The sequence below is a fragment of the Marmota marmota genome, unplaced genomic scaffold (genome assembly GCF_001458135.2).
Source record: "Marmota marmota marmota unplaced genomic scaffold, marMar, whole genome shotgun sequence".
NCBI lineage: Eukaryota > Metazoa > Chordata > Mammalia > Rodentia > Sciuridae > Marmota > Marmota marmota.
The window spans coordinates 41,942,727-42,004,969 of NW_025999977.1; the positions used below are offsets into that span (position 1 = coordinate 41,942,727).

General features: G+C 41.1%; 1 protein-coding gene across 2 annotated transcripts; it reads left to right on the forward strand.

Annotated features, from left to right (window-relative positions):
* The first annotated feature begins 4,680 nt into the window (after positions 1-4,680).
* Dnajc27 (DnaJ heat shock protein family (Hsp40) member C27) lies at positions 4,681-41,371 on the forward strand. Of its 2 annotated transcripts, XM_048804722.1 has the most exons (8): positions 4,681-4,960; positions 5,260-5,415; positions 15,765-15,847; positions 21,012-21,081; positions 27,284-27,448; positions 28,183-28,305; positions 34,111-34,271; positions 37,679-41,371. In XM_048804722.1, exons 2-8 carry the CDS (start codon positions 5,404-5,406, stop codon positions 37,809-37,811), a joined length of 747 nt encoding a protein of 248 aa, XP_048660679.1. In that variant the 5' UTR covers positions 4,681-4,960; positions 5,260-5,403; the 3' UTR covers positions 37,812-41,371. The 2 variants fall into 2 exon arrangements, with proteins under 2 accessions (XP_048660679.1, XP_015335401.1); XM_015479915.2 differs by lacking the exon at positions 5,260-5,415.
* Positions 41,372-62,243: the final 20,872 nt, after the last annotated feature.

Consider the following 62,243-nt stretch of genomic DNA (forward strand, 5'->3'; position numbering starts at 1 on the left):
GTTCAATGATGAAAGAATAGTTATGAAATTTTGAATCATCTCATTACAAGTTACTTATTACACAGGGAAAAAGTCACTTTACTGTGGATTAACCTCATGAACACCACCTTAACCTACTAATTAAAGTTAACATCATTAATAAATGGGACAAATGGCATTACAACTTTCTGATAATCTGCCTCAAAAAGGACATAACAGCCAGGTGCAGTGACTCATGCCTATAATCCCAGTAGCGCAGGAGGTTGAGACAAGAGGATCATGAGTTCAAAGCCAACCTCAGCAAAAGCGAGGCATTAAGAAACTTGGTGAGACCCTGTCTCTAAATAAAATACAAAATAGGGCTGGGGATGTGGCTTGGTGGTCTAGTGCCCCTGAATTCAATCCCCACTACCCTCCAGCCCCAAAAAAAGACATAACAGGTTTCAGCCAAATATAACTGAATCTAAGTACAGGAACATACCACATAAACACAAATTGTGGGATGTTCTAAAAATAAATGTGATTTTGAAAGACAAATAAAAGTTGCGGAATCACTCCAGATTAAAGAAACTAAAAGTATAAGACAACAAAATGATCATAGGTTAGGGAACAAAACATAGCTATAAAAAGTATTTTGGGGACAACTGATGAAATTTGTAATAAACTATGGATTAGTTCAAAGTTTATCAATTTTCTTTGTTCATTATGACTTTAATAACTCAGTAATTTTTGTTTCACGTTGCCCATTGCTCAAATCACATACCTAGGTCCAAACAACTTATTAGGTAATTATAACATAAGAATCTAGTAGCCATTATGAAAACATGTAAATTGAAAAAAAAAATTTATTTCATTTTAAATTAGTAATTAGTGTGTGTGAAATGCACACACACATGGGTGGGTCACTGTACTTCTCAGATTGGACAAGACCATCCTCATTTCTGGTTCTGCATTGATTTTACACCATACTTGTTTGTTTGTGATGCTGGGGGTTACTATATCTTTTTTTTTTTTCAGTTGTAGTTAGACACAATACCTTTATTTCATTTATTTATTTTTAGGTGGTGCTGAGAATGGAATCCAGAGCCTTGCACTTGCTAGGCGAGCACTCTACTGCTGAGCTACAACCCCAGACCACTATACCTGTTTTTTAATCACAATAGAGGAAATACAGTTTAACCAAGATAAGACATATACAAGGAATATGGCGCCATCTATTGTTGTTATTATAAACGACGTCAAGCTAGTAGTTTTGCTGTCTTGTTTCATTCTGTTTGTCTTGAAAAGTTAGATATCCCCTTGTGAATTCACTGTGGGGCTGTGAGACAGCTCAGTGCAATTTGAAAAATCACAAGATTATATAATAGTGCTTTATAAATGTTGCATTTCCTGATTTTGATAAACTTTTCTTATGTAGGACAAAGTCCTTGTTCTTAGACAAGACATATTGAAATATATATGGATAAAGAAACATGTCTGCAAATTAATCTCAAATAATTCAAAGAAAATATGTATATATGTACATTCAGAAAGCTAGTGGGCACAATTGATATGATAAATGGAACAAAATGTTAATAATTGATGGGTCTGGAAAGGTAGACAAATATTTTTGTACTGTTCTTGAAATTTTTTGTGAAATTATTCCAAAATAAAGACCTTTTTAAAGATGAAATGCAATACTACATTTTTTTAAAAAAATATTTTTTTAGTTGTCAATGAACTTTTATTTATTTATATGTGGTGCTGAATGCTTCACACAATGCAAGGCAAGCACTCTACCATTGAGCTACAACCCCAGCCCAGTAATACTACATTTTAAGGTACATAAAAATGTAGTACAACAACTTTAAATGCCTGGTGATGGAAAGCACTAATTTATATGGCTGTGACCTTTTGTAGAGAGGGAGGAGAGGGATGTCTTGGGGAAAGGTACACACAGCCTTGGTGATGTTTTCTTTCTTAAGCCAGGTGGCAGATATATAAGTATTCATTATAGTTTTATATATACATTTAAGTATGTCCAAAATATTTCATAATTTACTTTATTTATAATACTTTCCCAAAGAGACTTTCTTAATATCTTTATTTGTTTATTTTTATGTGGTGCTCCGAATCGAACCCAGTGCCTAATACATGCTAGGCAAGTGCTCTACCACTGAGCCACAAACCCAGCCCTCCATAATTTACTTTTTAAAGTATATATTTTGAATATATAAAATCTTTCCTGATACATTAAAAAATGGGAAAATGAGTAAACAAAAGCATATACTTACTGTTTATTGGATGATTACCTCCATACATCCATAGAATCAACCAATCATGGATCAAAATTATTCAGAAAAAAAGGTTTGTTTTTGTATTAAACATGTACAGATATTTTTCTTGTTATTATCACTATTCCCTAAACAATATATCGTAACAACTATTTACACAGCATTTGCTGTTAATACTAGTTATTATTTATTTATTAACTTAATTATTTATTATTAACTTATTTTATTAAGTTATCAAGAGATGATTTAAAATCTATGGAAGGATATACATAGTTATATGCAAATACCACATACATCATTTGAATATCTGAAGGGGTTCCTGGAATCAATCCCTTGAGGGCTGACTGTACTTCACATGAATTATCTCCTACAATGCTTACCACCACCACATGCCTCTGTCATCCCAACATATGGGGTAACAGAACTCACGCTCATACTGTACCTTCCTGGTCCATAATATACATAAATAATCCCTGATACTCTTTCTTCTTTTTATATTAACGACTGTAAAAGAAAGCTAACTTTCTTGCTTTTTCAATTTCCAACCAACTGAATGCATGCAGAACATGTGGCCATACACATTAAAGCTTCAATATGAAATCACATCAATATGAATGATCTTCAATATGTTTTACTGCTCTTATTATCAAAGGTATCATAACTAAGGCAATCTTTGACAGCTGAATATTTGAAATTTTGCAATTATTCTTCCACAACATCAGTTCTATTACAGGGTCAAAAGCTAACCATCACAGAAATTAAACGTTTAGTGATTTTTTAAGTAATGATAGATCACCATCTTGGATTTATGAAGAACCATTCTTTTAAGCTTTAAATTATCAAAATTCAAACCAGGACTTATATTACATACGTGTAAAGAGTTCTAGATGTTTCATTGAACAAAGTTGATTTGATTATGCAAACAATCCATAAAAAGCTTTTCATAGGAAAAGCATTTAATGTTTAAAATTGAAATATTTGAAAATCTGATTTAAAAGTAAATAGTATGATATTCTGAGCCTTTATTCACTGTCTTTCCACAAATATATTTAAGATGTTGAAGGCTATGTTAGAACAAGAGCAATGCCACCTTTGCCTTGGTAATTTGCTGGAATATTGACAACCATTCTTATCCAGGGCACTAAATAATCATATGTCAAGTTCTATTTATCTTTTGTAACTGAAGCTACTGACTCATTTTATTTTTTTTATTTTTATTTTTTTGCTATTCCTTGTCAGACTGGCTTTTTTCCAAATAGTTGCTTTTCTTATCCCAAGAACTGAGAAAAGTGGTTATCTAAGAATTCATTTTTCTTCTACCTTGACTCTTCAGCTAAGGGAAAGGTAAGAAAGGAATTCGAGGCTGTTTGGATGTGAGTGCAGGCAGAGGGGAACATGAAGGAGTTTATAGCCACAACTGCACACCTTGCTGAGTTAGACAAGAACAGAAGAAACATCTAGTCTGAGCTTTCCTCTTGCAGAGTCGACTAATCAGGTTGCAGAGCTATGTAACACAGGAGCAAAGAATAAACAAAAACCTTCGCCTTGACTCCAAATGGGCAACTCCATTTTTAAAAAATTCAGATTCAGAGTTCTGTCTTGCCTAGTTCTTCTTCCAGAACCAGAGCTCTGACTTCCCCAGCTGCCCAACTCCTGACCTCTGCCTCTCAGGATGTTGGAGCAGGGAAAATAACACAGTGGGCCCTGTGTATCTGCAGTTTCTGTGTCTGCGGATTCAACCAATAGTTCAAAAACTTTAAGGGGGGTGGGAAGCAAAACGTTTTGCTGAACATGTACAGAAATAGAAATTTTCTTATTCCTATTCCCTAAACAATACAGTATGACAACTATTTATTTTGCATTTACCTTGTATATGATATTATAGGTAATCTAGAGACATTTTAAAGTATACATGAAGCTGTGCGCAGGTTATGTGCAAATACTATGCCGATTACATAAGGGACAGGAGCATCCCTGGTAGGGGATGCTCCAAGGGGGGTCTTGGAATCAATCCCCAGCAGATACCGAGGAACAACTAACTGTATTGGAGGAGGAAAGGTAATAGCAGAGGGACTCAGGTAGAGAAGAACCCTGGAAGGAACAACTCCCCCGAGGAAAAAAAAAAAGAAGAAGAAGCCGAGGTCTGCTTGGAATTTATGGCGTGGCTGGGCCTTGAACTGACACTGAGCATCTCCCCTAACCATCCAAGATCTCTACCGCGAGGTGCGAAAGCAACCAATGCCTCCTGTCCTGGCGCCCTGAAAACAAGGCCGCGCTCTCCCGCAGTGTAAACCCAGACGCCCCACGACGCCACCCTCCCGTCAAGGGAGCCGGCTTGGCACGGTCGCCGGAGCCAGAAACCGGGTGACAGGAGCCGCGTCTCCGGGGCCCGGCGATGACGTCAGCCGCCGCGCTCCAGCATCGCGAGACTCCCCTCTCCCTCCCCCGGCTCCCTGCCTCCCAACCGCCCGCGCCTGCTGCCAGGCAGCGGCGGAGATGGCGAGCCGTGGAGCCCGGCCGGTGACGAGAGCAGCGGCTCCGCCATTGGGCGACGAGGCCTGAAGGACGGGCCAGCTTGGCGCACGAGGAGAGACTCAGGCGGCCCCGAGAGAGCCTGGGCAATGGAGGCCAACATGCCGAAGCGGAAGGAGCCTGGCAAGTCCCTCCGCATCAAAGTCATCTCCATGGGCAACGCCGAAGTGGGGAAAGTGAGTACTGGGCGCCGGGAGGGGCGGGACCGCGGCGAGCGGGGCGACGTCTCATTGGCTGGGAGGGCGGCCACTCAACAGCCTGGGGCCCATCCTCTTCCCCGCCCCCGAGCAGGCCCAGCGCTCTCGAGAAGCGCCGGCCCCGCGAGGAAAACTATCGTGACCTTTTTGACCTTTAGATCGTCCCCTCCTTCACCGACGTCACTCTCCCTAAAGGTGTCTGGGGTGGCCTCTAACCCTTCAGTGTACGCCAAAGAGCGTCAGGAGGCCTGGGTGTTAATGTCGGCTGGTCTGCTCAGGTTCCAGACCAGCGTTCTGGGTGACCGGTCCAGTACCTGGAGGTGGAGAATAAAAGTTCTTGGGAGCCGATGGAACTTAGTGGGGTGCACCCGGAATCTACCTTCCCATCATAAACGAGCATAATCGAACCCAGATTTTCACAGATGCACTGGGTGGTAAGGATCCCGACTTGTTTTTAATTTCCGGTCATCACGTCTATTCTCCCAAAGATGCCTCAGTTCCACCGCCTTTCTCTCTGCTGTCTGCTGAGTGTTAGACTTAAACTCGCCATTGTATGGGAGAGGGAGAACAGTGGTGATCACACGCCTTTCCCTAAATGAATTCTGTCCCTCTTCTCCCAAATTGTCTCTCCTGGTTAAGTGGAAGCTGTTGGTTAAGAACCACCCAAGGGGCTGGGGATGTGGCTCAAGCGGTAGCGCGCTCGCTTGGCATGCGTGCGGCCCGGGTTCGATCCTCAGCACCTCATAACAACAAAGATGTTGTGTCTGCCGAAAACTAATAAATAAATATTAAAAAAAAAAAAAAAAAAAAAAGAACCACCCAAGGTCATCAAATCAGTGGCATGGGATTGGAACCCGAGTGACATTTTCCCACTGCGGTGCTCTTTCCATCACTGAATGTTGTCAAAGTCAACTGGAGAACTAGGTTCTAAATGCAGAAGTTACTAAGGAGTGTAATTTGCAGGAGATGCTCAGGGAATGTTTATTAGTTTTGTTTTTTTCTATTTAGCATGATCCTGTACTACTTATGTGTCTCTGTGTACATAAGTATTAACAGCACTTACTGAGAGTCAACATTTGTTGAATGTTAACTATGTGCCAGGTGTTAAAAAGAAGAGAAAAACCTCTAGGGTATGTACTAAACTGCCTAAGTGAGCATATGTCACTTTGGTAATTTTACTATGCCTAATGGTGCAATATTAGAAGCATCCCCAAATGCCCAGTGTAACAACATTTATTTAACATTTTCCTAGATTTCTTATCCAATGCAACTAGACAAGAGAAAGAAATATGTATTTGCAATAACAACTGAAATAAAATGCCTAGGTCTAAACTTAAGAATAGGTAGGACCTACATGAAAGAATTATCCAAACTCTACAAAGGGACATAAAATTACTTTTGCAAATGGAAAGATACACTTTTCCCTTAGATAGGCTACTCAATATATAGTGTATTGTTATTTAAAATAATCTACAAAAGTTGCTCAATTACAGTTAAATCATCAGTGAAGTTTCAGAACATCATAAAAAGTTACCAAAGCTTGGGTTGGCTCCTTGGTAGAGTGCTTGCCTTGCATGCGTGAGACCCTGGGTTCCATCCCCAGCACCACATAAAAATAAAACAAATAAAAATAAAGATATTGTGTCCCTCTACAACTAAAAAAAAATAATTTTAAAAAGTCACTAAAGCTCTTATGAAAAATTAAACATGAGAATAACCAAGAAAATTATGAAAATAGATATGAGAGAATAACTCTACTAGATATTTTTAAACATATTAAAGTTACCAGACTTTTCCTGTTGGAACCAGAAAGGAAATATTGATACATAAGTGGAACAGAATAGAGTTCAGAAATACACTCAAACACAAAAGGAAATTCAGTTTATGTTTACTACATTGTACGATCATGAAAAAGTAGAGTCCATTTAATAAGTACTATTGGAACAACTGGCTATTATTTGGGGTGGGGTGGATTCCTACTGCATTTCTTTCTCAAAATAAATTTTAAATGGATTAAAAATTTAAGTATAACTTTTTAAAAATTTATTATTTTGTCTTAGTTATAAAAGTAGTACATACCTGCTTTTAAGAATTTGGAAAATAGAGAAATATAAACAGGTAAATAATTTTAAAGATAAAAATCAAGGGCTGGGGCTGTAGCTCAGGAGAGTGCTTGCCTCACATATGTGAGGCACTAGGTTTGATCCTCAGCACCACATAAAAATAAATGAATAAATAAAGATATTATGTCCATCTACAACTAAATTTTTTTTTGAAAAATCAAGATATACCCTATAAACAATCCTTCAATCAGAAAGCAAATCAAAACAAAAGAAAAAGTAACTGAAAAGCAATGAAAAAGAGAGACTCCAAGTCAAAACCTTAAGGATAAGACTAAAGCAATAGTAAAAGCACTACAATGTCTTACTCATTTCTAAGGAAGAGAAAAACTGAAGGAACTTAGGGTTTCACAACTTTGTGAGTATACTAAAAACCACCAAACTGTATACATTAAAAAATGCAAATTTGGGGGCTGAGGTTGTGGCTCAGTGATAGAGCACTTGCCTAGCACAGGTGAGGAACTGGGTTCGATCCTTAGTACCACATACAAATAAGTAAATAAAAATAAAGGTTAAATTCTTTAAAAAAATGTGAATTTTATAGTTTGTGAATTAATGCTCAATTAAAACTAGAGAAACTTAATACTTAAGACATCAGGAGAAAAAACACAAAATTAACTGAAAGAATTATTTAGAAAGACTAATGAAAATGAAAAATGTCTTAAAATCTTCTTAAGAAAAATAGAGAAAGCAAAAAAATATTGCAAAATTTATACTGGAAGAGACTAAAAGAATGATCAGAGAATACTATGTACAATTCTATGTGATTACATTTGAAAATGGAAGATTTCCTGGCAAAGTACAAATTTCAAAAATTACAAAGTAGAAAATCCAATCTCTTTTCAGAAGAAATTTAAAAGTTAAAGATTTACCATCCAAAAAGAGGTATCAGATGGTTTCACAGATGAGCTTTATTTAAGCTTTAAAAAACATATAATTTTAATTATTTAAGTAATTCCACAGCAAAAAAAATAATTAGCACCCAATTTATTATATGAAGTTATAGTAATTTTAGCAAAACTTGATATTGTATCACATGCACATAAAAATACAATATTTCTAAGTATCAACAAATAGAATTCAACAATATATCAAAAACCATTCATATTGACAAGGTTTATCCCAAGACTGCAAACATGGTTCAATATCAAGAACTTAAGGGGGTGGGTTTGTGGCTCAGTAGTAGAGTGCTTGCCTAGCATGTGTGAGGCACTGGGTTCAATCCTCAGCACCACATAAAAATAAATTACTAAAGGTACTGTGTCCATCTACAACTAAAAAATTATTTAAAAGAAAAAGAAAAATATAATTTGCTTCATCAACAAATCAGTAGAGGAAAGCTGTTATGATACTTTCAGTAGGGTAGAAATATTTTATATAACCAGTAGTTGGTTCTGATAAATAATCCTTAAAATCAGAATAAAATGAAACCTTTTAAAATATGATAAAGAATATTTGTTATTAACCACCAACAAACATCATGTCAATTGGTAAAATACTAAGGCAATTTCCATTAAAAAGATACAAAAGAGAATACTTGCAGTTATCCTTATTATTGAACACCATTTTAGAGTTTCTAGAGATATAATGAGAAAATGAAATAGGCAGTATAAATAATCAAAGAGAGGGCTGGGGTATAGCTCAGTAGTAGAGCATTCGCCTAGCATGCACAAGGTCCTGGGGCTCAATCCTCAGTACTGGGGGGGAAATAGAGAGATATAAGTAAATAATCTTTTTGCTGATTATATTTTATATCTAGACTATCCAATTAAGCCTTTAACCTGATTTAGTTAATTAGAGAGTGTGGTAAGGTGACTAGATATAAAAAAATACATAAAAATAAGTTATCTATATTAGCAATTAAATCTAAAAGTAGAAAAAGATATTCTGTTTACAATAATAAAACCTAAAACATCAGTAACAACATATGTAACAAGAAATATATAGTACTTACAGGAAAAAATTAACATCTGAACCATGGGAAACCATGTTCTTTTTTGGGAAGACCATATTATACTACCAGTTCTTCTAAATTTAGTACGTAAATTTAATGCAGTTCCAATTAAAATATTAGCAAGTTATTGGGCCTTTTTAAAAATTATTTTTTAAGTTTTATTTTTTTTAGATATTTTTAGTTGTAGTTGTTGATGGACTTTTATTTTATTTATTTATTTTTATGTGGTGCTAAGCATTGAACCCAGTGCCTCATACATGCAAACATGTAGCTCCACCACTGAGCTACATCCCCAGCCCCTGGGCCTTTTTTTAAAAAGGGGATTATTTTTTAGGAGAATTATCCTAAAATTCATAAGAAAAAAACTAATCAAAATATGAGAAAGAAAAAAATGGGGCTGGACAGTAGAAAGAGGGGAGTTTTCTTAGACAGTTGATATAGTCTAAAGCTAATGAAGAAAGCATGTATTAGCATAATCAAGACAAACCAGATAAGTGGAACAGAACAGAAAGTTCAGAAATAGATAGAAAATGTTAAAAGTGTTATCTTCACTAAATACAAAAGTAAACTACAATGAACTTATGGTTTAAATATTTCAAAACAATAAAATTTTCAGAAGAAAATGTGAGAATACGTACAACCTCAGGGAAATCTTTACAGCCAAGAAAATAAACTCAGAAACCATTAAAAAAAAAAAAAATTGAAAGAGCGGATACCATGGTGTACAACTGTAAAACCAGTGGACTTGGGAGACTGAGGCAGGAAGATTGCAAGTTCAAGGCCAGCCTTAGCAATTTAGTGAGACCCTAAACAACTTAGTGAGACCCTGTCTCCAAATTAAAAACAAAAAGGGCTGGGAATGTGGCTCAGCGGTAAAGTACCTCTGGGTTCAACCCCCACTACCAAAGGAAAGAGAGCGAGAGAGATTAAAAGAATGATTAGAAAATACTACATAAATTTAATATAATTTTTTGTATTTAGTACTGTAAATATGAATAATAATATAGTATTACATATAAATAATAAAAGCAAAATAATAATACCTATTAAAAAGTTAAAAGACAACATCCTAGGGCATATATTTGTAACTCATATGTCACACAAAAAGCTAATTATATATAATGTCCCAAACCAGAAAAATCGATAAGGAAAAAATGCATAACCCCATAGAAACATGGAAAGGGACTATGAACTGGACAATACACAGAAGAGGAAATCCAAACATTCAATAAGTACATGAAAGATACACAGCTTCATTTTTAGTAAGCAAAATGCACATTAAAGTAACAATGACATTACTTGTCACTAACCAGTTTGGCAGTCGTTAATGGATGATAGCATCTAAACTGGCAGGAGAAGAGGGTACCTGCATACTACTTTTAGAAATAAACCTTTTGGGGCTGGGGCTATAGCTCAGTGGTAGAGAGTTTGCCTAGCACATTTGAGGCACTGGGTTTGATTCTCAGCACCACATAAAAATAAATAAATAAAGATATTGTGTCCATCTACAACTAAAAATATTTAAAAGAAAGAAAGAAACCTTTTGAAGAGCAATTGGCAGTAGCTACTAAAATAAAAGAAGCGTTCTTCAACCCAGCAGTTCTACTTCTGCAAATCTATTCCACAGAAATTAAAGTGCCCCTTTTAAAGCACATGTATACACAAAGCATTTTTTGTAATATTATAGCAGAGAAAAAGACTGAAAGCAGTGAATTTTTTATTAAATACTTGTATATCATGGATTATTATGCAATCATGAAAAAAGTGAGTTGGAACTATGTCATTTAACGTGGAGAGATTACCATAGTTTATTCTTCTTAAGACAGAAAAACAAACTGCAGAATATATGCAGTACTGTATAATGTGGGTATTTTTTTACTGCAAGTAAGAGGAACCCAAGGCAAATATTTACTTACCATAATTGGAAATCTAGAAATAGGGCAAGCTTCAGAGTGAGTTGATACACAGACTCAGTACCATTAGGGGCCCAGGCCACTCTCATCCTTGTGCCAACAGCATTGCTGGCTTTATCTTAATGCTGATTCCCCGAAGTCAAAAGGTGACCTCCCACAGCAACTGGGGTATCTTACTATTTTTTTCATATTCTATGTGGATAACAGTGACTTTTCTTTCCAGAAGTCCTGAGCCAACCAAGGTTTTAAGACCAAGGAGAAAGATTTGAAAGTTTGTTATCTTGGGAAGTGGAATAGAGAATTTGAGAAGAAATAAACAAAAGACTGAAGGGAGTGGGGGTGTCCATGAAATAGTTTATATGATATGTTCCCATCCATGAAAATAAAATATATACCTGCAATAGGTCGAATCTTATGAAGTTGCAGACATTTGAATTTTTTAAAAAATGGCAATTTAGGGCTGGGCTTGTGGCTCAGTGATAGAGTACTTGCCTCACATGGGTGAGTCACTGGGTTCGATTCTCAGCACTGCATATAAGTAAATGAATAAAATAAAGGTCCATCAACAATTTAAAAAATATATATATATTTTTTTTTTTTTTAAAAAATGGCAGTTTAATATGGTTTAAGCTAGCACATAAAGTGTTTGAGCCACGTGTGTGGCACACACCCAGCTACTTAGGAAGCTAAGGCAGGAGGATCACTTGAGCCCAGGAGTTCAGGGTCAGCCTGGGCTACAGAGAAAGACCCCATCTCAAAAACAAAAAGAAATGTTGGAAAAGGTAGTTACCAACATGTTTTTGATCATTATCTCAGAGTAGTGGGTTTTGAGAGCTTTTTTTAATATTTGTTTTTTAATTGCAGTTGGATACAATACCTTTATTTTATTTTATTTTTGTTTATGTGATGCTGAGGATCCAACCCAGGTCCTCGAATGTGCTAGGCAAGATGTCTACTGCTGAGCCACAATCCCAGTCCCTTAAGAGGTTTTTTTTTTTTTTTTTTTTGATAGAATATCTTTAATTAATTTATTTATTTTTATGTGGTGTTGAGGATTGAACCCAGGGCCTCACCCATGCTAGGCAAGCACTCTACCACTGAGCCACAACCCCAGCCCCCAATCTTCCTTAAACATTTCTATACTATTTGGATTTTTTTATAATAAGCATATATGCCCTCTGAGCCTGTTTTTGTGGATCATGACTAGCTGTGTTTCTGCTGAAGTCTCATTAGATCTTGAACACAGTTGTGAGAGAGAAATAGAAAATGTATACATTTCATATCAAGTGTTCTGCCCCACTGGGAATGTCATCTCCAGCCTTAGAGATTTATCTCAAAAACTTTAGATAGAGCATTTGTGGGGTTAAAACTCAAACTTCTGCCCTAAATTTTGGTTTTCTATTCAGGTAAAACTTGGGCAGTTTTGCAAAACATGCTTAATAGGTTGAATCAGGCTGTAACCATGTCAGATTATTATTATTTCTTAATATATTACCTCAGAATTAACATAGTATGAGAAAAGAGATGAGGTCACAGATGTTAGCATGTTAGGAAACAAGATCCTAAAAAACACTGAGAAGTGGCCTGTGGTTTGGGAGTAGTTGCCTACCAATGTAGGAAGTTGAATTGGATATAAACAAAGATCACAGAGAAATCTCAAGTTTCCCTCAGAGAGGATTAGGCCCTTAGGAATCCTTCTTTTCTTCCCAAAAGATTAAACAATTAAGAAAAATGTAAAGCTTTATTATATCACTGAGCTACAATTAATGTACAATTCACTTATTTAAAGTGTACAGTGGGGGCTGGGGATGTGGCTCAAGCGGTAGCGCGCTCGCCTGGCATCCGTGCGGCCCAGGTTCGATCCTCAGCACCACATACAAACAAAGATGTTGTGTCTGCCGATAACCAAAAAATAAATATTAAAAAAAATAAAAAAATAAAGTGTACAGTGGGCTGGGCGTGGTGGCACAAGTTTATAATCCCAGCTACTACCAAGGCTGAAGCAGGAAGATCAAAAGTTCAAGGCCAGCCTGAGCAACTTAGTGAGACCCTATCTCAAAATAAAAAAATTAAAAGATCGGGATGCAGTATAGTGGTAGGGCACTCCTGGGTTCAATTCCCAGTATCATTAAAGAATTTTTTAAAAAATTAATTAGAAAACAAAGTGTATATTCACAAAGTTATGCAGCTGTTATTACAATCAATTGTAAACATTTTCATCATTCCCTATAAAAACCACATAGCAATTAACAGTCCACCCCATTACCCCTGACTCCCAAGCTGAGGCCACCACTCATGTTCTTCCTGCTTACATGGATTTGCCTGTTCTGAACTTTCTCATAAATGGAATCAACAGTGGTCCTTTATGACAAGCTTCTTTTACTCAGCATGTCATTGACAAGGCTCATCTGTGTGGTAGCATGTGTCAATACTTCCTGTCTTCAGGAAGGATTTAAACAGAGAAAAAAGTATTTCCTTGTGTGGATATAACACATTTTATTTATCCCTTTGGGTTTTTTTTTTTTAACTTTTCAGGTACTGTAAATAATGATAATGTGAACATACAAGTTTATATTACAAACTTTTATGTGAGAGGGGAAATGTTTTTAATCTTACTCAGATATAAGTGCCATTTTTAGTACATTGGAAAGTAAAATGTTAGGTTCTCATTACATTATCTTATAACATCCCAGAATTCTTATGGCACTTAAGACAACTGTAATTTAAAAGCTTACTTGTATAATTATTTACTGCTACCTGTTTACAGAACACTGCAAGCTCCTTACAGGTAGAAACTCGATCCTGTCTTCACATCCCAGCACCTAACTCCATATCCAGCACAGGTGGTCATAAACTCATTATTTGTCTAATGAGTGAATATATACTTTTTTGTATAGATTAAGAAGATTATTTTGTTTTTAATTCTGTCAGATCACTGTCTCTGTGTTATCACAGCATAAAAGCTTTATTTATGCTTTTATTTTGTTGATTAATACCATATGTTATCATTTGAACCTGTCACTATTCGATATCGATATGCTATTTTGGGGAAACTTATTCAAGTAAATCAGTTTGGCTGCACAGTTAATATTTAGTTTTGTTTTGTATTTATTTAATTTTATCTATTCCCCCTGTATTTATGTTATCTAACTTAGCTTGTAAGATCCTAAGGAACAGGACCCTATCTCTTTGTATTATAGGAATGATTATTAATATTGTTATTTAAGTGTGTAACTTTATAAACAGTTTAGTTAACAGACTAGTGTTAAAGGATTTTCTGGTCTCTGAAGCTCATGAATAATTTTTTAAGGCTTTATTTATTTTTCTAGGCTCTTGTGAGAGAAAACATTTGAGAAGTACCTACAAGCTATAAAGCATTTTAAATAGTGTATCCTTGGGGCTGGGAATGTGACTCAGTGTGGAGCACTTTCTAGCACGCATGAGGCCTGGGTCTCCATTCCCAGCATTGCAAAAGAAGAAGAAGAAGAAAAAAGTATAGCTTCTTAGCAGTAACCCCCTAGAAGAAATTTTTCCTTCAGTTCATAAGGAAATTTACATTGTAAATTAACCATTCATTATCAGAAATAGTCCAAGCTATTCTAGGATAATTGATGCTTGCTTATATTCATTTGGTGGTTTTTAAGCCTCTGTGAAAGGCAAAGAGCTAGTTTCTGCAAAAGATAGAAGGATGATGCCTGCCTCGAGTAGTTCAGTGCCTAGCTGAAGAGAGGAGGTAAACAGCCACCCTGAGAAGCTAGGTCACAGTGCGTGGCCATGTATGGCTGCTGGCATGTGCGAGAGGCCACATGTGTACATCTGTAATAATAGAAATGTAAAGAGCAGAGGAGTTCAGATGCTCCATGTGCATGTATAAAGAGGAATTCAGTGCTCGGAATTTGATCTGGGCCTTAAAGGATGAGTAAGATTTGGGATGAAGGGGAGAAAGCTTCATTACAAAGTGAAGGGAAAAGAACTAACAAAAGTCAGGAAGTTAGTTTTGCAGAAATGCAGAATTTATATGGAAGGATTTAAACACAGAAAACAGATGAGGGCCAGATTCTAGAGGACCTTGAATAAAGGACAAGAGAATGTGAAGTCAAACTCTTTTCACAGTGAGAAGCCACTGAAGGTTTTTGAATTAGAGAAGTGAAATGGTGTCAGTAGCGTGCGGTATCGACTGAAGTTGGGAGGGAAAGGGGGTAGAGAGACCAGTAACGAATTTCCTATCGGCAGATGATGAGGACCAAAACCATACCAATGGGAATAGGAATGAAAAGAAAGATGGAAGATCCATTCAAAAGATTAAGAAAGGCCCAGAATCAAATCTGACTTTAATGTTTTGATTCTTTGTGACTGGGAGAATAGGGACATTATTAAAATGTCAGCAGGATGAGCTGCTTTTATGTGAACTTGCTGAATTTGGGACATGTTGAATTTGAATGAACAGCAGGACATCTAAGTAGAAACCAGTTTTATAGAAACTGGAGATGTGGATCTGCTCTTGGGAAAGAAGTCGAGGCAGACATAGATATTGTGGTGGCATTGAAAAGGTCTTCAAAAGAAAAGAGCACAGGAGTGAGAGCAAAACTGAAAACATACCCATATTTAGTATTAAGACAAGAATTTTAAAATAAATTTTCTTTAAACTCTTTGATTTTGGCATGTTTCAGGAATAGTTTTGGCTTTTGAAAACACTTTCATAGTGGTGAATAAAGAAACTATAATGAAGAAATGTGCTTACTTTGTATATTTTCCTAGTGTGTATTTACAAGATTTATATATTTTTACCTTTTTAGAGCTGTATTATAAAGCGATACTGTGAGAAAAGATTTGTGTCTAAATACCTTGCAACAATTGGAATTGACTATGGAGTCACCAAGTAAGTATATTGTTTCCCTGGGCTTGTAATTTACACAGAAATCTGGAACTCTTCCCAAAATGATCTATATTTGCATGAATGCATTGATGCAGATATTCTTACAATAGAGACGTTGAAGATACATTGGGAAAGATAGCACTAAGATCTTTACATCCATGAGGCAATCAGTCATTCCTTCATAGAGCCACCATGTCAAGCACACTGTGTCCCACAGCCTTGGGACACAGTAGGGGGAGGACAGACAGTGACAAGCAAGTCATCACAGAGCCTAACTGGCAGGTGCAGCTTTTTAGGAAACATGTCTCTACACAAGCTGGTCCTGTCAGCCGGTGTGTTTTTAAATGTTTTGAAATATTCTAAAAAACATCTACGTATGTGGAAAATTATGTGTGATGATTTATTTGGAGGTAAATCAAAGAGTGGGTTGAGTTTGAGGAGAAAGGATTAAGTTAGCAGGAGAGACACGGAATAGAATTGGGGTAGAAGGCACGATCCCACACTTGACTCTTCGCCCGTACTCAAGTGCGGCCCTCGTGCCTTCCTGCCTCTGTGACGTTACCATACTGTCCCCTAAGTATAAAAAACCCTGTTCCCATGAGATCTTCTGAACCCTCCTTTATAGGTCATGATCTTTTTGCAACTGAGACATCTTAAAGTTCTCTGTGCTATTTATGGTCCTTGCCCTAAATTGCTTTTTGTTATTATTATCTGTATATTTTTAATGCCTCTTAAATTATAAATGCCTGAGGAAGAGGTTATTAGTGTAAGTTCTTTCCAAGTGCCTGATGCAGTGTGTATACCTAGTTGGTGCTCAATAATTATTTATTATACATAAAGGATACATCTAAAGAGAAAATCTTCAGATTAGAATATGAAGGCAGTATTCAAAAAGGCAGACAAAAACCGTGGGGTATATATGTATAGCAAAATGTTGATTACGTGAATGGCAGAGTTGAGTTTAGGTGCGTAATTACACACCTTCGTGTCTGTACAGTAGCTCAAGTAAGAGCTCTGTAAGGTTGTTACATCACCATTTATCACCTGGCAGCAGCAGAGGGTATTTCTGCAAGTTTTCTTTAAAGAATGAAAGTCATAGCACTTAGCTATGAAATGTATAAAGCTTTTCATTTGAAATCCACATTTTTTTTTTCCTAGTTTACTTTTCCCTTCCCTACTTAAGGGCACAGGATTTCATTAGTGATATAAGATACCCTGTTTAAGGCAGCTTTGTTTTGTTCTATTTTGCTACCAGGAATTGAACCCAGGGGCACTTAGCCACTGAGCCACATCCCCAGCCTTTTTTTTTCTTAGAAATAAGGTCTCAAATAAGTTCTGAGGCTGGCTTTGAACTTGTGATGCTCCTGCCTCAGCCTCCCAAGCTGCTAAGATTACAGGCATGTGCTATGGTGACTTTGTATTTAATCCATATAAGTTACTAGTTTACTTATCTAAGAAATGGAAATTACCATATTGTGCCAGAGAATTGCAGTTTATTTGACAAACTTCTGTTTTTTACTGAAATTTCTTTTGGAAAAGATGGTTTTCTCATGATGAGTCAGACAGAAACCAACTCAAACCAACTCAAGCAAAACCTGAAAGAAAAGGGTATTAGTCAATTCACATATTCCAGTTATAAGGATGACACAGTGAGGCCTCAGGGGAGGCTGGAACCAGAGACAGAATTTAGACAGATCATTTTACTACATCCATCTCTCTCTCTCTCTCTCTCTCTCTCTCTCTCTCGCTTTAGTCTTTTAAGTGTGCGGCTTGTACACAGCTGCCAGTGGCTCTGAAGCTCACATATTTAATTTTATTTTTACAGAAGAACTAAAATTAATATCCCAAGTTTAAAAATCCCAGAGGAGAGGGCTGGAGGTGTACCTAGTGGTGGAGTGCTCACCGAGCATGCATGACATCTAGTGTGCTACTGAAAAGACATGATGACTCCCTGGGTTCTATCCCCAGTTCCATGTGGGGGAAGTCTCAGGGAAGGATTTGATTGGCCCAAGTGGAGCAGGTGCCTTCCCCCACTCAGTGGAAAGGCATCTTAGCTTGGCCAGCAGAGTGGAAGCCATAGGAAGATGGCACAGCCATGTGCACCACAACTGGGAGAAGAAAGCCCGATGCTGTAGATAGCCATTCCTTCTTTCTGTTTTAATTTTGAAGCTTAATTTCAGTGTACTTAAAATTTATTTGTAGCCTTTGTGAAAGAGCAGATTCCTGGGGCCACTGCTAAGATTCTGATTCACTGGGTCTGAGGTTGGATGCAGGAATCTGCATTTTTAATACCTCTCCTGTAATTTTGAGGCAGGTGTTTTTAAGACCACACTGAAGCAAGCACTGCCTTGAGATAATAAAATTTTCTAAAGTAATTTCCTCCTCTGGCTTCCAAATTAAGTTGATCTCTTTGGAGTTTCAGTGTATAAAGACTGTTTTGTTACTTCTTGACTTTATGGGCTTTATGGGTTGTATCCCTGCTCAGCTACTATCTTTTTACAGTAAGAATTTTAAAAATATAAACTATGCCAGATCTTCCCCTGATGCTTTAAGTTCTAGTACTGTTTTGCACTCGGCCTCTGAGCTACTGCCCAGCCCTATTAGGGTTTTCTTTCCTCATTCTCTCTTTTGCAAGATGGATCCTGATTTCACAGGTGTTGAAGTGAAAACAGGCACCTTAGAACTGATGAAAAGCTATGAGCTTTCAGGAGCAAAGAAACCATGATAAGACACTTAGTGGCTAGTTTGACTTAAACATACAGGTAATATAAAATATGAAACAGGGGGCTACAGCTGGAGCTCAGCAGTAGAGTGCCTGCCTTGCACGTATGAGGCGCTGGGTTCGATTCTCAGCACCACATACAAATAAGTAAATAAAATAAAGGTACAACAACAACTAAAATATACTTAAAAAACATGAAACAACTGTAGGAATTATGGTTTCAGAACAGAAAGTGAGTGTTATAAATTTGGACTAGGGAATAATAATAAATAAATAAACCAGGAGGCAGTGTAGGGACAATGAGAGCGAGTGCTGAGGGCCTTGTGTTCCCTAGCAGCCCTGTCAAAATTCTAACCCTGAAACAGGTTGCTTTATGGGGCTGGGATGGAAGACAGATTTTTCTAAGTCACTTGGCTGGAGTAGAGTAGTAATGACTTCAATCTGTTTATTTACTGTTTTTAATTTCTATTCTTAACTTAGAAGGATCTTTTAGGAAATTTTGTGTTGAAACATTTATATTTAAAGTTCAGTAATTCCTTTTAGTTCATTAAAGTTTCTTTTGTTTATGTTAAATTCAGTTAAAAAGTAAATTTTATATATTTTTATAATAGCATAATTTCATTTTTATAAGGGTATTTATGTTTATCAATCTTATCTATGCATAGAAAGAAGTCTGGCAAAATCATAGAATTTGCAGGGAAATGGATGGCATTAGAGCAGATTATGCTAAGTGAAGCTAGCCAATCCCTAAAAAACAAATGCCAAATGTCTTCTTTGATATAAGGAGAGTAACTAAGATCAGAGTAGGGACGAAGAGCAGGAAAAGAAGATTAACATTTAACAGGGATGAGAGGTGGGAGGGAAAGGGAGAGAAAAGGGAAATTGCATGGAAATGGAAGGAGACCCTCAGGGTTATACAGTGGAGGGGGTAGAGAGAGAGGAGGGGAGGGGAGGGGAGAGGAGGGGAGGGGAGGGGAGAGGTGGGGAGGGGGGATGGTGGAGAATGGGAAAGGCAGCGGAGCACAACAGACACTAGTATGGCAATATGTAAATCAATGGATGTGTAACTGATGTGATTCTGCAATCTGTGTGATGGGGTGAAGGTGGGAGTTCATAACCCACTTGAATCAAAGTGTGGAATATGATATGTCAAGAAATTTGTAATGTTTTGAACAACCAACAATAAAAAATTAAAAAAAAAAAAAAAGGAAAAGAAAGAAGTCTGGGTTGTGATATCTATGTTAATGAAGGTTATTCTGTGTAGATAGGGCTTGAATATGACTTTTNGGGAGAGAGAAGGGAAATTGCATGGAAATGGAAGGAGACCCTCAGGGTTATACAGTGGAGGGAGTAGAGAGAGAGGAGGGGAGGGGAGTTGAGAGGTGGGGAGGGGGGATGGTGGAGGATGGGAAAGTCAGAGGAGCACAACAGACACTAGTATGGCAATATGTAAATCAATGGATGTGTAACTGATGTGATTCTGCAATCTGTGTATGGGGTGAAGGTGGGAGTTCATAACCCACTTGAATCAAAGTGTGGAATATGATATGTCAAGAAATTTGTAATGTTTTGAACAACCAACAATAAAAAATTTAAAAAAAAAAAAAAAAGAAAGAAAGAAGTCTGGGTTGTGTATCTATGTTAATGAAGGTTATTCTGTGTGATAGGGCTTGATATGACTTTTAATGTTCATCTTTCTATTTTTCCTTAATGTTTGAATTATTTATAATATTCATTTATGATTTTCCAATAGTGTTTTTTCTTTAAAAAAGACTAGAATATACTATGATATTAACTAATTAATTTTATTATGAATGATTATTGTTTCTCACTTTATTCTTTGTTTTCAAATTTGTTTCTGAAAACAAATTAACTATTGCTGTTGCTCAAATGAAGATCACACAAAACTTAAACATACATCATTAATGTTTGCAACTCTGCTGCATGTTAACCAAGTATAACCAGTAATAATTAAGATGTCTCTTACTAAGTGAACTAAAACTCCTTATTTTCCTTCATCTTAGTTGTACTTATCCTAAATTGATTTTTTTTTTTTTTTTTTTTAAGATTGAATGGAGTGGGATATATTCAAGTGTGAAGAATACAAACAGAACTCTTGCAGGGGCAGGAGGGGATGCTGATAGGGGTTGGCCACAAATTGATTTTTCTTAAAATCACAGCAGTAGCCAATATTTGTTGGTTCAGGGATGTGGCTTGAGATGAAGTGAAGGTGAGAGTATTTGCTCCAGGTGGAGTCAGAAGGTAGGGTCATCTGCCAGGTTCCTGGCTCCTGTTATACAAATGATCTGGAATTAGGAAGGAGACAAAGAAAGCCTCTTTCAAATTTCACACAGATATCCTTTTAAAATTAATAAATGACATAAATGATACTAAAGTGCATGCAGAAATCATGATCTTTGGAATTATTTCATTTGATTGTTTTAGAGTACAAGTCAGAGACAGAGAGATCAAAGTCAACATCTTTGATATGGCTGGACATCCCTTCTTCTACGAGGTAAGAAAGTTTGAGAAAATTTTATCCAGTATTGTCAGTGGGTTTGGGGAAAGATCCAGAATTATTTAAAACAACCAATATTTGAATTATGAATAATATTGGGTAAATTTTGCTCATATTTGTGGCCTTATCCTTAACTTAATAAACACCTGTTGATTTTTTAATGCTATGCTCTTAAATAGGGAGAGGAAATTTTATTGCTCATGTTTCAGACATTTAAATAGCTAAGACATTTCAACCTCAAAGGGCTTTTGCTTTTCGTATCTCAATCCAGAATGTGCGAGTATTAATGACATTCACACTTGGACTTAAGAACTTCGATGTCACCCCTTTCACAGTCGGCTCTAGCATGGTCTTTTGATCTCTACTGGTCATTGCATTTTTTTCTCCAAAAGAACTCAACTTGGTTTACTTTCATCTGTTTTTCAGTCCCAAGTGGCTTCACACTGAGTTTCCTGGCCCTTCCCTTTGGGTGGGCTTTTTCATTGTTCCTAAGGAGGCTCTTTGCTCTTTTCTGGTTTGGCCATTTTACTTCTGCTCTTCTCATTATTATTTCTTTTCTTCTGCTTGCTTTGGTTTTATTTTGCTCTTTTTTGTTCTAGGTTCTTAAGGTAGAAAACTAGATTATTGATTTGAGACTTTCTTCTTTTCTTTAGGTACATTTGGTGCTACAGGTTTCCCTCTCAGTACTGCCTTAACTGTGTCCACAAATGTTTAGATATTGTATTTTCATTTAATTCACTGGATTTCTTTGAGTTTATTCTATTTGGAGTTTTCAAACCTTCTTAAGTCTCTAGGTTTGTCTTTTGCCACATTTGAATATTCTCAGCCACTTTTTCTTTCTGTTTAAAAATTGTTTTTGAGGCAGGCATGGTAGCACTGGCATACCTGTGATCCCAAGTACTAGATGTTGAAGCAAGAGGATCACAAATTCAAAGCTAGTCTTGACAATATAGTGAGACCTTTTCTCAAAACAAAAAATAAAAAGGGCTGGGGGTGTGGCCCAGTGGTAGAACACCCCTAGGTTCAATCCCCAGTGTGAAAATAATTTTTTCTTTTTGAGAGGGGTCTTGCTCTGGTGCCCAGGTTTTGAGCATGAAACTTTCCTGCCTCAGCCTCCTGCAAGCTGGGATCACAGCTACTGCACCCGCCTGGCTATGATTTCTTTGAGTCGTTTTCAGCCCCCTGTTTCTCCTCTCCTCCCTGGATTGTTATCTTTTGTTTTAGTCCAACAGGTCCCGGAGGAGCTGTTCATTTTTTCTCTCTGATATTCAGATTTGGTCATTTTTATTATTCCACTTCCTACTTTACTTATTGTTCCTTGTCCCCTCCTATCAGCTATTGAGCCCAGTCTCTAAGCTTTGAATTTACATTATTTTTCAGTTCTAAAATTTCTGCTCAGTCTTTCCTGGGGTGGTGGGTGGGAGACAGTTTTCTTCTAAGGCATTTGGCTAGAGTAGATTAGTAAAGTCTTTTTATCTTGCCAAACTGCCCTTTTCCTGGTCCTTTGGTCAGAGAGATCAGGTTTTTGACTGGGCTTTTGTTTATCTGCACCTCTTGGCATTTTCAAGTTGTACTTCTGTTCAAGGCTTAGGTATGTGAGGCAAAAAGGAAACCCAGAAAACTCACCATCATATCATTCTTCAGGTCCCAGGGCTCCTAGCTTGTCTGCTGCCTTCTCTCCATCTTTCAGAGGTTTTTAAAAATTTGCTTTATGTATAATGTCAATACTTTTGCCTATACTTAGCAGCAAATAGAGAAATATTTGTCTACTTCATCTTGCCAGAGGAAACAGGATTTTTAATGGCTACATAATCTTCCAACTTTTGAATATTGCCAAATGTTTAGGTAAAATGACTTCCTTTTAAGTGTGAAGCTTCACAGAGGGTTATGTCCATTACACAAGTATAGAATATTATCAGTGCAAAAGGCCCAGAGCGCTCATTGACTATAAGTTTGACAGAGATTCTAACTACCAAAAATGCTAATGTCAATCTTAGATTACACCAAAGTCATGTCAATGGAGAGTTAGGAGATGCCTAAGGAGTACTGTGGTTTGTACTCCTGCCCACTGTAGGATTTTGTTTTGTTTCTGGTATTCCTGATCAATAGCCACCATTCAATCACAGATACCTGTATGCCAGTTTCCATGCTGGATGCTGGAGACATACGGTGTCCCTTGTCCTCATGGAATGTAAATATGTTAGAGAAAACACTTGTTAAACAAATGACAGAGTGCTCGGGAGCACTTAAAACCCAGACTCAGTCTATCCTGATGGTCAGGAAGTCCTGCTAAAGGATACAACATTTAAACCAAGAGCTGGTGGATACTTAAGTTATGTAGGAGGACATTCTGGGGACAGTATAATACCCAGCCCGGTTTTGAGTGGTGCAGAGGGTTTGGAGAATGAATATCTCTAATGACAGAGTCTCATTGCTTTGTGAACTAATCCTACCCAGAGTTAAAAACCCTAGATTGGCAATTTCTCCTTTGACTTTCACCATGATCCTGACCTTTCTTTGAAGAAATGTAGACCGAATTTGTACTACTACAACAGGGCCTTTCTAATATTTGTGAGTTTCTTCTTCTTTAGGTAAAGTATTTATATTCCTGCCACAGCTAGATCTGAGTCTTCCTGGTGAGCATCCCTTGTAGATGATCGCTTGTTAGCTGATGTGGAACTGAGAACTAAGACAACATTTCAGATATTTTCTAACTAGTGAAACACTCTGTTTCTGTTACTTTCCATTATTAGACACTAGGCTCTTATTAATATAACCTGAAATTGCAATATTTTTTCCAGCAGTTTATAAAATAGAATTATAATTACTAGAAACTCCCTCGTATAACCAGTTCTGAAATACCTTTTTGCTCAAATAGCCATGATCTCTCATTTTTTGTCCAATAGTTGCTGTTGCTCAGATGCTCCTTTTAGACAAGCAGTCATTTTCTTTCTAAGTTCCAAGCTGACCAGAATATACCTTGCTCAGCACACACCTAGTGAGGTACCCACAGCCATGCCCGCGGTTCCTGGCTTCCTCAAATCCTTGGTGCCTGTCCTCCATGGAAGGCATCAGTCCTCTTGATTGGTTTCCCAAAGTGCCTGCTGAGATAGGACCATCTCTTAATGTGTGAGGTAGCAATCTCAGAGAGAAGAGTCAGAGGTTAGGGAATGGCGGGGCCTGTCTCTTACCACCAGCATTGCTTCCACTGGGGCCCACAACTGAGGTCTGGTTAAAGGGTATCACAAGAACATTCTGAGGCCTCAGTGATACTAGACTAAGCTTTCTCTAGCCTACCAGCCAGTTTGCCATCTCTGCTTTTAAGAACAAATTCCTATTCCCTTAGCATCCTATTTAAACTTTGGATATAGTGAGTCTGCCAGGTATAAGAATAGAAAGCGATTTTTGGGAGGCCAGAATAACAGAACTGTATGGGACCATTGAAACATCTGCTTTGATCTTTTCATTTGACAGATGAAGAAACTAAGGCTGAGCATAATAAAACTTACTCAAGACTAGTAGGTGGCTTGCTGCTGAGCTCAGACTTGAACTTGAACTTGAGTCCCTTGAAACAGAAATCCATTGCACTTGTTTCAGTCTATTTTTACACACATACCTTTCTCTGGAGAGCATGACCTGCATTTGAAATTCTTTCTGTTTCCCTTGGCTTCTATCTTTGTTCTCTACTGAGGCACATCCAGCCATTCAATTAAAACAGTGTTTCAAACTCATATCTACTAGGCCCTGTGGGTGACCCAAGGATGGACACATCAAGATACAAGCCTTCCAGTTGCTGCAGTGTAGTGGAGAAGACAGCTAGATGAACTACCATCTGTGAAAATGGCAGGAAGTGAATGATTCACTGTTAGAAGTACAAATGGCTGTGGTATTCCAGGGGACATAGAGAGTACCTCTGTTCAGGAGGGCAGGGGGTGGCTGGTGTGCAAGATATGGCATTATAGCGAGACTTTGAAAGATTAAAGACACAGAGGTATCTGGTTCCTGATAGAGTTCACAAGGCCCAGGGTAGAATTAGATCATCTAGTGTGACTGTCACGGGAAGGTAAGAGGATAAGACTGAGAAGATTGGGGGAGAATTGACCAGAAATTTTTAACTTCATTTAAATGAGTTTGAACTTCAGAGAATTGGTAGCAGTGGGGAAATACCAAATAAATGTTGAGCCAGGGCTTTTAAAGATATACATGCAATATACTATATTGCTAGGAAAATTACTTAGAAGACTCTTAAAGCAGTGCAGTCAAGAGAGAATGTTGGAAGCAAGAATGGAAAGGAAGTGACAGGAGAATAAACATGGCACAGGTGACTTCTACTGGATTGTCCAAATCTGCTGAACAAAGAGAAAAGAAAGCACCAACGGTGGACACCGAACTTTCAACTCAAATGACTGAAAGAATGATGTGGGATTCATCATTGATGTCCAAAAGAAGGAAAAGCTTAAGAAAGAATGAGATGAAGAAATAAGTTGTCCCTGTTATACATATTGAATTGGAGATTCCAACAGGACGTTCAACTAGAAGAGTCCTGTACTAATTAGAAATGCAGGTCTGAAAGCCAATTTGAGAAGGCTCATCTTAGAGATTCTCACGGTTTAACCTGTACAAGCATTTGATATTGCTTAGAAGGAAGGAGTGAGAGAGAAAGGAAGAGGGCCCAGGATGGGATTTGGAAGGGCTTGGTGATGAGCTGGAGTGGGGCCAATGGGGAGGAGATGAATTGGTGAAAGAGAGTTTAAGAACCTGGAGAACGTAGTACATGAAGGCCAAGGCAGCAAGAGCTTCTGGAAAGAAGGAAGAGTCATCATTGGGTGCTGCAGAAGGGCTCAGGACCACCCTGCTGAGGGGAGAAGACTGTTGCTCATTGCTTGTCATTTCAAATTCTTTTTGTTTTGAATGGAAAGGAAGTGACAGGAGAATAAACACTGGTCTTCACTTCAGAAGATAGCCTCTTAGGTTCTGTAGATTTATAGACCTTATATTCCTGATCCAGGTATGTCTATGTATGGACACTCGTACCTGATGTGTGTAAGATACCTTCATTTCTTACTACACATCTAGTGTGGGTCTGGGTACATATTGGGATTTTGTGAAAAGAATGTTTAACTATGGCCTCTTAAAAGGGTCTTCCTGGAATTTTAGCCTGAACCCCCTCCTTGCTCACCTAGCCTCTTATTGCTTCTGCTCTGTTAGTGTGCCCTGTATTTCATGCCACTTCTTCCTCGAGTTGTAGCTATGCCCCAGAAGCAAGTTGCCATTTCTAATGAAACACCACAGAAAAATCCAATAATGATGGGCTGGGGCTGGGGCTCAGTGGTAGAGCACTTGCCTAGCATGTGTGAGGCCCTGGGTTCAATTCTCAGCACTGCATATAAATAAATAAAATAAAAGTCCATTGACAACTAAAAAAATATTTTTAAAAATTCAATAATGAATGCAGGGAAGAAAGGAAGAAGGTGAAGATACCCATTGTTTTCTAGGCACCCCTGTTAAGTACTCTGCCTTCATTATCTCATTTAATCCTCATAATAACCCTGTGAAGTAAGAGTATTATCCCCATTTTGCAGATGAGGAAACTGAGATGCAGAGAGGTTAAGTGACTTGCCCAAGATCACACAACTAGTAAGTAAGTGTGAACCCAGATCTATCTGCGTCCAGAGCCTGTGGTTTTGCCCTTATTATTACACTGAGGCTCTGACCTTGAAATTCAAAAGTTGGTATATAGACCCCAACAGTCAGGGAAGCTGTGCCTAGCACTGGGGAGAGCCATCTTTTGGATGTGATATATATAAAAGGATGAACCTGTGGCTGATATTTGTGTCATTTATGCTTTAGGTTCTTTTTAGTTGTTCACTCATCCTCCTAAGAACTTCATATAATTGGTGTTCTTTTTAAGGTCTACTAACAATTAAAAAGTGATTACTCCTGGGGAGTGGAACTGGAGGTGGGAAGGGTGGGCAGGAAGACACTTCCTTCTGCTCTAAGTCCTTGTATGGTAATAGATTTTTAAAAGTTAAGTTACTTTGATTTTATAAAAAGTCCTCTAAGAACAAGTAAATCCTGAGGAATGACAGCAAATGCCATGACTACATAGAAGAACACACTTTGCCTAGTTAATGATTATGAAATACATTCTTATAAAATCACAAAACCTACATCCTGTGCATCTGTTCTTCCACCCAAGGTCCGCAATGAGTTTTACAAGGACACGCAGGGTGTGATGCTGGTCTATGACGTGGGGCAGAAAGACTCCTTTGATGCCCTGGATGCCTGGCTGGCAGAGATGAAGCAGGAGCTTGGGCCTCACGGGAACATGGACAATATTGTATTTGTAGTGTGTGCCAACAAGGTAACTGCTTTGGAACTGGTATGCTCACCTTTCTAGGGAAGAGTCCAGATCTGAGAGTTTGGGGGAACTAACAAAAAGGAATTTATTGGGCTGGGGTTGTGGCTCATTGGTAGAGCCCTTGCTTTGCATGTGTGAGGCACTGAGTTCGATCCTTAGCACCACATAAAATAAAGAAAGGCATTGTGTTCATTAAAAAAAAAAAAAAAGAAAGAAATTTCTTTATTCTCAAGTTTAGGAATAGGCAACCTTTCAAAATATATGTCCTCATCTAAAAACAGATCACAACAAAAACCCCAAACCTGGGATATCAGGACTTTTATCCATTTTTTTCCCTGGTGTCCTACTTGGGGAAGGATGTTGGTGACAGTGGGAGAGGTAGACCTCCATAATAATCACACTCTGCCCTGATGGGAGGAGGGACATTCACTAGTGACATGTGGCTGTGGAAAGCAAGCTTGGGCTCCAGGAAATGGCAGATAATTGAAGCGTTTTCCACAGAGGTGGGCAGCAGCAGCCTTCCCACAGGGGAAGTGGGAACCCGAAGACCAGCCGACAGGCAGGTTGTTTGTTCTTTATTTGTTTTGCTCTTTTTGTCCTAATAATTTTATATACTTGTGCTGGGGCTCATTAAAAATAGTTTTTGCCTCAGTAAAGGATTGACAAAGACCCCCCTGAGTCTATTCTAGTGGACAATGTTGGAATCTTCTCTCCGCTCCCAACTTTTTCTATTTCAGATCGACTGCACCAAGCACCGCTGCGTAGATGAAAGTGAAGGGCGTCTCTGGGCGGAAAGCAAAGGGTTCCTGTACTTTGAAACCTCAGCACAAACTGGAGAAGGGATCAATGAGATGTTCCAGGTAACCAAGCTCTTGGTTATTTTAGGGTTAGCATCAAGGCCAGCCATGCTGCCTTTTAGTGGAAATTAGGAGACGCAGAAAACAATAGGAATTTCTCATTAGAATAAGGTCTTTCTCTAAAGGTGGAGAGAGCGGGAGCTCAGGAGTGATCTGTCTGCAGTCGGTTATAGCTCAGACTTGGGGGAGCATCAAAACTACCTGGGAATTAGCAAGGATGGTGGAATGTGATGGACATCATTATCCAAAGTTCATGTATGAAGACACGAATTGGGTGTCAACCTACTTTATATATAAACAGAGATAGGAAAAATTGTGGTATATATGTGTAATAAGAATTGTAATGCAAAAAAAAAAAAGTAGTACATGTATAAAGACATGAATTGGCATGAACATACTTTAAATACTAAGATATGAAAAATTGTGTTCTATTTGTGGAATAAGAATTGTAATACATTCCACAGTCGTGTATTTAAAAAAATAAAATCAATGATGCTAACCCTAAAATAACCTGGGGAAATTCTCCAAAATATAGATTTCTGGGCTCATGCCTACTGGAAGCTTAGTGTTGTGATGGAATCAAGAATCTATATTTTAAAAAAGCTCTCCAGGTAATTCTGATGTTCATCAAATGTAGTCAATAAGTTATTGTACCACTCAACCCATTATGTCCCATTGTTCTGTATATAGGACACCCATAAAAACCAATAAAAAAATTTTAGGACACCTATACAATTGCTTAATTTAAATTTTTATAGTTGTCCTATGTGTAGGACAATGGGACATAATGGGTTAAGTAAGAAAACAATTTTCTTTGAAACTACCCAAGTTTAATAAAAGTGTTATATTTGTATACAGAATCAATGGAAGTGTTACTGTGGCAAAACTGCCTTGCCACAGCTAATATAATCCAATATTGTAGTCCACAGGGGTGCAAATAAAAGAGACTATCATTATAGAATCCAACCAGTCACACTTAAAAATAAGGCCTCACAGGCTGGGGTTGTGGCTCAGCGGTACAGCGCTTGCCTAGCACGTGCAAGGCACTGGGCTCGATCCTCAACACCACATAAAAATAAGTAAAATAAAGGTATTGTGTCCAATTATAACTGAAAAAAAATATATTAAAAATAAATAAATAAGGCTTCACCAATCAAGCAGACACTAGAAGGATGTGCTCACATAGCAACCTGAATAAATGGTCACTTCTTCAAACCTACTAATCTTGAATCACTTCAAGAGAAGGAGGCTATTTAGAACAAGAAGTTATAAATCAACTCTTAATTACATGATGATATGAATAATGTATTTTTCTTTTTATGACTATAGCTGGTATTTTTAGGATTTTAAACAGAGTAGTTAGTACTGTAAAGAGTTTTTCTTAATTATTGAGTGGGATTATATTTAATCTTTTATGCTGAATTTCTTTCTCACAAGATGTCACCTCTCCTCCTAGAAGACAGGTTTGATCTTTGGTTGACAGGCTGAATTGGGCGTCAGTGGCTTCTATTTCAGGATCAGGTTAATGTTGGTTTGCCTTGCTTTCTATTCTTTTCATACAGTTATGTGAGTCTGTCCCTATGTGTGCAATAATGATACTTACAACTTAAATGGTATTTTACAATATAGAGACATTTATATATTTCATCTCATTTGAGACATATAACATTATTGTATGACAGGTATTATTTTCATTTCATATATAAGAAAATCTAAGGGTAGGATAGTAAAGTGACTTGTCTAAGGCATATAAGTAATGACTTATAGATTATATTTCTTTTTTACTCTATTTTTTTTATTATTTAGTTGTACATTACCATAGAGCATGGTGTGATAATTTGATACACATATACAATGTGTAGTGGTCACATCATGGTAATTAGCATTTCCACACCTTAAAATTTTTCCAGCACTTTAAAGATGTTGGTTCATTCTTTTCTGGCCTCTGTTGTCCCCATGAGATGTAAACTTCATTCTTACTCTTATTCCTCTCTACACGGTCTGCCTTTCCCCCTCTGGCTGCTTTCAAGAGTTCCTCTGTGTTTTTCATCAGTTGGACTATAAAGTGCTGAGTGAATTTCTCTTCATACCAATATTATTTGGGGCTGTTGAGTTTCTGAGATGGATAGGTAGGTGTTTTTCATCAGGTTTGGGAAATTTTTTGTTTATTTTTGTTTTCACCATTACTTCCTCAAATATATTTTTCATTTCATTCTCCTTCTTATGCTCTGGTTACATGTGTATCAGGCCATTTGATTTTGTCCCACAGTCCCTGGGGCTATATTTACTTTTCCTCCATATTCCCCCATTTTTTAGATTGCGTATAGTCTCTGTTGATTTAAAGTTCATTGACAATCAGCTGTTAAACACACTGAGTGAATTTTTCAACTCTGTATGTTTCGATTCTAGAATTTGCATTTAGTTCTTCTGTACAGTTCCCAATTCTCTGCTGAGATTCCTTATTTGCTCACTTATAAGAGTATATTTTCCTTTAATTTTTTGAATATATTTTCCTTTACCTCTTTTAGATATTTGTAAGAGCTGTTTTAAAGTTTTTGTTAAGGTCAACATTTGAGCCATTTTAGGTTCAGTTTCTATTAACTACTTTTTTCCTGACTATTGATCACAGTTTCTTGGTTCTTTATATGAATTTAATTTTTTTGACAAATACCAAACCTATAGATAATACATTGTAGAGACCCTATACATATATAGATATTTTTTAAAATCTTCCTCAAGGATGTCAATTCTTTTTTCAAGAAACAGTTCAATTATTGGAAAATCACAATAAACTTATGTAGGTTTTTTTGTTGTTGTTGTTGTTGTTGTTTCTGTTTTTTGCTTTAATAGCAAGGATCTAAAGGAAGCCCAAAGCATTTCCCAAGTCCTTCTTATTTGACAAGACTTCTCTTCAAATTCTGTCTCCATTGTAGATCTTCTTGTTTCTGGTTATTCTGAGTCTAACTCCTAAAGCACAGCCCTTCTGTGGCTCCTCAGCTAGATACCAGGGGTGTTAATGAGGTATCACAGCAATCTCTTCACCCTGGTAAGGCCAAACTCAAGTGCTGGCTGGACATATCTTCCCCTAGCACCACTGGACCTCTGGCATATTGGTTCTGTTCCCAACTCTAAATTACCTGTTCTCTGGTAACTCAAATGATCTTACCCTGTGTAAGCCTGACCCTCTGCTGTAAACACATGAGGACCCCCCATGGACTTGGAGCCCAGTTCTGCACATCTCCCTCCTTTCAAATGTCCTGCTCTGCAGATTCTAGCCACTTCAGTGCTCTCAAACTCTGATGTCTCCCTTCTTCTCTCAAAGGCACTCTGTCTGCTCAGACAGGCTCTCGGTCAGAAAATGGCCTGCAGGTGGAGAAGCAAGTGATCGTGGGGCTTACCTCCCAGGACGTAGTCTTAAACTTGATGTTGTCTGTGGCCTACAAATAGTTGCCCCATATATTGTCCAGTTTGGTGGTGGTTGGACAGGAGGGCTAGTCCAAGACCTATTACTCTATCATGGTTGGAACTTACGCATGAAATTAAACAGGCTTTGACTTCACTTCTAGTGTTCCATTTATCACACCGCAGCTTGTCTTCTGTAAGTGTTATAAATGAGTACTTGTGCCCTCAGAAGTCTGTATTTATATTTCAGGTCAACTCATAGACTAGAAGAAAATGTTACTGATGCATACCACTAGCAAACATCTGTGAACCCTTTTAGATGGCTTTTATCCATGTAGATAAATCTTGGGTAGAACTAATGGACAAATTAGTCTGCTTCAAAAAATAAAAAAGGCTAATAAGAATATAAAAACACTGTTTTGTAAGTCTGCACATAGAGTGCTTCCTGCTGGTTTAGTTTAATATTTTCTTTCTTTCTTTTTTTTTTTTAAAAATACTTTTTAGTTGTAGTTGGAAACAATACCTTTATTTTATTTATTTTTATGTGGTGCTGAGGATCAAACCCAGAGCCTCCCACAGGCTAGGCGAGCACTGTACTGCTGAGCCAGCCCTGGTTTAACATTTTCTTTTATTTCCTATCTACTTAGTAGATGCTTTGTGTCAGGAAGGAATTTAGTTTGTCTGATTGATATTGTTAACAAAGAATAATATAAAAGTTGACTAAAAGCTAGGCACATTGGCATATGCCTGTAATCCCAGTGGCTCAGGAGACTGAGGCAGGAGGATCACGAGTTCATGAGGATCACTAAGCAACTCAGTGAGACCTTGTCTCTAAATAAAATACAAAATAGGGCTGGGGTTGTGGCTCAGTGGTAGAGCAGTTGCCTAGCATGTGTGAGGTCCTGGGTTTGAGTTTCAGCACCATATATGAATAAAATAAAGGTCCATTTACAACTAAAATAGATACATATTTTTTAAAAAGAGAAAGAAATTTTATTTTATTAATATTTATTTTTTTAGTTATAGGTGGACACATATCTTTATTTTTATGTGGTGCGAGGATCGAACCCACTGCCTCATGCATGCTAGGCAAGCGCTCTACCTCTGAGCCACAATCCCAGCCCCAAGAGGAAGATATTTTAAAAGAAACTGAGGGGAAAGGAGATAAGGCAATTAAAAGCAGCTATAGTGTATTAAATTAACATATTTTAGTAAAGTTATTCAATAATAATTACAGTGCACAGAGTGTGAAACATGAGCAGGCCCAAATAATAGTTTTCACTTAAAAATCATAGAAGTGGGTAAGGAATATCAAGTTTGCAGAAGAAAAGGCCATAGCATATGAAAAGATTCTCACTTTCACTTATAATGAAAGAGATGTAAACCAAAGCTCTATCATCATCTCAGATTGTCAAAAATTACAATAATGCCCACTGTAAATGAGGGTGTGGGGAAATGGGCACTCATACACAGTGATGGGATTGTGAACGGCTATAGCCTCTGTGGACAACAGTTGTCAAAACAAAAAATTAAGATGCACACGTGCTCTTATTCAACAGTTCTGCTTTTAAGAATTTATCCTAAAGCAGCATCTCTACAAGTATTCAGAGATGTAGACACTCAAAAATATTCACTGAAATATTTTTTATTGTAGTCAAAGGACTGGGAACATTGGATGTGCCCATGAGAAGAAGATTGGTTAAATAAATTATGGTGTAGCCATACAGTAAAATACTGAACAGTCATGTAAAAAGAACAAAAGTCTCTAAATGTAACTATAGAAAGATTCCAAGATATGTTATTATGTGAAAAAATGCCAGCTGCTAAGCAATGTGTTTGTTCTCTTTGATGCAATGATTTATAGAGTATGGATGTGAGTGTGTGACAGTATACTTGTGAGTATGTGACAGTTTTCTTCCAGAAAAATTTGCTAACAATGGTTATCTCACTATACAATTTGAATTTTTCTAACAGTGTTCATCTGTTACTTTTGTTATTTAATTTTATTTTTGGTACTGGTAATTGAACTTAGAGGTGCTCTACCACTGAGCTACATCCCAGCCCTTTATTATTTTTTATTCTGAGAAGGCTGCCCTCAAACTTGTCATCCTACTGCCTCAGCCTCCCAAGTTGCTGGGATTACAGGCTTTCTATTACTTTTTAACCTTAAAGTGTGGTTATCTGAGAGTAGGATTATGAGCCATTTTAATTTTATTCCTTATACTTTTTCTGTATTAAGGTATAGGAGTACATATATTTAAATAGTAGAAGAGGAAAAGTTCCAAAGTACATATTTGCTTTATTCGTGACTTATTGGAATATGTTAAAAGTCGTTAAGTTGATGCTTGAAAGGAATTCCTATTTTCACAAATCACTTCTACTCTGGCACATGTTTTCTTCTTACAGACCTTTTATGTGTCCATAGTTGATTTATGTGAAAATGGCGGAAAACGTCCTACCACAAATAGCAGTACTAGTTTCACCAAAGAACAAGCAGACACCATTCGCAGAATTCGAAATAGTAAAGATAGTTGGGACATGCTGGGAGTCAAACCTGGGGCCTCAAGGTAAGTGGTATCTAGGATATCTAGTGCTGAGTGCTATCAGAAAGAGAGAGACTCAGTTGCCCAAATTATGGGTGCAATTATCTTCTTTTAATTGGCTGGAAACATGAAAATATGTGCAAATAGACCATACAGTGACTCTGCTTCATTAAATTAATTGAATATCAAAGAGACAAATCAGAATATCGAATCCGAAGACGCAATTGCCTACTAAGGGAGCTATATCATGTGTCTGTGTAAACCCTTCATGAAAGAGGCTGTGCTTTGGTCTGAGAGAGAATGTATCCTAAAAAATTTTTACAAAAGATATTTCTTAAATCATAGAATTTTAGGGGGAGGAAAGCATATTAGCAATCAACTTGTCCAAAGTTTTCATCTGGGGAAACTGGGGTTCAGTGAGATTAACCATGGTCAAGACCCCCAACAGATAGTGGCATTACTGATTCTTGACCCTGGAACACTGTGTGTCTAGGTGCTCTTCTCAAAAACCTTGCTGGTTCCTCATCTGTGAGTGTATGTATGTTAAGCCATTCTATTTTAGCCAAAAGAATTATTTGGGGAGAAAATAAATATGATTGCTATTCTTCATTACTTATGCAAAAATAAATTATTACTCAGTATGGTAATATAATTCTTAATGACATAATACTACTGTTACTACATATATTATAACTTATGAGGGTCTTATTTGCATCATAGCTCTCTTTCCCATAATTCTCCCTTCTTACATTTTTACCTTAAATGCCACAAAAGAAACATTGTATCTTGAAATTGCCTTGTCAACACCAAAAGCAGTCAAGCATCTCTTTTTAAAGTTCAAAAGGAAAGAGGGGAAGGGAAAAGGAAGCTGTTATTGGTCACTCTTAACTCACCAGGAGTACTGAAGACACTTTGAATTTGGAAGGAATCCAATGACTTTATTAATAGAGCACAAAGCTTATTGGTATCTTTTTTTTTTTTTTTTCTTTTTTGGTTCAGTGCTGGTTTGGAACCCAGGGTCTTGTGTATGATGGGCAAGTGCTCTACCCCTGAGCCAAATCACCAGTCTTTTAAAATTTTTTATTTTGAGATAAGGTCTTTCTAACTTGCCCAGGCAGACATGAACCATGGTGCCTGGCTTATTGGTGTCTCTTTAAAATGTCCTTTTAGGGGCTGGGGCCATAGCTCATTTGGTAGAGTGCTTGCCTTGCATTCACAAGGCCCTAGATTCAATCCCCAGCACCACACACACACACACACACACACACACACAAAAAGTCCTTTTAGACCTCCATAGTCTTATTCTAAACTCCTATGTCGTCTCCAAGAGATGTTAGCTCTAATATTGAGAAACGATTTCTTTATCTACTTATTATGAACTTAGAAAAGTATTCTGAAATAGAAACTTTGGCTCCTTATTTATTCACTTTGGTTAATTGGAATGGATCAGAGCTTCCAGGACATCATGATTTCCATATCCTTAACCAATATAAACACAAACTCCTTTTTCCTCTGTTATACTGGGTCTATTATATGGTATTGAAGCATATTTGGGGAAAATCTTCAAACACTTTTTTTCTTAAGTTACAGAGAATTTTGATATTTGTTCAGTACCAACAGTGTTTATTTGCTGTTCTCTTTGAAAAAAAATTTTTTTTAGTTGTCAGTGGATCTTTATTTTTTATTCATTTATATGCAATGCTGAGAGTCAAACCCAATACCTCATGTATGCTAGGCAAGCACTCTACCACTGAGCCACAACCGCAGCCTATATTTACCGTTCTTTTTTAATATTTTTTTGAAAAATATTTTTAGTTATAGATGGACACTGTACATTTATTTTATTTATTAGTTTTTATGTGGTGCTAAGGCTCGAGCCCAGTGTCTCACACATGCCAGTTGAACACTCTACAACTGAGCTACAGCCCCAGCCCTTTATTTAATTATTTCTTGAACTTTAAGAAAATCTTCACTTCAACAGAATTGGTTCAGGTTATACACCTGCATCCGTCTTATTTCTTCAAAAACCTCCCTTGAGAGTCTCTCCTGTACCTAGAAATCTTAAAAGGCACTCTCAGCGCAAAGGCCTGGCCTGATACTAACCCACTGTGGACACACTCTTTCAGGAAGCAGTGGTTTTTGGGGCCCTGCCCAAGACACACTTGGGGAGAAGGGAAGGGATGTCTGTACCTGCCTCAAGGATAGAAGGTCTTTGAAGATATAAAAATTCTGTCCATTCAAATTTCCTGTAAGAGGGAGAATGTCATTCTTGTTAACTCATGTCAAAGTTATGTATGTAGAAACACTACATGTGAGGTTAAAACCAGCACATCCAGAAGAATTCCTTTTAAAGCAAAAAAAGCCCTAGCATGCTTGCCCAGGACATGGGGAACTGTTAACTCAGACCCTACATCCTCAGCCTCTCTAGGCTGACGTCCACAACGCCCATCACTGCCAAGGTGTCGGAGGCCATCTCCTGATTTGGAGAGTCAGACTAGAAAGCCTTCCGATGTGAAATAAAGACGCCTGGAGCGCCTGGCCCACACCAGGATAACTGGGACCCTGAATGACAAAAGGAAAGTGGAAAATAAAACCTGGTAGAGCCAGACCCGGGCAGTGGCTGATACTTAGGACTCTAGGAGCCTGACACCTAGGAAGGATGAAGGGCAGGACAGGAAGGGCCAGTCCTCTCCAGGCCTTCCCCAGACTGTCCCCGCTCTTCTCCAGCCCCTGCTGTCTCCTCACTGGATGTTCAGCTCTGCACCCACTTCCGCCCACTCTTGCTTTCTGCGTCTCTTGTGTGTCCTCCTTCCCGTCCCTGTCATCTTAACCTAAAACCCTGTTCTCAACCTGGGTTGTTGTAACGACCTCCTGCCTGTCTCTCAACTTTGAGAAACAGCTTTCCCAGCACCAGTTTCTCATCAAACACCTGCTGTTGTCATTGTTGATCAAATCCAGGGGTTTTGTTGTGCTTTTGAGGCCCTTCTGTGACTCCCCTCATCCCTGGCTGACTGCATTCCTTGGTCATCTGTCCCAGTGCAGCATCTGTGCTCTGCTCCTGGCCTGTCCGTTCCCTCCCAGGGGCTCCAGACCCCCTACCCTGGGCTAATTCCAAGCTCCCCTTCTTCCACAGCCTTCTCAGAGGACCTTCTCGGTGCCCCAGCCCCTGTTCCTTTGAGATGCCCAGTCCCGCCTGTTTCCATCAATCATTCCTTTACTCTTTCCTGAATTTGTGTACTCATGTTGCACCGTATTTTTTGTACTTGTGTGTTACCTGTTACCTGTTACTTATTTGCTTGTGTGTTTTTTAGTTTTCTAGTCCTGCCTTTAGAAAAGGTAATAATCGCTTGGGAGATGACTGCAGAGATGTTAGTGAAGTTGGGGGGGGGGGGGCTGACCCTGGTGCTAACCGGCCCGGCTGCTTTCCACAGGGAAGAGGTCAACAAAGCCTACCGGAAGCTCGCTGTGCTTCTGCACCCTGACAAGTGTGTAGCACCTGGCAGTGAAGACGCCTTCAAAGCTGTGGTGAATGCCCGGACAGCCCTCCTGAAGAACATCAAGTAGAGCAAGGAAAGACAGGCGGCAGGCTGGACTGACGACGCCCCTAAGGGAAGGAACCAACAGGGACTTTCCTTCCCAGAATCTCACTGCTCTACCCCCTCCTGGCTGTCATTTATAAATCAGTAGCTCAGTGCCTGCTGCGTCTCTAGGCCCTTCACAGTGAGATGTTGCACGTGGAGAGAACCAGGCGGCTCTGCTCACGGGCTTCATTTCCGATTGCCAGGCGGCCTGAGGGGCTTCCAAGGCGCTGGGCCGTTAGCATCCCTCCTCGATTGCTTGGGAAAGTCTGCTCGGTTTCTGGGGAGGGAAGAGAACAGTGGGACCCTTTGCTTTTTCCTTCCTTCCTTCCTTTTTTTTTTTTTTTTTTAAATTCATCATCAAAGAAGGAAGCAAAAACAGAAGGAGGGAAAAAACAAGCAAACCACATCCATGCCCCTGAGAGTTAACTGTGACCTTTCAAGCAAGTCGCTCCTTCTACCACGAGTTCCTTGGGGGTGTCTGAACCATCAAGCCCTCCTTAGTGAACTCTGGGCAGCCCTTTGCAAGAGTGTGAGTGGGGCAGATGGTTCTGAGCTGCCCCTCTAGGACATTCCCTGTTCCCTTATCCAGCCACCAGGGGGAGAGACGAGCCAGTCCTAAAACAGACAAGCAATGGCAGCCAGATTCCTGCCCTTCCTGGATCTCAGGCCTTCCCTGACAAAGAAGTGTTACCGACAGCAGTAGGGAGCACCATGCACCTGGGAGAGAGGAGTCGGGCTCCAGGACAGAAGTACTTGCAGGTCACGCCTGGAGATTGTGCACACACATGCCCACAGGGAAAGGCCAGCCCAGCTGGGGCATGCTTGTGTTCTAGGGGAGTCCTGGTATGACACTTGTCTCTTTCATATTCCTCACAGTTACCCAGGGGCAGGTGGGAAAGGCAGGTGCCCCTTGAGGAGCTTGGCCTCTAGGCCTCTTCTTCAATTCCTCCCCAGAATTATTCTGCTTCTCCTCTTCTCTGCCTTTTTTTAAAATACTCCACATCTGCCATGAGGTATCTCTCCTCAAAACCCTGGCCTCCTCCATCCCCACTTCCAAGCCTTGACCTGGTTTGCCAGAGAAATTGATGCTGTGAGAGCAACTGGGAGATATCTGTGTAGGACAAAATCTATGATTTCTGCTTGGGCTGCAAATTGCTGGATAGTAATATTTTTAAACTATGGATTATGAAAATTAATTTCACATAGAGAATTACATTCTCCTGCCATAGTCTCCTGGGTGTTCCAGGGAGGAATGAAGAGCAAGTATCAGGCGTGGCGTTTGCTATCGCACTTTGAGAGCCAGTCTCTCCACTTGACTCATTCTACCATCACTCATTATCTGACTCACATTTTTAGCTGTAACCACTGTACTAATTGGAGCTTTGAAGTATATAGAATATTACTATAATGTGAGTTTTGAACAGCTCTCCCATATTGATTGCCAGATAGCATCTGCCTTCTCCCCAGCCACTGCAGTCTCCTGGATCTTTTACGTCTGCCAAAAACAGCTGTACTCAGGCTACATTGAGCTTGTCATTGAAAACCATTGTTTTATAAAGTGAGTGTTTATCTGAGTAATAATAAAAAATGCTTTCTTTTAATGATCCCTTATGGGATTTTCCTCTGACCATTAAAACAGCTTCTGAGACTGCAGAACTCAAACCCAAAGCTCTTCTTGGGCCTAAGTTTTGCTTAAGGCCTTCTTCATGCCTCAAGTATTCCAACATGGATCTGTTCTCTCAACAGAATATGGGAGTCATATGAATGGGGGACCAGCCCAAGTCAATAGGACAGCTCACTGAGTATGTGGCCCTGCAAAACAGCTGGTGCCAGTGTTTATCCTGGTGACTCCTCATCCAACTACATGTGTAGATGAGTAATTATAGCAGAGAAAATTCTTTAGTATTTCCAGTCATATCCTTAAGAGTGAGTAACTCATTGAAATGTAGCCTGCGCTTGGTTCTTAGTTCCTGGGACTTAGTTTCCAACATCTTCATTATTAACATTCAGGATGGCCACATACTATTTATATAGTAGGAATAAAATGAGAAAGTTAAGCCTTAGGGTCTGAAAACTTTTCTGATTTCCATAATCCTTCAGCAGGGCATGAAGAAATAACAAAGCATGATTTGCAATGAAAAGTTGTTTGGTAACTAACTTCATGCAAAACTCCACAGACCTCTATGCATTCATTAAAATTCTTGGTGCAGATGTGTGCTGTCTAGCTCAACCTATTAAAAATTCTTCAGCCGGTTAGGATTTCAAAATACACCAGTGACAGTCCCAGCTACCAGATAATTTCAGTGGCCAAAAATTTTTTATAAAGGATCTTGTTTTTCAAAAAAGTTTGAGCAGCTATTATTAAAGAAAAGCCATGTCTTCCACATCTGAGTCACCAAGAAGTAAAACTTTTTAAACTTGTTAGAAATCCCTGGAGGCATTTCAGATTAATCTTCTGCCCTTCCTAAGCACTTTAAAATACACTCCCTTGTGTTTCTCAGTTCGCCTTTTGTGCCTCCTTTTGAATTGATATTCTCAGCTGTCAATATTTTTTGACTTCAGAACTGTAACTTTATTTCTCATATAAATGTATCCTTGGTTTTATTAGCTTGTTAATTTAAAAGCCCAGACTTGGGGGGCTTTATGTTGCTACCCAAGGTAAATCACTATACTTCTGTAGATTGCACACCACTCTTTAAGGCTTACATTTACCTCAGGAAACATACTCTAGTATGTTCTCATGTATCGAATTCTCAAGAGGTAAACATTTCTTTATACCGATAAACAGGTACCTATTTCACTATTAGTTAAATGAGCCATAGGTAATGCAGTCTGAACAATCACCAGAGTCAGCAAGCAACCCCTGCAGGCCGGATCAGTCAGTTCAGAAGTGGCCAGGGGCAGGGGGGGATTTCCAGCTGAGTTAGAAAGGGGGTGGTGAGCACTTGCCTCGGATAGTGACAGTGCCCCTTACAAGTAAGCTTGGCACTTCCCTCGCCACTGTACCCTATCAAGCTCACATTAAGTCTGCCAACATTTTTGTAAAACTTTTGGGAATGAATTTAGCTGCAAAATAGCTAACCAACTTCCACTGCAAGTTGTGCAGAGTGAGGAGCAGTTCATGATTCCCCTGTTGAGCACAATTCCAAGACACACTTAATGCTGTCTAGACATGATCTCTCTCTCCATTAGACGTTTCTAGAGAAGACAAAAGCTCTCAATTGTGACACAGAGGTTCGACTGTGTCTAACAAGCAGTGCAATATGAAGCTGTGCAGTGAAGGCCTCGCTGAATGGCTTGTTGGACCGTTGGACAGGGTGGGTTTGCTTCGTGTGTGGGTGGCTCCGGGCGTTCCTCCCCTTGACTGTGAATGCAGAGTTTATCAACAAACAATAAACCCTTTACTCTTATAAGGTAATTTACATATTTTTGTTCTGTTGCAATAGCTGAAAATGTTAAATCGACTGGTTGTTTATGTCTTGTATACAGAGTGTCATATGTATTTAAGTTGTGTATTTTTATAAAGTAAAGTCAAATATCAAACACTAGTCTGTGGGCTGCATTTTTTTGTTGGGATGCTGGACTTTGGTGTAAAACATACTAGGCTGGAAGCTAATCCAGCTCCTCATCAATTGTGACCTTCACAAGACATCTTGCTTTACATTCCAATGAGCAAAATGGAGAAAATTTTATTTGTTGATCCATCAGGTTATTCAGATCTTAAGAATTTGTGGTAGGGCTGGGGATGTGGCTCAAGTGGTAGCGCGCTCGCCTGGCATGCGTGCGGCCCGGGTTCAATCCTCAGTAATCACATACAAACAAAGATGTTGTGTCCGCCGAAAACTAAAAAATAAATATTAAAAATTCTCTCTCTCTCTCTCTCTTAAAAAAAAAGAATTTGTGGTAAAAATGTTTTGATCCTATAAAGAAAGACACTGATACTATCTTTGTAATTCAGATGAAACTATTTTTAACTTATTTCAAATAGGGCTGACTATTTGTGGCTGGGGATGTGGCTGGGTGCTTAGCATGCTGGAGGCCCTGGGTTCAGTCCCCGGCAGCAACAACAACACAGTGCAGACTGTTGGCTAACTCTTTGTTTAACTGATCCTTGGACCTGAAGAACCCTCAAGCTGAGGGACTTTGGTCACCCTAGAATTTGAAACTCTTGCAGGGCCAAACTGTAAGAAGCCACCTATCTGAAGGCTGCAAACAAGAGCTTTGCTTTTCACGGTCACAGGTCACAGGCGTTGGTCTGCCCAGGGCCTCTCTCTCCTGGGAATGGCCCGCCCCTGTCTTGAGGAGCCGCTCCACCCTCCCCATCCTGGCAACAGTTCTCACATAACCCATCCTTCCTCCCTGGCCACAGAGATCAGTCCAAGGGACAGGAAGGTGACCCAAGCTCAGCTCATCAGTGTCCCTCTCTGGGAACTTTCTCACTGGAGCTGGGAAGAGAGTTTCCTCTCGGGGGGAGCTGCTGGTGCTGGCATCACTGCTTCCAACCTCATGGGGACATTTTGGAAAAATGAAGTGACTCTCAGAGCCTGCTGCCACGAAGCCTTTTCCTTCTAGTCCTCAGGGCCCAGAACTGGTTTGTTCATTAAGCCTACCAGTCGCCCAGGATAAAAGAGTAAATAATAACCACCAAGGATCCTGAGCAGAGACAAGGAAGCTGTGTTCTAGAGACTAGCATAACATAACTACATTGTAACACTTTATATATTAAAACATATCCATTACCTAGTGTTTCTCAACTGGACTCATTGGTTATGCTTTAAACTAATAGTTGTAAATGGAAAAGAAAAATTCATCTTATTGGGCTTCTTTCCACATCAGTTTAAGATGCAAAATTGCATCTGGCTTTTTAGTTTCCACTTGATCTATGGCCTACCAGATCACCTATAGTTTCTTAAATTTCTAATCAAATGGTATTTCTAAAATATTCATTTAAATCTGGCACAATGGCACACACCAGTAATTCCAGTGAGTTGGGAGGCTGAGGGAGGAGGATCACAGGTTTGAGGCCAGCCTCAGCAACGAAGCACAGCCATAAGCACCTCAATGAAATGCTGTCTCAAAATAAATAAATAAATAAAAAGAATTGAGGATGTGGCTCAATGGTAAAGCACCCCAGGGGTCAATCCCAGTATCATTAGAAATGTGTCTATTAATTCAATATGTATTTATTGAGCACCTACCATATGCCAAGTCTTGTTCTAGGCACTAGGGATATAGAACCAACAGAAATCTCTACCTTATGGAGATTACATTGTGTCATTTTTTAAAATTGTAAGGCCTTTAAAAGAGTTCCTTTTTTTCTATAGATTCGTTTCCTATAGATTTATTTCTGAAAAAGCAAGTTTGCATGTTTGAAAATATCGATATGTAAATTTTGCAATTAATACTCTTATTGCTACTATCTAAATCATGTAGGTTGTGAAAATGCTATATAATTTAGTTGAGAACTCAGCCATTATCATGCAAACTCAGTTTCCATGTTGATCTGAAGAAAATGAGTGCAGAGTTTCTTTGTGTGGGGGTCAGGGGGAGTACTGGGGATTGAACCCAGGGCCTTGCACATGCTAGGCTACCCAAGCCCTGTTTTTATGTTGAGACAGGTTTTGCTAAATTTCCCAGCTTGCCTTAAACTTTCAATCCTTTTGCCTCAGCCTCTTAAGTAGCTGAAATTACAGGTTTGTGCTAATGTACCCAGCTGAAGTTTCTTCATATAAAATTTTTATATTTGGCTGAGCGTGGTGGTGCACGCCTGTAATCCCAGCAGCTCAGGAAGCTGAGGCAGGAGGATCACAAGTTCAAAGCCACCCTCAGCAACAGTGAGCAGCACTAAGCAAGTCAGTGAGAACCTGTCTCTAAATAAAATACAAAACAGGGCTGGGGATGTGGCTCAGTGGTCGAGTGCCCCTGAGTTCAATCCCTGGTACACCCCAAAAAAGTATGTTTATAATGAAAATATCAATATATTCTTCCAGAGCAGTCAATAAAATTGCATTATTTTTTGTACCCAAAATTCTGATTGGTTGACTGTTCTAAAGGATGCTATTTCCCTAAGAAAATGCTTCCCTGCAGTCCAAATCACTAGTTGTTAGTGATAATTATAAAATCAGCAGCTGCAGTCCATGAAAGCCTTTGTATTAGGGAAGAGAAAAATCTGCTATGATTGAGAGAAATGAAAGTGAGAGATTCCTGTGTCCTCAGATGTCAGGATGTCTGTTGGTTTCAGAGCCTGAGAGAGTGAAAAGTTAATTGAATAAATACAGAAGAAAGAAGTCATCTCAGTGGCTCAAGGGGAAAACCAGAGAGGGAGAAGAAGCTCTCCATTCTAACCAGCAGGGAGCCAGGAGAAAAGCCAAGCGGGTGGCTATCAAATGTTCTGGTGGCAGACTCTGTGTTTCCAGTGAACTCCAACATGGGGACCTAAATAGAAAACAGTTCAGAGCAACATCATGTTAGCATAAATTCACAAGTTCCCATTTGTAACCTCACCTCTTCTACCTGTAACCTCGTAGGTAGGTCTGCTTCCTGTGGGAGATAGTAGGGTTTGCATCAGAAGACCCCACACTAGACCCTCCTGCTCACAGATGTTGGCGGAGCAGAGGGCTCACCCCGGAAAGCAGAAACTGGTGGTTAGGTGCTTCTGCTGGAGGGAGGAGGACGCATCCTGATGAGATTTTAGGTAAGAGTGTGATGGTGTCCTGTTTTCAGGTAAGTTGTTGAGCTGCTCTTTCTAAGAGATGAATAAGCTCTCTAGGAGCAGGAGGCTGCCTAAAGGAAGAGGAAGAGATGTGATTGGATGGGGTGGAAGGCTGGGGTCCATGAAAGGATAGGTAGATATTAGTAGAAATTATTGGTGTGCACAGTGGCACATACCTGTAATCCTAGGAACCCGGGGAGGCTGAGGCAGGAGGATCTCTCTAGTTCAAAGCCAGCCTCAGCAACTCAGGGAGGCCCTAAGAAACTTAGTGAGACCCTGTCTCAAAATAAAAAATAAAAAAGTGCTGCTATATGACTCAGTGGTTAAGCATACCCAGGTTCAATCCTCCGTCCAAAAAAAAAGATAGTAGAAATTTAGATATTAGGTGACCTCAGAAAGACAGCCAAGAGAAATTCCCAGTGACAAAATGACCAAATGACTTTCAAGAACATGTCCCTTGGGCTGGGGATGTGGCTCAAGTGGCAGTACGCTCGCCTAGCATGCGTGAGGCACTGGGTTCGATTCTCAGCACCACATAAAAATATTGTGTCCACCTAAACCTAAAAAATAAATATATAAAAAAAGACCATGTCTATTATATGTTATTTCCAATTTACAGATGAAACAACAGAGGTTCAGAATGGTTAAGTGATTTGCCAAAGGCCATCTAGGAAGCAATTCAAACCCAAGAACCCGGCTCCCAGTCTATATAATCAGCTTAAGGATCCAAATTTCTAAATTCAGATGCCCCTCAATTTATGAGATTATGTCCCCAGAAACACATCAGAAGTGGAAAGTCTCTTCAATGCAGTGGCCCGCCCAGCCCGTGGAGCACCAGGCTTAGCAGCACAGCCACTGTGGGGCTCTGGGGTCCCCTTGTGGTGCGGGCACCTCCGCCCAGCATCAGCAGAGAAGAGCGTGTGCATGCTGAGAGGCTGGGCAAAGTCCAAACTCCAACACTTGAAGCATGGCTCCCACTGAATGCATGTCACTTTTGCACCATCATAAGTTTGAAAACTCATGATACAAAACACTGGTAATCTGGGAATTGCCTTGTATTCTGCTTCATACACATAAATAATATTATACCTCATACCAGGTGACTTAAATGGGCATAAAGAGACCTGTATTTTTTAAAAGACTACCACAGAGTACAATTTTCCTCATTGATGGCCAAGGACGAAACTGTTACCAAAGCAGGTTCACTTGGGCCACCATGCAGTGTGCCAATCACTACAATGATGAATTGTGCAAGAGAGAATTTATTCATGAGGCAACTGTGTTAGTCGCTTTTCATTGCTGTGACCAAAATACCAGACAAAAACAATCTAGAGGACAGAATGTTTATTTGAGGCTCACAGATTCAGAGGTTTGGTCCACGGCTGGCCAGCTCCACTGCTCTGGGCCCAAGATGAGGCAGAACATCATGGCAGAAGCCCAGCCCAGGAGAGCTGCTCAGGCCATGGCAGCCAGGAAGCAGAGAGCAAGTGCAAGAAGCCAGGGACAAAATGTATGTGATCCCCAAGGCTCACCCCAGGGATCCACCCCACCAGCCGCATCCCACCTGCCCACAGTTCGCATACAGGTAATCCATTCAAATTACTAACATGAATGGCTTAATGCACTGATGAGGCCATAGCTCTGATTGTTTCAGCTCTAAGCATTCCGGCAGGAACACGTGAAGTTTCTGGGGGGAACACTTCATATCCAAACCATAACAGTGGTGAAGCATGTGGAGACAGGGTGTAAGCCTCAAACCCACCCACTCAGGATAGGGTTTGGGAAAATTTATAATCCAAGGTGTGGGGAAGGTAATTGCATCAAAATTCTTCAACTGCCACCGTCACGCCCCCTTGTCAGTCAACTAAAAGCAAATAGCTAAGAGCAGATGAGGTTGAGAGCATTTGTTCAGCGTTCCCTTGGTTTCAAAACTTGAGAGGTGCCCAAGCAAGAAGGCAGTAAGGCCATGGCTTACGTTAATTAATCCTGTTACAGGATGGGATATAATGCATTTGAATGGCTTTTATTTATTAATTTTTTAATGAAAAAAATGGGCGTGGTGGTGCAGGCCTACAATCCCAGTGACTCAGGAGTCAGAGGCAGGAGGATTGCAAATTTGAAGACAGCCTGGAAATTTAGCAAGACCCTCCCTCAAAACTGGAAAAAAAAGAAAAGAAAGGTGGGAATGGGCATGTGGCTCAGTGGTAGAGCACCCCTGGGCTCAATCTCCAGGATGGGAAATATCTGTTTTTAAATATTTTTATTAGTTATTAATGGACACAATACCTTTATTTATTTATTTATTTATTTATTTATTTATTTATTTATATGTGGTGCTGAGGATCGAACCCAGAGCCTGGCACATGCTTGGCAAGTGCTCTACCATTGAGTCACAACCCCAGCCCTCTCTTTTAAAAAAGAAAAGCAGAACTTCTGATGCTTCCTGAAAGGCTAGAAGATTATGTCTTAAGGGACATTTCATCTAAGCCAGAAACTGAGGGTTAAATAATCTAAGAACTAATGTGGGAGACCAACCCTAAGGATTTTCTTTCTGGGTGATTCTCATGTCCCTAATGTATTTATTTATTTATTTATTTTGGTCACAGAACCCAAGAAGGTATAAGAGGGCTGTTCCTCCCCCCGACCCCCACCCCAAAAACCCAGCCTGATGTTCTGTGTTGGAAACGCTTTCACTGCGCAAGGAAGAGGTGACTGACCCAGAGGAGGGAATGGTGGTGGAGCTGGTGTCGCTTTTTGTCCTACTCTGATCTATTCTGCTGGAGTTTTCCCAGTGAATGTCAACTACTTTGATCATCTACGAAGCTTTATGAAACCAAAACCTAAATATAGCACCAATTAAAAAAAAGAATAAACTTCACTCTGAGACTGTTTGCAGGGACAACTGCAGCCTGTGTCTCTAGGCTGTGATTCAACATTGCTTCTTTATATCAGTGGAAACTTCAGGCCGAAGAGGGAAAAGGTTTTTGCCACTCACAGGTTTGGGGGAAAGCTAACATGGCAATCAGCGCTCTCTGGCTGGAAGTTCAAGTCCACTAATGCAGGTACACGTCTGTGAGTTCTGGTGTAACACAGAAGCAGCAGAAATGAAATCAGAAGGCTGGGGTAGAGATTCCCCTGATTCCTCTCCTGGTTGTCAATGAGTGTCCCTGGGCAAGCAAATTCCTGGGAGGTCAGGTTTCCTCCATTATTAAAAAGGGCCACTAGTTTGGTCCTTTCTAAAGATAGCTATTTTTTTAAATTTTTTTTTTATTTGGTTGGTCACAACACCTTTATTTTATTTATTTTTATGTGGTGCTGAGGATGGAACCCAGGACCTCACATGTGCTAGGCCAGCGCTCTACCACGAGCCACAACCCCAGCCCTAAAGACTGCTATTTTATGAAATCTTACAAACACTAGGTCCCCCAGGCCTTACGTGTAATTCTATTGCAATATCCCTTCTTTAAAAAAAGAAAAGCTTTTTCTCCCATTCTGTAGGCTCTCTCTTATTGTTTCCTTTGCTGAGAAGAAGCTTTTTAGTTTGAATCCATCCCATTTATTGATTCTTGATTTTACTCCTTGTGCTTTAAGAATTTTGTTAGGGAAGTTGGTTCCTAAGCCGACATGGTGAAGATTTGGGCCTACTTTCCCTCTATTAGGTGCCGGGTCTCTGTTCTAGTGCTTAAGTCTTTGATCCACTTTGAATTGAGTTTTGTGCAGGGTGAGAAGGGTTTAATTCCATTTCGCTATATATGGATTTCCAGTTTTTCTAGTACCATTGTTAAAGAGGCTATCCTTTCACCAATGAATGATTTTGGCACCTTTATCTAGTATGAGATAACTGTATTTATGTGGGTTAGTCTCTGTGTCTTCTGTTCTGTACCATTGGTCCATGTCTGTTTTGGTGCCAATACCCTTTTTGTTACTATAGTGCTGTGGTATAGTTTAAGGTCTGGTATTGTGATGCCTTCTGCTTCACTCTTCTTGCTAAGGATTGCTTTGGCTATTTTGGGTCTCTTATTTTTCCAAATGAATGTCATGATTGCTTTGAAAGTTCTATGAAGAATGTCATTGGGATTTAAATAGGAATTGCATTAAATCTGTATAACAGGACTGGGGATATAGCTCAGTGGGTGGAGTGCTTGCCTTGCATGGTTCGGTCCCCAGCACCACACACACACACACACATGCACACACAAAATCTGCATAACACTTTTGGTAGTATGGCCATTTTGACAATATTAATTCTGTCTATCCAAGAGCATGGAAGATCTTTCCATCTTCTAAAGTCCTCTTTAATTTCTTTAGTGCTCTGTAGTTTTAATTGTAGAGGTCTTTCACCTCTTTTGTTAATTTGATTCCCACATATTTTTTTCTTTTTGAGGCTATTGTGAATGGGGTAGTTTTCCTAATTTCTCTTTTCAGTGGATTCATCACTGATATATAGGAATGTGATTTATGGATGTAGATATTATACCCTGCTACTTTGCTGAATTCATTTATCAGTTCTAGAAGTTTTCTGGTGGAGATTTTTGGATCTTCTAAATAATGAATCATGTCATGAACAAATAATGTGAAGAAAGAGCTTACAGAATGGGAGAAAATCTTTACCACATGCACCTCAGAGCATTAATCTCCAGGATATATAAAGACCTCAAAAAATTTAACACCAAAACCCCCCAAATAACCCAGTGAATAAATGAGCTAAGGAAGAAGAATTGATCAACAAATATAGGAAAAAAAATGTTCAACATCTCTAGCAATTAGAGAAATGAAAATTAGAACTATTATAAGGGACTGGGCTGTAATTCAGTGGCAGAGCACTTGCCTAGCATGTGAGAGGCACTGGGTTCGATCCTCAGCACCACATAAAAATAAATAAAATAAAACTATCCAACTACAACTAAAAAAATAAATAAAATAAAATTTAAAAAATATACTCCATAAAATAATGGAATAAAATAAATAATAAAAAAGAAAAAAATGTAAAAGGAGATAAGAACAAAGAAAAATAATAATTATTATTGTGATGTTAGGGATTGAAAGCAGGGATCAAACGCCTTATAGCTTGGTGGACAGGAGCCACCCCTTATGTAGCGCCTGCATTAACAGCACACAACACCAAACTGGGCTTTGGGGAGCTGTCAGTTGCTGTCCCCTCCCCTAGTATCCTCGGCTGCCTTCTGGCTGGTTCCACATGGGACGCAGTCTATTGCTACTGCTATTGGTCCTTCCTGGTCCTACAGGCTTGAGGTCCAAGCACCTGTCCTCTTGGTTGTCCAAACTGGCTGGTGGCCTCTCCTGCTCTGCTCCCTGGTCCTTCTAGCCCTTCTGCAACCTGCCCACCTGGAGGGTTGAAAACACTGGGCCACTTCCTCCCAGCTGGCCTGGAGGCCCAGGCCCTCAGCACCCTCTTTCAGTCTTTGCCTCTAAGGCTCAAGTGTCACTCCAGACCCAACCTCATTCCAGGCTTCCCTTGGAAATGGTACCCTCTAAGCGCTACCTGAAAAGGCATCTTGATGTTTCCTTTTTATTATACACTTTTCAGGAAATGGGGATTGAATCCAGAGGCACTCCACCACTGAGTTATGTCCCCAGGTCCCCCTTCTTTTCTCAGACAGGGCCTCATTTAGGGCAGAGGCTGGCTTTAAACTTTGGATCCTCCTGCTCAGCCTCTAGGTAGCTGGGTTACAGGCACACACCACCATGCCCAGCCATCTCCATGTTTCGTTCCAGGCCCTAGGAATTACTGGTGTGCTGGAAATCTGGGTGTCCACGAAAGGGTGGTGGATCCCCAGTTTGTTGGATTTCCATGGTATAAATACTCTCATCATGGTCAACTTCAAGTTGGGAAGACATACGCCTGCCTGCCAGCCAGTGAGTTTTCACAACTGTGAGGGCGAACTCCAGCAGGGCCCTGTGTCTCCCCAGGGAAGCAGGGGTGGGGGTGGGGTGGGCAGGGCCCTCCAGTGTCTAGGCTCCCTCCCTGCCCTCCCCTTGGGTCTCATCTTCTCCACTGTTAGCTCTTGTAGCAGGATTGCCTCAAAGTCTCTCTCTTCTAATGCTTCACAGTGTCCTAACAGGAAGCATCAGTACGTTCACTGATTAGTCTTTAAAAATATTGCCTCTAATGACTTTTAAAAAGGCATTTTTTGTGACTGTCCCTATAAGCGGATGAAATTGATCCCATGCCCAAAGCTCCTCAGCCCTGTACCCAAGAATATAACCACCATAAAGTCAGGAGATATTTGGTATAGCAAAGTTTTGGGGCTTTCTAAAATGTACTTAGTGGGATGGATTTGGATGAAATCAAACTAAGCTTATTAAGATGTAAAGTACGAGGCAGGAAGACCTGGCGACGCACTATCAGCCTCCAATTGACATTATCAGTTGATAGTACGTCTTTGGTACTGTTTACAACCCAGAGAGACAGGCCTTGTTTTAGATAGCATTGGAATCATTAAAACAAGGACTTAGTGAGCACCCGTTACTTACAGACACAGCAGGAACTGAGGAAATGTGCAGGACTCTAGGACTCAAAGTGGGATCCCAGGACCAGCAGTCTTCTGTAACTCTGCTCTAGTTAAAAAGGTACAATGGGCGTTCTTCTAGGGAGCGTCCAAGATTCTGCACTCCTGAAATGGGGCCATGCAAACAAAATGTTTCTCCTATTCTGCTGAATAATGTCACATCTGCACAGGATGCTGCAATTGTGGCAGCCACTTGCAACTGTGAAGAAGGTGAGCCTATGGGTAAAAGTGGCAAAAAAAAAAAAAAAAAAAGGAAGAAAATGCAAAGTATGTGGATCTGAAAGACATTATTGAGCCACTAGAATAATTAACTCAGACCTGTCTTATCTAAAAAGCGCTTATGTACATTTTCTCTCCTGCATTAGCCATTTGAACCTGAGATTGGGGAGATTTAAGACAAAGCTGCGTAATCCAGGTTCAACCCCAGGACAGATGCCTGAAGATACCACCCTGTGTAATTAATTAATTAATTTATTTATTTATTTATTTTTGTGGTGCTGGGGATTGAACCGAGGGTCTTGTGCATGCTAGGCAAGCACTCTACCAACTGAGCTATATCCCCAGCCCTGCCCTGTGTAATTTATTAAAAAATAGTTCTGTATATTAAATTACAAGTTTTACCCTTAAAAGGGATAAATCACCAAGCTCTTAACACCTTATACTTTATTCGTTTATTCCTGGCAACTCAGGAGGTGGAGGCTGGAGGATCACAAGTTTGAGGCCAGGCTCAGCAATTTAGTGAGGCTCTAAGCAACTGAGCAAGACCCTGTCTCAAAAATTAAAAATATAATGGGCTGGGGATACAGCTCAGTGGGAAGTACTCCTAAGTTCAATCCACAGTACAAAAAAAGAAAGAGAAAAGGAAAAATAAAAAATTCACAGATTCCTTCTTCCATGAAGCATTTATTAAGTGCATTTTCTATGCCAGTCACTTCTGCTATACTCTGGGATTAAAAAAAAATGTGAAAGCGTGAGTATCAATTTATAGCGAACATTTAAATCCTCCCTTATATCACTCTCTCTAAAGTTATTTAAATGTAATTATTTTTAGTTTAAGGCATATTTGAACTTGGATGTGATTTAAAAAAAAAAAAACAATTCCCACTTAGCGCTCTATTAATGTAAACCCGTGAACAAGAGGCAGAGTCTCCAGCTCCATCCATGTTTTGGGGCAGACTTATGGGGAGATGTCTATCAAAAAAAGTAAGGGGGCTGGGGCTGCGGCTGGGGCTGGGGCTCAGTGGTAGAGTGCTTTCCTTGCACATGTGAGGCATTGGGTTCAATCCTCAGCGAAACAAAAGAAGGAAGGAAGGAAGGAAGGGAGGAAGGGAGGGAGGAAGGAAGGAAGGAAGGAAGGAAGGAAGGAAGGAAGGAAGGAAGGAATTGTGTTCATCTACAACTTAAAAGAAATGCTCTGTCTACCTCTGACACTTAAAAAAAAAAAAGTAAGGAAATAGGGACCCCTGAAAACCTATTCCCGTGCTGTGCAGGTGACCCAAGGGGGATGCAGGGCAAAACTGAGCAGGCAAGGGGAGGAGAGGGTGCTCAACCGTCAGCTGAGGGGAGCTCCAGTCTCCTGCTGAAAGGATGGCCGTTGTGAGAAAGAGCAAGCAGGGGGCGCAGAGAGACTGAGTCAACACGAGCAGTTCCTAAAATTAGCGGAGCAGCATGGCAGGCTTTCCTGTCCAAATGGATTTAAAGCTGGCAGGTAGCGTAGGCTCTGCGGGGGCTGGGAATGAATGAAAGCTGGAGCCGTGCGGACCAGGAGCCCAATGCTGCGGTTCTGCAGCCCACTGGCCGGCTTGGCTGCCTGCACAGCGGCTGCATCCTGGAGAGGAGAATGGGCGAGAGACAGAATTACCCAAACCACTCTAAAGCCACTTCTCTGAGTTTTAATGCAGTGAAAAGGGCCTTTTTTTTTTTTTTAAACATTAAGATATAACTCTATTTTTTTTAAAGGTCTGGTTTTGAAAAAATTTAGCACATATTCTGCTGAATATAACACTTTCTCAAAGGTGCCTGGTGGTGCCTGGCAGCCTCGAGTGCCACAGTCAGATTGGAAGCGGGAGCTCACTTGTTTCCCACCACCTGTGCCCTGCACAACATGTTTTTCAAGGATGGGAGGGAAAGTAATGTCGGTGTGAATTAATAGTTAAAAAATTACTCTCCATAAAGACACCAAAAGCCTGAGTGTGTCTCATTTGAGTATAAGTCACCGAGGGATCTCGTATAAGAGGCCTGAGAACTTTGTGGAAGGAATCTTGGTGAGTGTTGCTTAAACTTGGACCATTCACTGTCTTCTGGTGGTCATTATTGTCGTGCCTTCTCACCAGTTTTCTCTTGACAGTCTCTTCCCTTCCCAAACCATCTTTTATCCAAAATTAATCCTCTGAAAGAACGTAGCTGGTCAGGACATGCCATCTGCTCAAATATTCAACTACTCTAATGAAACACAGCGCTCCAAGGTAGAAGTTCTAGCTCAGTATTCAAGGTCTTCTGAGGCTTGGCCCCTTTCTACCATTCCGTGGTCCCCAGGTCGGAGGTCAGGTTCTGTCCCTGCAGGGAGGGTGCTGGCAACCCCATATGCCCATGACTGGGTGGACTGGACTCAAGTCTGGAGTGGAGTGTTATTGCAGACTGTGGCCATGCACCGGCTCCCCAGGCCCCTGGGCAACTTTTCAACCCCTCGGGTTCCTGAATCCATTTCCTAAGTGGTTCAAAGCGTGAGCAGCTGAAATAGAATTCATGTGGCAAGCCCTCACCAGTAACATTCAGGTCATTGTCATCCCCAGGAGGCCATTCTCTGAGATCTGCCCCTGACACCATGTTTTGAGGTCAGAGAGAAGGAAGAGAAGAACTGGGGCAATCTGGACTCCCGGAGAGAGGGAGGGTACTTCAAAAGCCCAAGGTGGGCAGATAAGCCTCAGCTTCCACAAACCTGGGCCTCACACTGCTCTGACTTGATAAATATAATTGCCAGCATTGATACACAGTGTTTCTTATTTTAAGATACAACAGTGGGTCAGCAATATGTAAATCAGTTGAGCTTATGTAACCCTGGCCAGGTAGCAAGGTCTCCGGGCCAGGAATGGGTGTTACTTTGCTACGGACATGCTGTCCAGGTCTCCAGGGCTCTGCCTGGGCTGCTCTCCCACCTCCCAGGGTAAAGAGGATGGCTCTGGATTTGAGCAGAAGGGCTGTTGAGGTAAAGGTCCAGTCTCCTCTCCATTCCCGTGAATTCTGCCTGCTTGCCCTTTCCCATGATCCACCTTCCTAGTCAGAGGCATCTGTCAAACAGAGGGGAAGGTATCAAGTCCCTTGTTCCTCTAGCAATGACTGATGATGCTGAGCAGGTCACAGGCTTAAGTGCCAGGCTCTGGAGTCAGGTGTAACATGGGCAGGGCCCTTTGCCTCCCATGGGAACTTGAGCTAGTAATAAGCTAGTCTCAGGTATTTAATCTATAAAATAGACATGGCAGCTGGGCGTGATGGCACACGCCTGTAATCCCAGCAGCTCGGGTGGCTGAGACAGGAGGATCGCAAGTTCAAAGCCAGCCTCAGCAATGCAACAGCGAGGTGCTAAGCAACTTGGTGAGACTCTGTCTCTAAATAAAATACAAAATAGGGCTGGGGATGTGGCTCAGTGGTTAAGTGCCCGTGAGTTCAATTCCTGGAACCAAAAAAAAAAAAAAAATGGACTTGGCAACTGTACTTAACTCATATGACTATTATGAAGATTACAAGAGATGATAAGTACTATCTTGCACACTAAGGACTTTAGAATCTAATTTAAAGGCAGTGGGGACATTAGGAATATTTTTGAGGAAGTGCAGAACTATGTTCCTGGAAGACCCATTCAATAATGGCTGCCGGAAGGCGTTTGGAGAAGAGTCTGGGAAAGAATCCTGTGAACCTCAAGCATTCATCTAGCTGCTAGTTCTGTATAGCCCCCATTGCCAAACTGTCTTCATGGAATAATGGATCTGTCCAGCGAATACAAGGTGGCCAGGTGGGAGCCACAGGTGGGGGAGTTCCTTCTACAGCTTTCTCTTCCATCAAAGATCTCTAGGGTCTCTTTCTTTTCAAAAAAGCGTACTTTCAGATGATGATTTAATATTCCCAGGTTTAACATACTGGTGTCCATGTATTATAGTACAGAGATTTGAGACATATGGGGAAGATTTTAATGGGAGGAATTAAGACAAGTCCTTGCTCTAATCAATACTGTCTAGATATCATGAGTAGCCTACTGTAACAGGCAGAATAATATCCCCCAAAGCAACATCCCCTTAATCCTAGACACAGTGACTATGTTGCCTTACATGGCAAAGAGACTTGGCAAGTGTGATTAGACTCAGGACCTTGTGATGGGTGACGTCCTGAATACGTGGGGGGTCCGATCTAGTTACATGGATCCTTACAGTTGAAGACTTCCTAGCCCCAGTCAGCGGGAGATCAGACCATAGAGGAATGGCAAAAGAGCGCAACACTGCCGGCTTTGAAGACAGAGGAGGAGCCATGATCAAGGAACTAGGTGGCTTCCAAAAGCAGCAAAGAGCAAGAAAGTGGAGGTTCCAGGAAAGACAGAAAAGAAGGTGGCCCAGAAACACCCTGCCTCTATGCCAGGGAGACCCATGTGGACTTCCGACCTCCAGAATGGTAAAACAGTAGATGTACTGTTTGGACTCTAAGTCTGCTGCCGTTTGTTATGGCAGCTGTAGAAAACAAATACACTCACTGTGGGCCAGCTGGGTGCTAGGCCCAGGGAATCTACAGGACAAAACAGGGCCGGTACTAGGAGGGCTCCTCCGGGAATGGAGGCAAGCAAGTCAAGCAGCAGCAGGTGTGTCCAAAAGGGTGGGAACACTGGGTGTGGGGAATCTGCCTGGGGATCAGAGAGACCTCACAGAGCAGGTGACATGAGAAGGGTCATTGAGCACGAGAAGCACTATGTCAGGTGGATAAAGTGGGATGGGGAGGGACATCTGGGCAGAGGGGACAGCATAGCGAAGTCACAGAGTATGAGGAGTGTGGCATGTTGAAGATTATGAGGAGCGCAGTGTGGCTGAGGGAGAAGCAGGAGAATCTTCGAATGCCCGTGTAATAACTTAGAACTGAGCCACCTGCGAGGTTTCTTCAGAAAGAGCCCCTACAGGGATCCAGACTGTGATCAGCAGAAATCCCTGCGGTGTCTCTGCTTCCTTACAACCTCACACCTTAATAATGAACACAAAGCTGGGGCAATGGCACACCCCTGTAATCCCAGCTGCTTGGGAGGCTGAGGCAGGAGGATTGCAAGTTCAAAAAAAGCCTCAGAAACTCAGTGAGGCCCTAAGCAACTTAGCAGGAGCATGTCTCAAAATAAAAAATTAAGATGGCTGGGGCTGTGGCTCCATAGATAAGTGTCCTTGGGTTCCATCTCTGGTACCAAAAGGGGGGAAAAATGGACACGAACTTGTGTATTCCATTCTACAATAAATTCCTGATAGTTTCACAATAAAAATAGTGATTAAAATTATTTGCTCAACTTTTCTCCAAGAAAAATCAAATTGCTTCAAATAAAATGGATGTCCGGAGGGAGTAACTATCACTTGAAGATCATGGTTTTTTTCTACCTCCTGGCTCGCCTGAGGATGCCCTGGGGGTACATGTTCTCTAATTGAGGAAGCTTCATAAGTGCAGCAGAGGATCTAAAAGTGTTTTTTTGTTTTGTTTTGTTTTAACTTAACAAACATTTATTGACAGTCTACAGGGGTTGTCACTCCGCACAGAGGTGAACAGACACCTTGCCCCTAGGTTCAGAGTCCACTGGGTGTGGGGTGACCATCAGGAACGATTGCAGTAAATTCTAGCATGTGTTAAAATGTAGGTGTGGAAAAATGTGCCATTGGATCCTGTCTTAGTTTCCTGTGGCTGTCATGGTGTTTAACACAACCCAGGTGACTTCAAACAACAGAACCCGTTTCCTCACAGCTGGGGCCAGAAGGCTGAAGCCTTTCTCCCTCTGGAAGCTCGAGACGAGGAGAATCCTTCTTGCCTCTTTCTGCCTTTGGTGGCTCCAAGTGTTCCTGGGCTTCCTTGGCCTGTGGCCACATCCCTCCAGCCTCTGCTTCCATCTTTACACGCCCTCCTCTGTGCACAAGGGTGCTTGTCACTGCACAAGGGCCCACCCAGGTAATCCAAGATGATGTTTAAAGAACATGGTGACGGTGTCAGATGTGGATTTGGAATGATGATTTTTGTTGGGGTGTAGAGAAGGGGTGGGAGAGGAAGTTCAGGGTTAACAATAATTCCTGATTCCTGAAACCGGGCAGGAGTGGGGACCAGTTAGATTCTTTTCACCTGCAGATGACTGCGCAGCCAGCAGCTCTCTAGGCCTGGGGGCGGGCGGCCCCTCATCTGCACCCAGCCCAGGCCTTTGGAGCCGATTTTGCTGTTCTAAACTCTTTCTCTGCTCTCCTGTATCCCCAGCAGTCCAGAGAGGCTTGTTAGCACACATTTCTATGGTACCTCTTTCCCGAGGGCCCTGGTTTGAGCACTTTAGAAACGTGACATTCCTACAGAGACCTCAGGATTACTCAGCATTCACAGGCTGCTCCACGCTCACAGGCGTGTGTCTTCCTCTGCCCAAATTTAACCTCTCTGGGCTTCAATTTCCCAACTTGGCTAGAGAACAACATTTGAAGTCTTGCTGTCTTACTGTGGTCTTACTGTGGTCTCATGGACCACAGGCCCTTGGTTACAGAAACCAAGGGGATCCACAGGAAGCTCCTGAGGATCCTGCTGGAGTCCAGTCTGCAAATGGCCTAGCACATGAAGTCCTGGCCCTTCCTCAAGCCTCAGAGCCTCGGTTTCCTCATCTATGAAATAGGGATGTTATTAGTACTTACATCATAAACCGAAGGGGAGAATACAATGCCTGGAAGGCAGGGAACCACAGAGGGGGACGAGGCCAACGGGAGTCAGTTGACGCCATGATTAGAGTTTGACATTATTTCAACAACAGATTATGAAATAGCTGGCTTTGCTTCAAAGATTGAGTTTGAGGGGCCAGAGGATCTGGGGCTTGCTCCTTAGGAGGCACCTACACCTCAGGGGGGACAACCTTGGGAACATACTTAGCCTGGGGAAGGCCAGTACCTGGATGTCTTTGCTGCACTTTCTCAGCTCTGCTGCCCTCCACCCACCCAGAGGGCCTAGAAACAGTGCCCAAGGCAGCAAGCAGGGTCCAGGCAGCTGTGTTGTAGCACTGACAGCCTGGGGAGACACCAGCAGCACCCAGCCAGGAAGGACAAGGAAAATTAGAGAGGACACACTCACTCATACGCACTCTTCATATTCGTTCACACAGACGTCTGCACACATCTACTCACACTCCCCTTTCTCACATTCTTCCACACCCTCGGGTACCCACACACTCACACATGCACAATGGCCCAACGAGTGACAGAGTCTGAGAGATCCTAACACAGAGGCAGAAGTACCAAGAAATGGAGATGGATGGGGAGATGAAGAAGTGAGAACACATGACTGACAGGCCAGCACCTTCAGAAGAGAACTGCAATGGAATCAAGAGAGGGTCCCAGATGCAGCCATCAAAGGGGACCAAGGTGACAGCAGCCCAGCTGACCACGTGTGGGACAGAACGGCCAGGGCTGCCCAGCTACCCAGCTGTGAGATGGAGTTATCTGTGCAAATTCACCAGGGACTGTGCTCTTCTTGTCTTCCTGAGACAGGTTTTCCTCACTCTGCCCAGGCTGAGCTGCAGCTCCTGGACTCGAGTGACCTCCCTACCTCAGCATCCTGAATCGGTTGGAACTCCAGGTACATGCCACCGTGTCCAGCTTGTCAACAGTAATCCTTCCTGATAATGACCCTATCTAGGGTTTAGTGCTATGACTTTGCAATACAAGGACACTGAGGTTTGGGAGCCTGAGTAAATAAATATCCAAGGTCTCCAGCTAGCAAGAAAACCAGTGCGTGAGGCCAAGCACTCTGATTCCCGAGTTCCAGTTCTTTCTACTAGACCACATACCTCCCTCCTCCAGATACCAGATCCAAACCTTTGAGCCAGTGGGCCCCGCATGGAGCACTCCAGTGTCAGGTGCCATGTCCTCCCAAGCTACCTCTCTACTCCACCCTGGGAACATCTTGCCTGTATTGGCTCTGGGACCTCTCATTTCCTTCCCAGGCACTAACCACCCAGCCTCCCCTGTACAAACCTCAAAGAACTAGGGAGTGACCACCCAACAAACCCATAACCAACAGAGGTGGGCAGCAGGTGAAAAATATGCCCCTCTCCTAGCCCTCTAGTGGAAGTTCTGAGGTGCCTTAGGCATGGCCCCTCAGATGGAGCCCCTCTGCCCCCTCAGCAGAGAGCAGCTCTGTCACAAACCCTAGCATCTGCCTCTTTCCCTTAAGTTTTATACTTGCCAGGCTCTCACTCCCCTAAGTAAACCACCTCACAGGACCTGACCTCAGGCTCTGCTTTCAGGCCCCAAACAGGGCCCTCCTGGTGCTCAGCACCAGGGGAACTAATGATCTTCTCTCCTCCCACTTCTCTTTCCCCCAGGACACCAGAGTTCTGCTCTGGTCTATTGTTTGCTGGATTCTGGAGCCACTCCTTCCCAAGGGGCCAAACCACTCTTGTTTATCCATTAACACTTAATTCTTAGCAATCATCTCTAGTCTTCAACTAGACAAACAAAAAGGTGCCTTCAGCAAAGTCACATCCCACCCTGGCAGATGCAGGAATAGGGTGAGGGTGGGGACGCTCTCCCAGCTTCTGCCCGAGTCCATGATTCTGTTTTTCCTTTATGATATGCATGAGAGGAGCAAGTCACCCATGCAGCCATTCAGGGACAGGTTGCTTCTCTGTGTGTGTTTTAAAGATAGATTTACTGTATCTTTTGATCACAAAAGCAAGGCATGCCAAGTGTCCAGATTATAACCACACACAATGTATAGCTTGGAAGCTGAAACCACCAGTCCCACAATCCCACTTTTTCCATCTCAAGGTGGGGTTATATTTCCCCCCTTTGGCAGCGCTGGGGACTGAACCCAGGGCCTTGTGCGTGCCACTTGCCAGGTAAGTGCCGTACCACTGAGCCACGTTTCCAGCTCTGAGAGTGGTTATTTTTAATTATCCTTGGACCAGGACATTTTCAGCATCAGGGAGAGACTAGTTGGTTCCCTCAGTGGCAGCCAGTGCCCTTATAAAGTACCATTTCTTCTTAGGGAGATGATCCGTTTATTCAGAGATGATGTTTGAGTATGTACTAGGCACCAGAGGTGGAGGAGGCTGCTATGAACCAACCAGATAAGACTCTCTGACTTCTTCATGGGAAGGACCTTGAGCAGCTCTCCAGCTTTGCAATATTTACCCACATGCCTCTGGCTCCCAGGGAGACATAGGAAGGGGCTATAGCTGTTCCACTGTAAGCCTCCCCCAAAGGAGAAGGGCCATGCCCATGACTCAGAATGCAGAGCAGTGATAGGAATGTTTTGTGGGACGTTCCTGTTGCTGGGCTTTGGTGAGGAGGCTTTAGCCACCTGGAAGGCACCACTTTCAGGCCCAATCAGATCCTTCCCTCCCATCCTGAGAGGCCTTGTCTCAGGCCTGTTGGCCAGAAGCATCCTCACCTGTAACCTGTGACTATATGAGGGCCTACCTTTTCAGTGGATGTGGTCACCTTACAGAGTGGGCAGTGTCCTGAGGGTGGCACTGGTGGCTCCTCTCTTTGCCTGGGTCTCAACACAGCCTGCTGAACAGCTGCCCACAGCAGCAAGGACTGTAGAAGAACTGGGAGTAGGGGAGGAGGCTGGGGTCAGAGGTCAGAGGGTCAGAAGAGTGGAGTTCTTGCCAAGGGAGTCTCTGGGTGGAAGATCTCCCTCATAAAACTGGGCAGGGAGGAGAGGCTGGGGCATAGATGGTGGCAGAAGGCCTAGAGAACTTCGGGCCTAAGAGCTGGTCCTAGTCTTGCCCACTGAAAACTGCAAGGGTTGGCATGAGTGCCAGGAAAGGAGGAAACTCACAGAGGGTGCACTCTTGGTGTTTCTTGTGCCAAAGCAGGCCCCAACATGGTATTTATCAGCTCTTTTTCTTTTATTAAGACCTGTCCCTTTATTAAACATAAAATCCTGCCCTCCTTTACCATAACAATTCAAAATAAAATCTTGGACTCCAAACAAGTCGAAACTTGGGGGAAAATGCTGCTTTACTCATATTACCCTCCTCCTATAGCTGATGTTATACCGATGGCCACCTTTGGATCAAAGCTCTGAGAAGTTTGGGCTGAGGTTGGCTGCTTTTCAGATTTAGGATAGGAAACTGATACAAAGGGCAGTGACCAGATCAATTCCCTGAGGGATGTGAATAGATGCATGAAGTTCTGAAAAGGGCACCCACGGAGACACCCAAGGACATGAGAAGTGATATGAGAAGTGATCCCCCATCCAGGCCGGGATGGCTGTATTTCTCCCCTGTTCCAGGACTTCAACTCTCCCCAGGGGAGCTGACCCCTTAATACTGCCATCTCTCCTCATCACCCCCTCCCCTCAACACATGCTTTGTTACAGAACAACCTTCCTTCATTATCAAGGTGTTCTGTCAGATTCAAGGAAAATAAACTGCAGTGCAGGAGAGGGAGGGGTCTCACCATTCAAAAGGAGCATTTGAGACTTTAATGGAGAGTTTGTGAATTTAATCACATCTCAAACGGTCAGAATGGGCTCGGGAGATCCTTGTGAAGCAAGTCTCCTCCAGTTCCACGTGCCAGGTGCCTACAGGGTACTAGGGGTCACTCCCATCAGCTACCTGAAAGCAGGGCTCAGCTGCGGGTCCCTCCGTGGAAAGCTCAGGCCCGGCGCTCCCAGGGCGGGCTGAGTGACACAGGCCAGCGCAGCGGCGGCGGAGTGGTCCCTGAACCTCAGTCGCGGCCTCTCCGGGCCGGAAGGAAGCCGCGGTAGACGGGGAGCAGCTGGGGTGCCCCCGAGTCCGCCTCACCTGCGGGAGGGCGCGCCCGGGGCTTTCAATCCTCCGAGACCCGCCTGCCCGCGGGAAGGCGTGGACTCGCCCCATCCTTCCTGCCCGCCTTCCACCCGGCGCTTCCACGCCGCCTTGCCGCCCGCCCGCCGCTGCCTGCAGTCGGAGCGTGGGGGACCCCTGGGCCCT

Excerpts from the sequence above, each read along its gene's own strand:
- Dnajc27 (XM_015479915.2), top strand. The coding sequence starts at position 4,874 with ATGGAGGCCAACATGCCGAAGCGGAAGGAGCCTGGCAAGTCCCTCCGC. Across the intron at positions 4,961-15,764 it reads GCAACGCCGAAGTGGGGAAA|AGCTGTATTATAAAGCGATA; the intron begins GTGAGTACTGGG and ends TTACCTTTTTAG. Across the intron at positions 27,449-28,182 it reads TTGTAGTGTGTGCCAACAAG|ATCGACTGCACCAAGCACCG; the intron begins GTAACTGCTTTG and ends TTTCTATTTCAG.